Genomic DNA, 72,089 nt, shown 5'->3' with positions numbered 1-72,089 from the left:
CATCTCCTCTGGGAAATCTCCCTCAGTCCCTCCAGCTCCCAGGCCCTTCTCTGAGCTTCCTCGTCACCACCCACTCTCTCTCCGCATGGCCGCATTTATCTCACCCTGTTGTAATTGTCTTTCCCCTTATGGATGACAAACTCTTTTTTTTTTTTTTTTTTTTTTTTTTTTTTTTTTGATAGGGTCTTGCTCTGTCACCTGGGCTAGAGAGCAGTGGTGTCATCATGGCCCACTGCAGCCTTGACCTCCTGGGCTCAAGTGATCCTTCCACCTCAGCCTCCTGAGTAGCTGGTACCACAGGTGTGCATCACCATACCCAGCTAATTTTTGTACTTTTTATAGAGATGAGGTCTCCCTATGTTGCCCAGGCTGATCTGTAACTCCTGGGCTCAAGTGATCCTTTTACCTCAGCATCCCAAAGTGCTGTGATTACAGGTATGAACTACTACAACTGGCCTGGGTAGAGTTCAGATCTTATTTCTTGACACAATTAACAATGCCCTTCAGGATCTGAGCTCTGCCAACCTCATCTCTGAAGGTTTATTCTAACCACCATCCCCTTCTTTGTCTATATCACATCCAGCCACCATTCTGTTCAGCACTTACTCTGTGTCCCACAGGGTTCTAACCACGGTATAGGCAATAACTCATTTAATCCTTATGCCAACCTTATAAAATAGGGACTATTGTGATCCCTATTGTACAAATGAGGAGCCTGAGGCTCAGGGAAGGTAGAAAACTTACACAAGGTTCTCAATTAGTAAGGGACAAAGCTCAGGTCTGAACTCTGGTAGCCTCATTCTGAGCCTGCACTCAGCAGCACTATACACCATTCCCCATTTACATCTACTCTATACCATGGCTCCAACAAAACTGACCTCCACGCAGCTCCTCTTGTTCATGCCGTGTTTGATCTCAGTTCCCTGCCTTTGCACATTCTAGCCCTTCTTTCTGGAATGCCCTCTGCCTTCCCTACTTATCTTCCACTTGTCCTTTATGAGTCAGAATGCCTTCCTCAATGCCCTGTGTTCACTTGGAACAAGGCACTTCTCATAGTATATCAGGACCTATTTACTTGCCTTCCTGCCCATTAGACTGGAGGCTTCTTGAGGTAGTGGCTATGACTTACTCATGTTGAATCCCTGGTACCTAATGTAGTTCTTGGTCCTTTAGGGGAAAATTAGTACCAGTTTGTTGAATGTGGCATTCCTAAGATCTGAAAAGCCTTTCCCAAAATTGTCATCTTTTTTAACCCTGACTTCTATATATATATGGTACATGTAAATCTCTATCTTCGATAAGATGATTATCTACATGCACAACTAAGATGCCAAATCAAATTAAATCACTGTTAGATCTACTGTAAAAGTAATGTATTTCTGTCTGAATTGTTTAAAGACTGACCAGGTGAGTCCTGGGACTTCAAAGCCAAGATGGTGCTTCTACAAAGTGTTCTGGGTAAGGGTTTGGTATTTCATCGCTAATCTCCTCTGGAACTCACTGAAGAGGAAACAATGCTTATATGGAAAATGGTAAAATGGGGGAACAGAAGTACAGATTTTATGACTAAAAGTATCTGGGCCCACTTTCCAAATGACCAATCATCTTTGCTAAGAGATGCTGGTATACAAGGCCTGTGATCACAAACTTAAGTATTCTATATTCCACTGAATCTAAATGGTAGGGTCTGCAGAACAGACTCTGAGTCTACTTACTCAGACAGGCTCTGGGACAAGGACTGTCATTCAGCAGGATGGTAGTCACTAGTGGGGAGGCAGCATGGGCTCACATATGCTTCATCATCAAAGCAGTGACTCTGCCCACTAGTTAAATGAAGCCCAGTGAATATCAGGCTTTGCTATCCAGACCAGCAATTTCTCTTCTGGAGGGTGTGTGTGTGTGTGTGTGTGTGTGTGTGTGTGTATGTGTGTGTGTACACACGTATGAAGTGAAATATTCTTTTCAGGTTGAAATACCAGACAGATAGTAGAAAGTTTCTTCTTCTCCCACTTGAATGCATTTAAAGTGACTCTTAAGAGTAAAGAATGCCAGAGCAATGGGTCTGAGACAAAATTCCTTGATGGACAGTATTAAATGTTAAGGTGGGAAAATCAAGCTGAGATATCAAAGGGCAGAATCAGAAGACATATAGTCTTGGAATAAAATGGTAGCTGGTGAGTAATGAAGAGAAAGGTCTTTGGATTTTCTACAATCAGCAGTGAAATTTGCCTTATCATCTTTCAAACCAGTAGATCAAGGTCATTAGCAAGTATAGGGCTGACGGGCACTCCAGGAAAGTAATGGTATTCTGAGTTGATGGGTGAGGGGGACCTTGGCTGGAGCTGATCTGCCTCTCGTTGGCCCCTGTTCTCATCCATCTCAGTGGGTCTGGTGTGCCATCTGGGTGGGATATCTAAGCTTTCTTCCCCTCTGCAGTTCCCTAAGCTGCTCTATCCTTAGCACAAGAGTGAAGATTATTTCTGACAAAGAAATAAAATCAGCTGCCAAGCCCCATCAGGCACCTGTGTTCTTTCCCTCCTTATTTCCAGCAAAACTATTCTCCTGTGCAGACAGCAAACATTTCAGCCTCATGACAAACCCCTGTCACTCCGACGCCCTGTGTCTCACTGTTGACATGATAACCGAGTATGTGAGACAGACAGTGTTTGTCTGAAGCTGGAGGCTTTGTAGTGGAATCACAAGACTGAGATGAAGGAGGCAGGTTAGGGCTGGGAAAGTTGGGAAGCTGGGGTCCTGGGGAGATCTAGCCTCTTCTGTCCATCTCCTGCTTACCAGGCTGTTGCAGCAGCAACAAGCGTTCTTGGTCTAGAAGAACCCCATTCCGTTGTTCAAAGAGTTTCAAGGTAAAAAGTTTCATCTCCAGACCTAAGGGTTTTCAGTAAAACATCTGGTTCAACTCACTTGAACACAGATTTCCTGAGAAGATCCTACTTGGTGTCATGCAAAAGTGTTTGATGCTGAGAGGCTGCAAAGAGGAAGAAAAAGGAGAAAAAGAAAAAGAATTATAATGGCAGCTCCCATTGAGCAAACATTATGTGCCGGGTTCTGTGGTTACTACTGCACACGAATTTGCATTTAATCATCTTGGTAATACTATGAGTATGATATTAATAGCCCCATATTATAGATGAAGAAACTGAAGATCTGAGAGGGGAAATAGTTTGCTAAGCTCCCGCCAGCGATGAGTAATAGATCTGGAACTCTTATTTAGGTTTCTTTGGTTCCAGCACGTCTACTGTTAACATTTATGTTCTATTTTCTCCAATGAGTCCAGCAGGCTGGAAAGTTATATATATGCCACCCTTATATATAGAGCCTATAATAAAACAAAGTCTTATTATAACCAAAAGGAAGAAGCACAATATATAGCATTGATAGGCTAGCTTTGAACTTCTTCCTTTCCTAATAGCTGTGTGAGACTATAAACTCCTCTGAACTTCAACATCCCTATTTATAACATGGAATAATATCTCTGTTGTGGAATTATGGTGAGGGTTGAAAACGATAATATATATAAGTATACATAGTTAAGAAGTGTGTGTCTCACTTCCGGCTAAGCCTTTTGATGCAAACTTGCTTGATCCTAATAACCTTGAGCAAGATACTATCATTATTATTCTTATTTTACAAGTTAAAAAACTGAGGCTTAAAGCGGACAAGTAGTTTGTCCAATGAAGTTAATAAATGGCTGTGTAGGAATTGAACTAAGTTCAGTCTGACTCCCAAAACCAATCCTAAGTGGACAAGTCAGGCTTCATTGATAGATAGAATGGCTTAAGATCTGTCTGAAGATTACTAAGGACTACACAATACACTCTTGCCATTCCAGGCTGTCTTCTTTGACAGGAGAAATGATTGGGGAACCTGTGTTATTTTGTGACTTTGTAAGAACATTTTATTATACATAGGAGATTGTTTGGAAATTGTCCCTAATATTCTTTTTTGAATTATTGATGTATATCAATTGCATACACATTGAAAGAAAATAGAGCCCTCTTTTTGGCATCCATGAATGTTTCCATAGCTTATGCTTCAGAGTAGAGCAGGTTCAATTACCAAACATGTTTTTCTAAAAGATGTAGATTAATACCAATTAACAGGTCGGGATAGGAGTTGAGACCTTAGCCAGTTCACCGAACGAGTTGTGATTTCATGTCATCTGACATATGCATAATTACACACACCAGGAAGCATCCACCAATGCACACATCACAATAAATGTGTGCTTAATTACAAGTCACCATGCATATATGCTTAATTACACATCCTGCTACCTGCAGGATTAATTACATGTCGTATTACATGCACACAATCAGAAGAGGTGACATTTGATGACATTAAAAGAGCTAGGAGAACATAAAGGAGCAATTTTTAAACAGTTGCATAATGTGTGTGCTTTTTTTTCTTTCCACAGAAGGCATCAGACATTAATTTCTAGTCAATCAATCAAGAAGCACTTATTGAACCAGCCCTGTCAATTTTACTTTTATAGTGTCTCTTGCATCGATCCTTTCCTTTCCATTTTCATGATCACTAATGTCATCTCTTGCCTGACAGACTAAGGTAATGGGAAGGACAATGCATTCAAATGTTCTCTCTCCTAACCCTGGGCCAGCACCTTGGTCTAAGGCACTATTATTCGCACCTGCATTACTGCAGAGGTCCCTAATAGATCCACTGGTTCCTCCTGGGTCTTAAACTCTCCACCACTCACTAGGCAATATTTTGACAACTCAGCTTTAGTCATCTCAATCTCATCTAAAACCCCTCAATGATTTTCCCTTTTTCTAGAACAAAGTCCAACATTCTGAAAATGAACTACAAGGCTTCATTTTTCTTGACCCCTGCCCACTCCCCACCCCGCCCCAGCCTTTTGTCATTCTCATCCTCCATCTCTAAGTTTCAGTGACCGTGCTTTCTCCCCATCCTTCCAGCAGACCATAACTCCTCCTACCTCAAGATCATTTCATACATATTGATCCTTCTGTCCAAAAAAAGTCCTCTTTTCACTCTATTTATCTAATTAAATCCTACCTAACCCTCAGATCTCAGCTGAAATATACCTTTCCCAGAAAATATTTCACTAGTGCTCCAGATCGAGTTAGTTCCTGCTTTTACACCCTGTACTTTACCTTCCTGAGAAATTATCACAATATACTGTTTAAAATTATCTATGCAGTGGTTTTTATTAATGTCTGCCTCAGTCATTTTAAGTTCCAGGAGGACAATGATTGGGTATATTTTATTTTCCAATATGCTCTTATTTCCTAGTAAAGTGCCTGGTACATAGTAACCTTATATATAGTAGGGTTGTCAGATTTAGCAAACAAAAATACAGGATGATCAATTTAATATGAATTTCAGATAAACAACAACAACAATTAAATTTTAATATAAGTATGTCCCATACAATATTTAGAACATACTTGCACCAAAAATTGTTTATTGTTTATCGGACATTCAAATTTAATTGAATATCCTATAGTTTATCTAATAATTCTACCTTTAGGCTCTTAATATTTGATGGTTAAATGAATAAATAAATTAATGGTTAAATGAAGGTTCAGGAGACCTTGGTTCTCCTTCAGTCCTGGTTTGTTTTACCCTCATCAGCCTCTTCACTTATCTCGACATAGACAATGAGGGTCATCGATGTATACCTAAGACTCCTATAATGCTGACAGGAAGTGATGGGAACCTATGTCAAAAGACAACTAATGATCCTGTCTTCCATTGTCATCTCCAGGCCAGCCCTTTGTTTCTAGAATTATCTGACCGGCTAAATTATTCCATTCTCCTTGTCAAAATTGTAACTCTCTCTCTCCCATGACCATAAAAATAACTTAAAGATTCCCTTTCTTTGCATGTTCTTCTAGGCCCTTTGTAATCTGAGACTGTTGTATTTTGGATCTAACAGGCAGGACTGGGGCTGATATTTAATATTAATATTTTAAAAAATCAAAATCAATGCAAAAATCCATGATGAACAAAATGCCAAAAGTTTAAATAAAAACAGAATCAGTATTACTGATTTTTCTTTTTGCCTCAGGCTTCAATATGCTTTGGCACAGCAATTTTTATTTAAACTTTTGATATTTTGCTTATCATGGGTTTACTCACATTGACTGTGATTTCTTAAAATATTGAATTAGTGTGTCATGTATGTTGATTACTGGGTATTTTGGCATCCCCTTCCATTTTGCTCCCAATGCAAGTGTCTCACTCACGCCACCCTAGTCCCAGCATCAGAGGAGCCAGCTTTTCAAAAAAATTTTATTTTATTTTATTTTAAGTTCCAGGATACATGTGCTGGACATGCAGGTTGGTTACACAGGTAAATGTGTGCCATGGATGTTTGCTGCACCTATCAACCCATCACCTAGGTATCAAGCCCCGCATGCAGCATGCCTTAGTTATTTATCCTGATGCTCTCCCACCCCCACCTCCCAAACAGGCTCCAGTGTGTGTTGTTCTCCTCCCTGTGTCCATGGGTTCTCTTTGTTCAGCTCCCACATATACACCATGGAATACTACGTAGCCATAAAAAGGAACAAAATCATGTCCTTTGCAGGGACATGGATTTAGCTGGAAGCCATTATCCTCATTAAACTAATGCAGGAACAGAAAATTTAACACCACATGTTCTTGCTTATAAGTGGGAGCCAGGCTTTAGAAGGGAAGATACAGTGGAGAGAGAGCTATGAGCCAGATATACAGGGTCCAAAGTGCCAAGCTGAGGGTTCAGAGTTTATCCAGTGGACAAAGGAGAATGAAGAGGTTTTGAGGAGGGGAGGAACAGATTGTGCTTTGAGTGTTAGAGAGCATTACTCTGGCTACTGGCTATGCTATAGAGAACTGGTTGGAAGGACTGTGACTGTGACAAGAAGACCATGGAGGGAGACCGGTGTAGTGAGCAGGGAGATAGAAACCACAGCCGGTGCGATGGAAATGGACTGACTTCACGTACTTGGAGGGAGTCGCTTTTCCTTCACCTTTACTTCTTGGCTCTTTTCTGCTGTCTCTTCTCTGTTGAGCTTAGCATGTCTTGTAGGAAAAGAGTAGGGAGGGAGAGAGAACAGTGGGCTGGCTTGTTAGCTTCAATAACTAGAATTCTGACTACATAGATGCTCCCTGATTTATTTGCAGACCTTCTGGGCATTTTCCCAGCCCCTACATAAATTAGTTCCCCAGAGACCAATACATCGAATATCATACTCATTGTTCCCTGCATATGTTCCCAGAGGTGGGCCAACAAATTCGCTTTCTGAAATGATCTGGAAAAGGACTGTGTTATTGACACTCTCTCCTGTCATATTTGTATTTCAAAAAGCTACGTGCTCGGGAATCCATCATTTCAATTAAAACTCATCTAGGCCTCCTATGAAAGATAAATATCAATATTGCAGAGTCCCCAACCCAGGAGGATTCACATTTGGCTTTCAGCTTGAAACCATCATAGACTTGCTGTGTGGCCTTGAATACACTGCATGGTTTTTCTGTGTTTCAAGCTTACCTTTAGGAGGGAGCTTGCAGTAGACAAATGGGCCTGAGCTATGGGATTTAAAGCATGATCTTGCTATTCACCAGTGGTGTGACCTTGGGCAAGTTGTTGAGCCATTCTGAACTACACATGCCTTCTCTTCCTGTCAAAGAATGAGAATGATGCCCTTCCTTGCAGGGTGGTGATGAGGATAGAAGGCATTGATACCTGGCAAATGCTTAAAACTTAGCAGGTATTCAATGAATGTTACCTCTCCCCTCCCTGCTATGGTTAATAGAATTGGGTAATTTTTTTTAAGTGCCAAAAATAGTGAAATGTCATTTTTTTCTTCAGCTGGTAAAATCTAAGTGAAATTGCATGCCAATATATACAAATACAATGAATAATTTTGGAGTAATTTTACAGTTTTGTATACAGAATGCCAAAATTCAGTATGACAGTGCATTTCAGTGAGTAAGGAGTCATTCAAGCTAATTGTAGTGCCATGTAGGAAAATGTTTGTGTTTGTCTTAGTAATGTTTTGTAATGGCGTAGTTAAAAATAATAGTTTGTGGCCAGGTGCGATGGCTCATACCTATAATTCCAGCACTTTGGGAGGCCGAAGCAGGCAGATCGCCTGAGCTCAGGAGTTCGAGACCACCCTGGGCAATGTCGTAAAATCTCATCTCTATTAAAATACAAAAAAATTAGCCGAGTGTGGTGGCACATGCCTGTAGTCCCAGCTAGTTGGGAGACTGAGGCAGGAAAATAGCTTGAACCTGGGAGATGGAGATTTCAGTGAGCTGAGATCACGCCACTGCACTCCAGTTTGGGCTATAGAGTGAGAGTCGGTCTCAAAAATAAATAAATAAATAAAACAAACTAATAATAGTTTGCCATTAATGATCTGTTTTGATAAATTCAGAGATGTAGTATTCAATCATTGTGTATTATGTTCTTAAATTTAGGTTATAAGAATAGGTATACATATTAAGCCATTGTTATTTCTTGGTTATTCAACCTCATTATCCCTTTAATGTTTGTTTGTTTATTTATTTATTTTTTGATTTGGTGTCTTGCTCTGTCGCCAGGCTGCTGGAGTGCAGTGGTGCAATCTTGGCTCACTGCAATCTCTGCCTCTCGGGTTCGAGTGATTCTCCTGCCTCAGCCTCCCAAGTAGCTGGAACTACAGATTCACACCATCACATCCAGCTAATTTTTATATTTTTAGTAGAGACGGGCTTTCACCATGTTGGCTAGGATGGTCTCATTTTTAAGTTGGGGCTCAAGTCAAAATAAATGCAGTACCAAACCATAGTGCATACAACATTTAGCTGGAGGATTTTTCCACCTCCTGTGAGATGGAACCCATGGCTGCTTCCTAGGTGTGGTGTAAACACTAAATAAGAAAATATATGAAAAGAACTTAGCTTCGTGTCCAATACAGAGCAAAGATTCAGTGACTAGTTATTGTGACTATCATCATTGTAGTAATAATGAATAAATAAAGTGTTTTCTTTATTCTTTTCAAATATTTTCTGATTTTTTATTGAAAGGTTTCTTTCAACAATGTAAATGGATCTCAGTTTTAATATTGTGGCCTTGTAAAGTGATGTCTGCTCTAGTTTCTCTTCAAAAAAATGCCATAGAATAATTTTTAGATACAGATTAAACAAATGAATGAAATCACCTATCTTATTAGAAATGTACTTTTCCATAGCAAAATGACGTTCTCAAGACTCCTGGATTCTGTAAAAAGTTCGTCAGTTTACCCGAAGTACCAAGCAAGATCTTCAATCAAGATCACTTTCCACTATTCTCTCAATTTTTTTAACTTAACGTGGTCTCTGTGTATTTTCGTCAAACATATTTAAATTTGAATCTTACTTCATATCCTTTGGAAGATGGTTGAAATGCTTCCTTTCTTTCCCCTCCCCTTAGTTCTGCTATTAGTTGGCATGTGCTTTATGAATGCAAATTCATTTTTACATCAGCAAAAGCAAAATTGAATAAGGAAGGCCATCTGATATGTAGTAAATCAAACAAAACCACAATGAATTTCAAAGCCAAGTATAAATTTTAAGACACAGCATGATGTGTAGGAAAGAGCAGTGAGCTCAAATCAGGCAATTTGGAGTCTAGTTTAGACTCGGCTACTGACTCACTGCATGACCTTGGGAAAGTCACTTTGTTCCTGTAGGTTTCTGTTTTTCTTTGATAAAATTATAGTGCCAGATAATCAGAAATTAATCACTAATTCAGTAAACATATTATAATTATCATTGGTGAGCCTAAAAAATTAATCCTCAATCTCATCAAGTGTTATAAAGTAATTCTGTAGTTTATCAAGATTAAGTTACATGTTAAAGCAATCTGATTTTCTCTTATGGATGTATCAGATAGAAGAATCTCAGGTATGATATGTTTCAATTTCAGCAAATGACAGGATCAAGTTTTTCCTTACACAATTCTGGACAAGTTGAAAACACATAGACTAGATCAATGGTAAGTGTGTGCTCTTGAGAGACAACCAGAATTTCCAGGAAGTTATTTAAACATATATGTTTCTCAGAAATCGTGATTGAGATGGTCCTGGGTAGGACCTGGTGATCACAACAATTTCCAACTGATTCTGAAGATCATCTTGTTTTGGAAACCAGTGGGCTAGAATAACCAGGTGGATCAGTCAGTGGTGGAATTATCGGGGTTACTTACCAGGGTAAGATGCAGGTTTGTGTCCTTGAACCAGTGTTTGTCAACACGTCTGCATGATTAGGCTGAAGATATCGAAGGGGTGCTGATCAGGTATACAGATATTGCAGACACATTGGAAGACAAAATAAAAGCTCAAAATTATCTTCATGGGTGGAAATATCAGGAGAAACAACCACAGTGAAATTTAAAGGGGTACATGAACTCTTGCACTTTATTTATATATATATATATATATATATATTTTTTTTTTTTTTTTTGAGACGGAGTCTCGCTCTGTCGCCCAGGCTGAAGTGCAGTGGCCGGATCTCAGCTCACTGCAAGCTCCGCCTCCCGGGTTCACGCCATTCTCCTGCCTCAGCCTCCCGAGTAGCTAGGACTACAGGCGCCCGCCACCTCGCCCGGCTAGTTTTTTTTTGTATTTTTAGTAGAGATGGGGTTTCACCGTGTTAGCCAGGATGGTCTCGATCTCCTGACCTCGTGATCCACCCGTCTCGGCCTCCCAAAGTGCTGGGATTACAGGCTTGAGCCACCGCGCCCGGCCTTTATTTATATTTAAAAACAATAACAAATATAGTACCAGATGAGGTAAATCTAACCTGAGAGCCATTCATGTGGCTCTTAGACATTGAGGTTTCAGGGAACTAGAGGAACAGCATCTTTTTGAGAATAAAATGAATTTTTATATAAAAACACTTTGTATAAACTGTTAAACATAATAGAGTTATTATAAAACGAGAATGATGCTACAACTGATCTCAAGCAGAGGCAAGAACAGAATAGTAGTTCAAAGTCTGAGAGTCTCAAATTCCAATCCTGACATTACAATAGACAGTTGTGTGATCTTGAGCAAATTATTTAAACATTTCATGCCATGGCTTCCGCATGGGGATAATACTCTCCTCACAGGTTTGTATTAATGATGAAAACATTTAGCATATGTCTGGCACACGGTGACATGCAGTAAAAGGCATCTATTGTTTGAGGTATCATTATAAAGTATCCAGAATAAAGGAACTAGGTCAGTTATATTCTGTAATTTCCATGTGACACCTGAAGAATTGTCTCTGGTTCTGGGCACCATACTTTAGGAGACTGGTAGACCAAAGAGAATGTGTTCAAAGGTACATAGTAGCACATAGGACCAGGAGGGTGAGTGGCTTTGAAGTACAGTTAAATGCATTTGAAGAAACTGAGACCATTTTCTCTTGAGAAGAGAAGCTGAAAGAGAACATCAAAGGAACTGAAAGGCAAAAACAATAAAGCTGTTTTGTCTTGACTGCACAAAGCAAGGCTCCATTTACAGGTGGGCAGAGAGGTTGAGAGAGTATGTCTTAAAAGCTATTTTTTATTATTAGAGGGGTATGGGTTTCGTAGGGAAGGAGGTAGTTTCTTATCCTTCCCTATGCTCAAGCCCCATGGTTGGGGTCTTTGTCAAGGGGACTCCTTTCTAAGTTGAGAGGTTACTTGGACTAATGACCTCTAAGGTCTTTTTGAATGTTATAGGATTACTGGGGGGGGAGGGGTGGTGCCATTCCCAAAGCTGTCCTGAAGGCCCTCATGTGCTAGGTGATGGGCGGGGTTAATGATGACTAGCTACTCCAAAGATGGAAAGTGATTTGTGTTCCCATCGAGTTTAATGCATCTGTTTTTCACCCCAGGCATCAGCCAAGTGCCAACATATTGGGCCCATTCATCTTTTCTGCATGACAGAATTGAGGTGGGGTGGCATTTGGCTAATGAACCTCTTCAGAAAAGCATACTTCTTCAAATTAGGTTCTAATTGGGTTGGGAAACAGCAATTGCCTGTGACCTGTTAATATTTCAGGAAGTTTCATCCACCTGAGTGATGTGAGACCTGGCAGCCTTGCAAAGGGCTAGACTACTAGGTTCCCAGGCTGACACCCCATTACCGAGCCTTCCTCTCTTTCCACATCCCTTCAAGGAATCTGAGTTTGAGCCTTGGTCTGTTCTGGACTAAGTCAGAACTGGCTTAACAAAATTGAACACTGATGGAATCTTTTCTGTTTGTTTGTTTGTTTGTTTTGAGACGGAGTCTTGCTCTGTCTCCAGGCTGGAGTGCAGTGGTGCGATCTCAGCTCACTAGAATCTCCACCTCCCAGCTTCAAGTGATTCTTCCGCCTCAGTCTCCCGAGTAGCTAGGATTACAGGTGTGCACCAGCATGCCTGTCTAATTTTCGTATTTTTAGTAGAGACGGGGTTTCACCACGTTGGCCAGGCTGCTCTTGATCTTCTGACCTCAGGTGATCCACTCGCCTCAGCCTCCCAAAGTGGTGGGATTACAGGTGTAAGCAACCACGCCCAGCCCCACTAATGGAATTTTAATGTCTGAGGATCTTATAACCAAGTGGGATTAGAGTTATGTAGCCACAACACTTGGATTTGCAAGATTGGAATAGACCTATGAAAATCATATAGTCGCACTCCTCGCTTAATCAATTAAATCACCTGGCAATATCCCTGTGCATAGCCTTGAGTTTCTCTTTAAAAATCCTTCGAATTGGGCAAGTCACCACCATTAGATATTCCATTCATTTTTGTACAACTTTGAGAGGTATAAAGGTCTTATTGAGGCCAAACTATTATAATTTGCCTAGTTTCGCTGGGGAATTACACTAATGAGGATGTTCATAATAGTCTACGTTTACTGAACACTGACTACCAATTAAACACTCTAGTAAGTACACTTTCTGGCTTAATTCTGATTATTGTGCTTTGGGATACATGTTATGTATCCTATTTTATGGATTAGGAAACTGAGGTTCCCATGATTTGCCCAAGGATTGGAGGTGAGTTTGAAACCTAGATTCATATGACTGAAAAAGCACATTCTCTTAACTTCTTCCCTATACTGCATATATGCATGTACGTGGGTCCTTTCCAGAGTGGGACCTTCTTAGATCTGCATTCCGTCTCAAACCTGTCCTCAGGCTTGGCTCAAATCTATCCTCAAGTTTGGCTTCAGTTCATACAGTTGTCACTGCCCCACAGCAGAGGTTTTCAAAATATGCTCAGGGAAGCTTTGCACTTTGGGTAGAGGGATCCCAGGGGCTACTATGGGGACTGAGGGAAGCTGGGCTGATAAATCCTGAAAACCCCACCATCAGCCACGGTAGTTTTCTTTATATATATATACACATATATGTGTGCATATGTGTGTGTGTGTATGTATATATACACACGTGTGTGTGTATATATACACACACATATATATTTAAACATACTGGACTTTTGCAAAAGCTCTCAATTGGAGAAAAGATTCCATGGCTCATAAAAGTTTGAAAACTATTGCACTGGATTAGAATATCGAGATAAAATTTAAATATGAATGGGCTCTCTGATATAATAGATTAGTCTAATGTAATACCAGCCCCTCCCAAGTTCAACTTTGAAAGCATTAATGAAAAATATTGATTTAATAAAGGAGGAACTTACATGTCTGTCATGCAGCTAAGTGTTCTGAGCATTTCCTCTACTTGTCCTGGTTCTATCTCCTATGTTTCATTCCTTGTTGCAGCTACCATCTCTCTGTTTCTCTCTTTCTCTCTCTCTCTCTCTTTTTTTCTTTCTTTTTTTTTTTTTTTTTTTTTGAGGTAGAGTCTTGCTCTATCACCCAGCCTATAGTGAAGTGGTGTGATATTGGCTCACTGCCACCTCTACCTCCCAGGTTGAAGAGATTCTCCCACCTCAGCCTCCCTAGTAGCTGGGATTACAGGTGCACCACCACACCTGACTCATTCTTGTATTTTTCATAGAGATGGCGTTTCTCCACATTGGCCAGGCTGGTCTTGAACTCCTGAGCTCAGGTGATCTGCCTGCCTTGGCCTCCCAAAGTGCTGGGATTACAGGGATGAGCCACCGAGCCTGGCCTCTCTCTTTCTTTAAAACAAAAACATACACTCACTCTTTGAAACACAGCTCTCCTCTCAGTCTGTCTCTGTTCCTCTTATCTGCATCTAAACCTTTGCTTCTTCCCTACTCCCCACCTCTCCCCTTTGTTCCATCCTTAGGAGCCTGCTGTCTGTATTAATCATGCTTTTTTATTTTCTATATTTTTGATGTTTTGACATCTTGGGGCCTTTCTCATCCTGAAGGGACTGCCCCTCCCAGGGCTAGTCAACTCCTAGAGATAGTAAAGGACCTCCTTGCAAGTGCGTCTTTGGTGTGCAAACCAATCAATGCAGAGCCCATACCCCCAAGCGCTTCCTTGACTGGGTTCTTGTGCTCTGGGCCATTATTCTTCTGCTCTAATCACCCTAGGGCAAGGTACCAGACTAGTAGAGACAGCCCCTATGCACTGAAATTATTTAAACTGGCCAATACGAAACCTGCTTAGCCTGCCTTGCTCCATGCCTTGCCCAGTTCTTCCCACAGAAACAACAATGAATACTTTAGTCCGTGTTTTCCTCTGCCCTCTTCTGCCTTCCAACCAGCCCTGGTGCTTCCCCGTGTGACCACTACGGTATGGTGTGTCCCCTCCTCTTAAGATTTGTGAGTTTAATAAACTGTCTTTCCAATGGCAATCATCTCGTGATCTGTTAGCCTCACTGCACCTGAATAATAGGAAAACTTATATTTTAAAACTACATCCCTTTCTCAGAGTTTAGCCTCTCTGCATTTTCAACAAAAGCATTTTTTTTATATTTTGCTTTCAATAATTCAATTTCATTATTTTCAATAATTGCATTCAACAAAAGCAAAACCAGATCTGCTTCCTAGGATTCTTTCTCCTAGGAGAGCCTGAGAAGAGTGTGGACATACAGATTTTGAATAGTTAACACTTTTTTTTCCAATTAAAGTGATAAGCATGCACCCCCACCTCCCTGCAACATACATATCCTGCTCCTGCTCCTGCTCCTCATTTACTGCCCCAGCTCTCAGTTTTTGCCTCTGGGCTGGACCCTGCACACCTTTCTCATGTGTACTGGCTAGCAGGGCTTCTTGAACTTCACCCTCTGCCTTTCTTCTTAGACAGAGCTGACACATATCCTTTCTTTTGCCTGAGCTGCTTCAGTTGTTCCAAGAAATGATCCCAAGGCCAGTGCTTCTGCTGTGTCCTTCATCTGCACTCCTCATATGTCCCCTACCACAGGCTGAGCTCACTGGCTTACAAGTTCCTGGTTTCTCTTTAACTCCTGTACCTGGCTGGGGACTCCATGAGGCTGGAATCAGCATAGCACCTGGCTTACAGTAAGCTCTCAACAAATACTTCTTGATCAAGTGAATGAATGAATGAATCTGATTTGTGTTTTCTGCCTTTTTTCCCTTGCTTTCCTGGGAGCCATCAGATCATCACATACACACACACACATAGACATATGCACACACACATGCACACAGACATACATACACGCACACAGACACATTCACACATATACACATGCTCTCACACACATGCATACACACAAGCTGTTCTTTACCTTAAAATGATGTCTCTGTTTATCTGTGGACAAAAATACACTGAACTATGCAGAAACACAAAGTAATTTCCTTATAATAATTTGTAGGTAGTATGTCTTGAACTCAGTGAACTTTTTTTAATAACACAGGAAAGATATCTGAAAATATTAATTTGGGTTCAGGGAAACAGAAGAGAGAGAGGCCCCTTTCCCCCACCAAAAAAAAAGATGAGGGAGGAATGAGTGAGTAAAAAAAAACTGAAACAAGAAAAGAAGAAAGAAATTGTGGAGAGAAAAAAGGAAAGGGGGAAGGAAGGAAAAAAATTTATTGATTTGCTCCCGTTAAGACAGATTACTTGTTTGGTAGGCTCTGGGAGAGTGGGCTACGGGACCTCATTCCCTGAACCAGAACACACTTCCCTGAAATCACTATCTCTCCTTAGCCACACAATTCTTGAACCACTGTCAGCATCTAGGGATAAGGCTTTTCAAATGGCCCCCCTATTTGCATTTGGGTGCACAATGCTGGAAAGACTTGAAGAGGTGGAAGGTGTTGTTCTATCACCTTCTGGAGCTGTCCAGATGAGAACCCATGTCTGTGCTGTGCCCTCACCTCATGCTTTTTTCTCAGGCTCAACGATGGGTGCAGTTATCCATGCCCCCATTGCTTTCCACGTCTTTCTCACAGTCTAAAGAAACATGACAGATACGCGCAAGCTCTGAATTAAAATGATTGGTGTGACCTGTGTAAGCTCCATGAAGCAGATGGCATTTGAACAATAGGTAGGGTTTGGCATGCCAAATTGGAGGGTTGGGGAGCTATTCCATTCAGAAGAATCGTAAGACATTCCAAGCCCTTCTTTCTGCCTCTCCAGTTCATACATCCAGAGACTTCTCCACCAGCCCTGCCCCTGGCTTCCTGCTGAGCCACCAGTAATTGCTACCTCCATAAGATGTTACTGGCTCCAGTTTAGAAAGGATAAGGAGATCTGGGACTCTCAGCCTGTCTGCCTAGTCGAACAGAGGCGTCACTCCTTGTCTTTTTCCGAGCCTTGTTTATCTCTTCCTTCCCTTGGCCCTTGCTTCATTTTGTTGTAATTTCAGCCACGGGGGAGGGAAACAGAAGTCAGATGCGGAGATATCACTGGGAACAAATGGCATTTGCTGTTAATGTGGCGGCAAATGGCCTCCTCTCTGACTTGTGATATTTTAACTCTCTTAAGGAAGGAAGTGGCACTGCAGTTCTCTTATCCTGCCTGGCCCAAAGGTGGAGGAACATTATTCATCTGGATCATTAACCCTAAAATATTATTTTACCCACAGCAGTATTCCATGGAGGGCAGCTACTGTGGAAAAATTGTGATGCCAGGCAGAGCTCAGGCAGGGCTGAGCATCAGAACCTCAGTTTCTTTCTACATCCACTGTTCACAAGCTGTGTGACCCTGGGTTAACTTTCCAGGACCTCAGTTTTCTCATCTGTAAAATGAAGATGGCAGCCTATTCCTTGACTACTTTGAATCATGATGGTGAGGATATCATGAGAGAGTGCCAAAACCTTAAGGGGGCGAAAACACCATATAATTATTTGTTATAATTGTGGATTTTTTGGACCAGTTGCCAGCACATTGCTAACTCTGCACATTTTAAAAAATCCTTTCCGGTACCCAGTATACAACATTCTTCCATCTCTAGCTCTCCCTGGATCAAATCCTCTTCTCAGAAAAGTTTCTGGTATCAGCCATTTATGGGTAACATTATTCTTTCTTCCTGCCCCTGGTTTCTCTAGCTCCAAACCATTTTCCACCATGCCAGCAGAATTATCTCTGAAACAGACACACCATCCTACTCACACCCCCCTTTCCCTGTGGCTCCAGCTGCCCATGAGTTTATCTGATGCATTCAAGCAAAATTTAGCCATCTCCTACTATGCCTGCCAGGCACTGTTGTAGGTGATGGAACTATAGCAGTAAATAAAATAGGGAAGGCCTCTGCCCTCCTGAGGTTTACATTCAAGAAGACAGAAAAAATAAACAGGTAGATAAACAAAGAAGATCCCTTTAGATGGTGATACACTGGATGAAGATAGTAAAACAAGAAGAAAGAGAAGAGTGGTAGGAAAGTGAGAAGCCTTGCATGTTTGAACTCTATTCTAATAAGAGAAGCAGCAGACATGTGTAGCCTTGGGGTGAGAGGGTTAATGGGAAAAACTCCGCAGTCACAGAAGCTTGGTTACAGGATAGGCCTGGCAGAGCCGAAGGACAGCAAGGAATTGTGATGTGAGCAAAGGGAGAGTGGCAAGAGGCATGGTTAATGGAAAGCTAGGACCCTGGAGACTATAATAAGATTCTCAACTGTGTCCTACCTGCAAAGGGAAGCTTTTGCCAGATATGAGGCAGGAAAATGACGTGATCAGATTTACCTCTTAAAAAGATCACTCTGGCTGCACTGTGGAGATTGGAATTTTTGTGACTGAAATTCCAAAACTGTCTCAGAACCCTTCACCAGTTGGGTCCAACTTCCATTTCCAGCTGTATCTCCTATCACAAGCACACATATCCTGTACTCTTGACATGTTAGACTCAATATTGTTTTCTACATGCCATGTTCCTTCACACATTTTAATTCCACTATTGCTGTCCTCTCTTCTGGTAATGCCCTCCTGCTTCCCCAGGGGCTGTCACACCATGCATCTGACGACCCATGTTGCATGCTTGGATGTGGGGCCAGAAATGGGGCATTCTCAAGAGCTTGAAACAGATCAGGAAGATAAGCAAGCAGTAGACATCTAGTGTGCTCCCATTATGTGCCTGGCACTATGCTGGGCTTTTTTTTTTTTTTTTTTTTTGAGACGGAGTCTCGCTCTGTCGCCCAGGCTGGAGTGCAGTGGCCGGATCTCAGCTCACTGCAAGCTCCGCCTCCCGGGTTTACGCCATTCTCCTGCCTCAGCCTCCCGAGTAGCTGGGACTACAGGCGCCCGCCACCTCGCCCGGCTAGTTTTTTGTATTTTTAGTAGAGAAGGGGTTTCACCATGTTAGCCAGGATGGTCTCGATCTCCTGACCTTGTGATCCGCCCGTCTCGGCCTCCCAAAGTGCTGGGATTACAGGCTTGAGCCACCGCGCCCGGCCTATGCTGGGCTTTTAGGATTCAGGTGGAAAGAGGCAGACACAGTCCCTACCTTCGTGGAGTTTATAATCCAAAGGGTGAGGACATGTAAAAAGGAAATATGAAATAAATTAGGGATTCTATGCCTTGAAAGAAAATCGGGAGCTAGTAGTACTCATCTTGGAAGCACAAAATCACAGATTTATGGTCTCATGGAATCTTAAGCTTATAGAATCAAATCATCCCAGGAGAAAAAATACTAGGAATTAGAAATGAATATTTATCAAGTCTCTGGAGGATGGGGTGGCTGTATAGCTTAGAAGTGATAGAAGAAATCACAAAGGAAAAGACATAAAGCAAACTGGAAAAATACCCACAGCAAATATGACAAAGGATTACTATCTTTATTATGTAAAGAGCGCATGCAAATCAATTAAATTCACTAAGACCCAGTAGATAAGTGAGCAGAGGGCAAGAACAGACAATTCTCAAAAGAGGAAATACATACAACTGGTTAACAAACACAAGAAAAAAAATGTTCACTCTCTGTAATAAAGAAAGGCTTATTAAAACCATGAGATAACATTTTTTGCCTATTGAATTAGCAAAGTTTAAACAAAAACAAGAGGATGTCAATGCTTTTGAGAATGGGATGATATAAAGAATCTCACACATTGCTGGTAGACATGTCAACTAGGGCGACAGTTTTGGAAAACAATTTGGCAATGTGCATGAAGACTCTTAAAATATGATTTAATTTTAGTAATTTAATTTCTGGGATATTTTTCGAAAGAAAAAATCCAAAAATAGAAAAAAAGATATATGCATGAAGATTTTTTTTTCTGGAGTATTATTTATAGCAGCTAACGCTGGGTGTGGGGGGGACATGGGGGGGCGCACAACGAAAAAGCGAACTGAGGGGTACAGTTATCCATATAAGGAAGCATTTCATGGCCATTTAAAAACATGTTTGTGAAATTCTTATGCTCTGTACTAAAGTTAAGTGAAAAAGGAGGACAGAAAAAGAAATTGCATATTCAGTACGATCGTGTTCACAGGGAGATGATCATACACGCGCTGACTTAAAGATTTCCAGGTTGTCAGATAGATAAGAACATCCATAGAGATGTTGCATGAAATGGTTTGGGGCCAGGGACTTGGACTGGGCCATCTTGCTGGTTCCTCCCCTAAGGTTGGAGATTTGGTGAAGAAATAAGAAGCAGTCCCAAGCTTCCTGGAGAACTTAATGCTTTTAAGCTGTATAATTTTAAGAAACCCGACGGGCTTGACTCCTCCATTTTACAAATGAGGAAACTGAGACCCAAAATGGTTTAGTAACTTGTTCGAAGTGGCACAGATTTGGGGCAGAGCTGGGACTGGAATTCAGACCTTCCGAATTCAAACCAGTGCAGCCTCCTGCCTCAATGTGCCTATGCCTGAGTGATTAAACATCTGCATTTATTTGGTGGTGGTGGGGGGGCGGGGATGGAGGGTGTTTGTGCTACATCTCTACACTTGTGCCTCTGGATGTGTACAGCCTTCATGTGTATTCAACTGACAAGTAACCAACCATCATGATTTGCGAGATTGTCCGGGTTTTATCAGGCTGGGACTGTGGCTCACTCTAAATGTGTGTATGTTTCACCCTGTTTCGTCAGCACGCGCTTTGTGGACATTCTGTGCATCTCTCGGTATGTCTGGGTTTGTTTTTCTGCTCCAAACAAGCTGCCCTTTGGCTCCAGTCAGTCCGTCTGCTCCACAGCGTCTCCATCCCCGGGCCAGGCTTTTTCTGTTTTGCTGACTGGAGGAGGAGAAGCTCGCGGGAAGCCCCCGGGTCCGGTTCCCATAGGCCGGTGTTCCTTTGCAGGCAGCCACCACGGCACCATCCAACCGGCTTTTTGGAAGCTGGTAAACCTCCCTCCCAGCAAATCCCCCAGCCTCGCTCAACCCAGAAGTACATGTGTTTTTTTTCACCACACGCTCGCCTCTTGCCTCTCGCGGCTTAATTAGCTCTAATGGGGGTGGAGTGCGCCCTTGGATGGCTTCCCGCAGCTGCCCTCTGCTGGTCGGTGGCCGCATTGGCGGCTGGAGGCTGGGGACCTGGAATTGTGGTTTCCGCCTCAGAGCCTGTGGGCCTGGATGCACGTGTCGGCCACAGCCGCCTGGAGACTTTGGGACGGTTATGATACAAGACTTTATTACCAGTCCGGGCACACCCACTAGCCCCAACCTCTCCCTCCTTGAATAAATAGATACAAAAATGTCCTCATTGTGTCTGCTGGAAAGGCAGGGTTATTCAACCATTAGCCTGTGTGAGCCGGGTGTGGTGGCAGGTGCCTGTAATCCCACCTACTCGGGAGACTGAAGTGGGAGGATCACAGGAGGCCAAGAGTTCAAGGCCAGCTTGAGCAACAGAGCAAGACCTCGTCTCTAAAAAAATAAATAAAATAAAATAAAATTAGCCTTTCACGTCTCTGGGCTGCAACTTTATCATCTGTAAAATGGGCAGTGCAATGGCATCTATTACATTAGGTTCATAACCAGGAGTGGTGGTGCACACCTGTAATTCCAGCACTTTGGGAGGGCAAGGCAGCAGATCACCTGAGGTCAGGAGTTTGAGACCAGCCTGGCCAGCATGGTGAAACCCCATCTCTACTAAAAATACAAACATTAGCTGGGCATGGTGGTGGGCACCTGTGATCTGAGCTACTCGGGAGGCTGAGGCAGGAGAATGGTTTGAACCCGGGAGGCAGAGGTGGCAATAAGCCGAGATGGAGCCATTGCACTCCAGCCTGGGCCACAGAGGGAGACTCTGCCTCAAAAAGCGAACAAACAAAAACAAAACATTAACCCGTAGTCCCAGGTGGTGTACCTGTAGTCTTGGGAGGCTGAGGTGGGAGGATTGCTCGAGTCCAGGAGGCCGAGGCTACAGTGAGCTGTGATCATGTCACTGCACTTCAGCCTGGGTGAGAGAGTGAGACCCTGTCTCAGACAAAAAAAAAAAAAAAAAAGAAAGAGAGAGAGAGAAAGAAAGAAGAGAAGAGAAAAGAAAAGAAAAGAAAAAAGAGAAACACATTAGGTTCTTTCGAGGCTTAGTGGAGAATGTCTGTAAAGAGCCTCACCCTCACCTCACCTGCCACACAAGGAATACCAAAGAAAGGTGTCTGTTACTATCAACAGTGATGCTGTTCTCACTGCAGTGGGAGCCAGCAATGACATGAGCGGGTCTTTTCTGCAGCATCGTGGTGGAAGGCCACATGGAGGAACTGCTTTACAACCTGGCTCCTGATGGATTGCTAGGATTTGACTGACATTTGTGTAATATTGCAATGTGCCAACTGTTGTCCAAGAAATTAGAGGGTTATAGAAGTGAATAATTTGCTGTTCCCAAGTCAGAATAACTGCACTAAATTTGAAATAATGTAAAGAACTTTTATATTCAACTGAAGCATATTTTTAAAATAATAATGATAACAGTCTCATGTCTGTCCAGTGTGTTTCAGATCTGAGTCCTTTTCCAGGCTCCTCAGAGAGATAATGGATGTGAGCACTTTAGAAAATAGACAACTTTCTGCAAAATTAAGGTGATTTGTATTGAGGGGTGAAGTTTGTCTATATCCCTCATTGACTAAACAAATCATTTGTGCCTCTTAGATTGATAAAGATGATCACAGAGCCATAACATTCTGGGCCCTCAGAGCTAGAAGATACTTTATCTGCTTCTATTTCCATCCATTGCTGTCTGCAGAATACCTGTCAGGTGGGAATCTATGCTCTGTTTGAATGCTTCTGGGCATGGGGTACTCACTTCCATCCTAAGTAAAGGTCGATCTGTCTTTCCATAAGCAGGTACATTGAGTGTTCCGTTTTCCCTCATACTGCCTAAATCCAGACAACCAGTTGTGTTAATTTTGCCCTAAATATCTCTCAGCATCCTCATCAGTACTGCCCCTGTACAAATACCACTTCCATTGCAATTTTTCTCATTTTCTAATTAGACTGCTAGCTTAAGCTTGCCCCTCCCTCTTCACCCCTAATCCACTCTGTATGTTACTTTACCACATGCAAATCTGATCTTGAAGTTGCGTTTAAACCCTTTGCCTTTCCCCTGCCTACAGAAGCTCATCCTCTTTAGCAAGGTCTATGCTATCTTTAACAGCCCAGCCCCTAGGCGACTTCGGCAGCTGACTTTGGTAGACTGTGGCTCATGGACCAAATAAAACCCACAACCTATATGTTCCATGAACAAAAAAACATGGTTTGACATTTTTAAACATAAAATGCTAATCAAACCATTATACTTTTGGAGAGAATGGTTGCTTAAAAAGTTAAGGACATTGCCCCTTGGCCCACAAAACCTAAAATATTTAGTATCTGACTTTTTATTGAAAAAGTTTGGTGACACCTGGAGAATCAGCTCCTAAGATACCTACACACTTGACTTTGCAGCAAGCTGGCACAATTTGCCAAACTCCAAGTATGACTTGCTTTTACATACCCCTGTCATTCCCTCTGACTGACATCCTACCCTGCCTGCCTCTGTGATAAACTCTTACTTTTTAATGATGATGATAATGATGATGACAATTGCTAATGGGTGTTAAATACTTACTGTGTGCCCATCACTGTTTTAAGCACTTTACACACATTAATTCATTTAATCCACACAACAAGCCTATGAAGGAGCATAATTATTATTTCCATTTTACAGAGGAGAAGATTAACATGCCAAAGATAAGGTTACTTGCCCAAAGTTACAGAACTGTGCAATGGCTGAGAACTGTGCAGTGGCTGAGATGATTCAAGACCCAGCTGTGCTGTTTCCTGGAAAGCCTTCTCAGAATTCATGGAGGTGGTTTGCTGTTCTCTTTCCTTGGATAATGTATACCTGGATCATAACATAATCCCTAGAAGGTTGCCACTGTCTATGACAATGGCCTCCTTCCCACCCAGGTGGTGACCTGCTGGGGATAGGAGTCTTATATTTTGCTTTTCTGACATTCTCCCCAGCACATATCCCTAGGCCCCCGTGCTATGGGTGCTGAAAACACCGTTCAAGTGAATCAATTTGCAGGGCTTCTTGCAGGTGACCCTAGTGGCTATTTTAGGAATACATTGACAGTGTGAGCCTACAATAGATGTTGTTGACTGATATGGTTTAGCTCTGTGTCCCCCCCAAATCTCATGTTGAATTGTAATTCCCAATGTTGGAGGAGGAACCTGGTAGGAGGTGATTGGATCATAGGGGCAGATTTTCCCCTTGCTGTTCTTGCAATAGTGAGTCTCACAAGATCTGATGGTTTAAAAGTGTGTGGCACTTCCTCCTTTGTGCTCTCTCCTGCCACCATGTGTAGATGTGCCTTGTTTCCCCTTCATCCTTCTGCCATGATTGTAAGTTTCCTGAAGTCTCCCAGCCATGCTTCTTGTATAGTCTGCAGAACTGTGAGTCAATTAAACCTCTTTTCTTCATCAATTACCCAGTCTCAGATAGTTCTTTATAGCAGTGTGAGAACAGACTAATGCATTGACTCAAGAGCAAAGGATATGTCAGGACCCCCAGAACTGAAAACTCTTGCTGTAAGACTTGATTGACCGAGGAGTGGTGGAGAGGGGATAGGTTTTTCCAGAGTTGGGTTCCCTGAGAAGACTGGAGATTTAAGCCAGGAAAGACCAAGAGACAAACTTCTATAACAGTAGCAAAAAGAGTGACACCTCTATGCAGGGGTGTTATAAATTTCCTATATGATAAAGAACACTATAAGATATGAAGTGCTATTTAATTGTTATATATATATAAAACAATATAATATTACATATATAATATTACATATATATTATATATATTATACTTCTAGCTTTAGGAGTGGGGAATAAGTCATAGGAAGGTGTATAGGAAAAATATGTCAGAAATTTTTATACCTGTGGCTTATTATCCTGGGGTCTTGAAAATCTCTTCTGTCCTTAAGTCTTAGGATCCCAGGATAAGAGTACAGTAGGTATTTCAGTCCACATTTAAGAACCACAGATGATTAAGCGATGAAGAAGCCTTAATGATCATGCAGTTCAACCCTGTGGAAAGAAATCCTTAGGCAAAATATTACCTTAAGCAAGAAGACATTCATCCACTAGAAAACACGGGAGCATTTTACAAGCCTTGTGTAAAGGGTATATCTGGGTTGTAGGGACACTTGGAATCAGGGACTTCACTTAGCAGAATTGCACCTTTCTTTATGTCTTTCATTTCTGCATGCCAGTTCCATTAGATAAACTGCTGGCTTCCTCTATAAGGCCATGGTTCCTACCACTCATATTTCATGACTACCACCTGAGAGAGACTGAGACTCTTCCTTTCTCTCCCTTTAGTTCTGGTAAGAAAATCCCAGGGAAAAACTCTGAGTGGCCTGGCTTATATACAAGGTGTACTTCTGGGCCAGTTAGCTATGGCTTGGGGCTAGGGCCAAGCATGGCCACCAGCATTCCACCTCTGTGTACTGAGATCATTCCGAAAGTGAGAGAGGTGTAGAGAGCTTAGTGGCTGCTTCAGTTGATATCCACTGCAAAAGATGAGAAATGGGGGCCCAGGGAGGTTGTTACATGCTCCCCACCCAGAAATATCAATTTTTTTTTTTTTTAAGATGGAGTTCCCCGCCCAGGCTGGAGTGTAATGGCGCAATCTCGGCTTACCACAACCTCCACCTCCCAGATTCAAGTGATTCTCCTGCCTCATCCTCCCGAGTAACTGGGATTACAGGCATGCGCCACCATGCCCAGCTAATTTTGTATTTTTAGTAGAGACAGGGTTTCTCCATGTTGGTCAGGCTCATCTCTAACTCCCAATCTCAGGTGATCCACACGACTTGGCCTCCCAAAGTGTTGGGATTACAGGTGCAAGGCACCGTGCCTGGCCTCAAATTTTTTAATAGAATCTGGGACTGAGGAAGCCTGTTTTGAGTCTTGGGTCCTCCTTTTAGGAAGAAAAATTATGGGAGACCTCCTACAGGCTAGTTGTTTTATATTTAATTCTCAAAGCAACCATATGAAGTGGTTATTTTTACTCCCATCTTACACGCAAAGAAATAGAGGTTTAGGGAGGTTAACTAACCTACCCAAGGATGCATGGTTGGTGAAGGCCTAGCCTGGGAAGAGAAATGAGAATCTGGGTCATCTGGGCTCCCGAGCCCTTGCTCCTTTCTTTACACAATGTAACCTTCCGAAAGCTAGAAAGTGACTTTATCCTTTTGGGCATTGGCTCCTTCTACGAAATTAGATCTTTTCGAATTTAAAAATTCATCTTTTCTAATTTAATTTTCACACTTTTTTTTTTGTTTTTCCCAGTCTCAGAAGACATGTATGTCTCTAACTCTGACAATGGACACATTCCCTATTATTACAGAGGAAGCACACTCTTGTCCTGTGAATTTCTGGAGGGGAAGTAGTGGGCTAATCTCTTACTCTTGGTTTATGGGGGTTGGAAGGGGTATGGATCTGATGCAAAGAAAACCCATCATCTAAAGACCAGGCTCTTAGTGTACCTTCCAGATTAATCTCTTGTGTAAATGTTGGTAAGGTGCTTCCTCTCCTCATCTTCCTCAATACCCTCAACTACTGAAAACAAACAAACAAAAACAACAACAACAAAAAAAACAAAACCATACTACCTTACTTCACAGCTCCATGAACTCTGTAGGTTGGCAGCTAAGGAATCTTTTTAAAAACAGTTCATGTAAGTGAACTTTTAGATTTAAAAGTTTTCCCCTTTCATGTTCTTCCAAGTCCTTGGTTTTCTTATCAGTAAAATGATAGAAGTTGGACTAAACACTTTGCCTCCTAATACCTCTTAAATTCTATTTATTTATTTAGTATTATTATACTTTAAGTTCTAGGGTACATGTGCATAAGGTGCAGGTTTGTTACCTATGTATACGTGTGCTATGTTGGTGTGCTGCACCCATCAACTCGTCAGCACCCATCAACTCGTCATTTACATCAGGTATAACTCCCAATGCAATCCCTCCCCCCTCCCCCATCCCCAAAATAGGCCCTGGTGTGTGATGTTCCCTTTCCCGAGTCCAGGTGATCTCATTGTTCAGTTCCCACCTAGGAGTGAGAACGTGCGGTGTTTGGTTTTCTGTTCTGGTGATAGTTTGCTGAGAATGATGGTTTCCAGCTGCATCCATGTCCCTACAAAGGACACAAACTCATTCTTTTTTATGGCTGCATAGTATTCCATGGTGTATATGTGCCACATTTTCTTAATCCAGTCTGTCACTGATGGACATTTGGGTTGATTGCAAGTCTTTGCTATTGTGAATAGTGTTGCAATGAACATACGTGTGTATGTGTCTTTATAGCAGCATGATTCGTGATCATTTGGGTATATACCCAGTAATGGGATGGCTGGGTCATATGGTACTTCCAGTTCTAGATCCTTGAGGAATTGCCATACTGTTTTCCATAATGGTTGAACTAGTTTACAGTCCCACCAACAGTGTAAAAGTGTTCCTATTTCTCCACATCCTCTCCAGCACCTGTTGTTTCCTGACTTTTTAATGATTGCCATTCTAACTGGTGTGAGATGATATCTCATTGTGGTTTTGATTTGCATTTCTCTGATGGCCAGTGATGATGACCATTTTTTCATGTGTCTGTTGGCTGTATGCATGTCTTCTTTTGAGAAATGTCTGTTCATATCCTTTGCCCACTTTTTGATGGGATTGTTTGTTTTTATTCTTGTAAATTTGATTGAGTTCTTTGTAGGTTCTGGATATTAGCCCTTTGTCAGATGAGCAGATTGCAAAAATTTTCTCCCATTCTATAGGTTGCCTGTTCACTCTGATGGTAGTTTCTTTTGCTGTGCAGAAGCTCTTTAGTTTAATTAGATCCCATTTGTCTATTTTGGCTTTTGTTGCCATTGGTTTTAGTGTTTTAGACATGAAGTCCTTGCCCATGCCTATGTCCTGAATGGTATTACCTAGGTTTTCTTCTAGGGTTTTTATGGTATTAGGTCTAACATTTAAGTCTCTAATCCATCTTGAATTAATTCTCGTATAAGGAGTAAGGAAAGGATTCAGTTTCAGCTTTCTACTTATGGCTAGCCAATTTTCCCAGCACCATTTATTAAATAGGGAATCCTTTCCCCATTTCTTGTTTTTTCTCAAGTTTGTCAAAGATCAGATGGCTTTAGATGTATGGTATTATTTCTGAGGACTCTGTTCTGTTCCATTGGTCTATATCTCTGTTTTGGTACCAGTACCATGCTGTTTTGGTTACCGTAGCCTTGTAGTATAGTTTGAAGTCAGGTAGCATGATGCCTCCCACTTTGTTCTTTTGGCTTAGGATTGTCTTGGCAATGCGGGCTCTTTCTTGGTTCCATATGAACTTTAAAGCAGTTTTTTCCAAATCTGTGAAGAAATTCATTGGTAGCTTGATGGGGATGGCATTGAATCTATAAATTACATTGGGCAGTATGGCCATTTTCATGATATTGAGTCTTCCTATCCATGAGCATGGTATGTTCTTCCATTTGTTTGTGTCCTCTTTTATTTCACTGAGTAGTGCTTTGTAGTTCTCCTTGAAGAGGTCCTTTACATCCCTAGTAAGTTGGATTCCTAGGTATTTCATTCTCTTTGAAGCAATTGTGAATGGAAGTTCATTCATGATTTGGCTCTCAGTTTGTCTGTTACTGGTGTATTTTGCACATTAATTTTGTTTCCTGAGACTTTGCTGAAGTTTCTTATCAGCTTAAGGAGATTTTGGGCTGAGATGATGGGGTTTTCTAAATATACAATCATGTCATCTGCAAACAAGGACAATTTGACTTCTTCTTTTCCTAACTGAATAGCCTTTATTTCTTTCTCTTGCCTGATTGCCCTGGCCAGAACTTCCAACACTATGTTGAATAGGAGTGGTGAGAGAGGGCATCCCTGTCTTGTGCCAGTTTTCAAAGGGAATGCTTCCAGTTTTTGCCCATTCGGTGTGATATTGGCTGTGGGTTTGTCATAAATAGCTCTTATTATTTTGAGATATGTTCCATCAATACCGAATTTATTGAGAGTTTTTAGCATGAAGGTCTGTTGACTTTTGTCAAAGGCCTTTTCTGCATCTATTGAGATAATCATGTGGTTTTTGTCTTTGGTTCTGTTTATATGCTGGATTACATTTATTGATTTGCATATGTTGAACCAGCCTTGCATCCCAGGGATGAAGCCCACTTGATCATGGTGGATAAGCTTTTTGATGTGTTGCTGAATCCGGTTTGCCAGTATTTTATTGAGGATTTTTGCATCGATATTCATCAGGGATATTGGTCTAAAATTCTCTTTTTTCGTTGTGTCTCTGCCAGGCTTTGGTATCAGGATGATGTTGGCCTCATAAAATGAGTTAGGGAGGATTCCCTCTTTTTCTATTGATTGGAATAGTTTCAGAAGGAATGGTGTCAGCTCCTCATTGTACCTCTGGTAGAATTCAGCTGTTAATCCATCTGGTCCTGGACATTTTTTGGTTGGTAGGCTATTAATGATTGCCTCAATTTCAGAGTCTGCTATTGGTCTATTCAGGGATTCAACTTCTTCCTGGTTTAGTCTTGGAAGAGTGTAAGTGTCCAGGAAATTATCCATTTCTTCTAGATTTTCTAGTTTATTTGCGTAGAGGTGTTTATAGTATTCTCTGATGGTAGTTTGTATTTCTGTGGGGTCGGTGGTTATATCCTCTTTATCATTTTTTATTGCGTCTATTTGATTCTTCTCTCTTTTCTTCTTTATTAGTCTTGCTAGCAGTCTATCAATTTTTCAAAAAACCAGCTCCTGGATTCATTGATGTTTTGGAGGGTTTTTTGTGTCTCTATCTCCTTCAGTTCTGCTCTGATCTTAGTTATTTCTTGCCTTCTGCTAACTTTTGAATGTGTTTGCTCTTGTTTCTCTAGTTCTTTTAATTGTGATGTTAGAGTGTCAATTTTAGATCTTTCCAGCTTTCTCTTGTGGGCATTTAGTGCTATAAATTTCCCTCTACACACTGCTTTAAATTTGTACCAGAGATTCTGGTATGTTGTATCTTTTTTCCCCTTGGTTTCAAAGAACATCTTTATTTCTGCCTTCATTTCATTATGTACCCAGTAGTCATTCAGGAGCAGGTTGTTCAGTTTCCATGTAGTTGAGAGGTTTTGATGGAGTTTCTTAGTCCTGAGTTCTAGTTTGATTGCACTGCGGTCTGAGAGACAGTTTGTTATAATTTCTGTTCTTGTACATTTGCTGAGGAGTGCTTTACTTCCAATTATGTGGTTAATTTTGGAATAAGCGCAATGTGATGCTGAGAAGAATGTATATTCTGTTGATTTGGGGTGGAGAGTTCTGTAGATGTCTATTAGGTCTGCTTGGTGCAGATATGAGTTCAATTCCTGGATATACTTTTTAACTTTCTGTCTCGATCTGTCTAATGTTGACAGTGGGGTGTTGAAGTCTCCCATTATTATTGTATGGGAGTCTAAGTGTCTTTGCAAGTCTCTAAGGTCTTGCTTTATGAATCTGGGTGCTCCTGTATTGGGTGCATATATATTTAGGATAGTTAGGTCTTCCTGATGAATTGATCCCTTTACCATTATGTGATGGCCTTCTTTGTCTCTTTTGATCTTTGATGGTTTAAAGTCTGTTTTATCAGAGACTAGGATTGCAACCTCTGCTTTTTTTGTTTTGTTTTGTTTTCCATTTGCTTGGTAGATCTTCCTCCATCCCTTTATTTTGAGCCTATATGTGTCTCTGCGCGTGAGATGGGTCTCCTGAATACAGCAAACTGATGGGTCTTGACTCTTTATCCAGTTTGCCAATCTGTGTCTTTAATTGGACCATTTAGTCCATTTACATTTAAGGTTAATATTGTTATGTGTGAACTTGATCCTGCCATTATGATATTAACTGGTTATTTTGCTCGTTAGTTGATGCAGTTTCTTCCTAGCCTCGATGGTCTTTACATGTTGGCATGTTTTTGCAATGGTTGATACCGGTTGTTCCTTTCCATGTTTAGTGCTTCCTTCAGGGTCTCTTGTAAGGCAGGCCTGGTGGTGACAAAATCTCTAAGCATTTGCTTATCTGTAAAGGATTTTATTTCTCCTTCACTTATGAAACTTAGTTTGGCTGGATATGAAATTCTGGGTTGAAAATTCTTTTCTTTAAGAATGTTGAATATTGGCCCCCTCTCTCTTCTGGCTTGGAGAGTTTCTGCTGGGAGATCTGCTGTTAGTCTGATGGGCTTCCCTTTGTGGGTAACCTGACCTTTCTCTCTGGCTGCCCTTAACAGTTTTTCCTTCATTTCAACTTTGGTGAATCTGACAATTATGTGTCTTGGAGTTGCTCTTCTCAAGGAGTATCTTTGTGGTGTTCTCTGTATTTCCTGAATTTGAATGTTGGCCTGCCTTACTAGGTTGGGGAAGTTCTCCTGGATGATATCCTACAGACTGTTTTCCAACTTGGTTCCATTTTCCCCCTCACTTTCAGGCACCCCAATCAGATGTAGATTTGGTCTTTTCACATAATCCCATACGTCTTGAAGGCTTTGTTCATTTCTTTTTCCTCTTTTTTCTTTAGACTTCTCTTCTCACTTCATTTCATTCATTTGATCCTCAATCACTGATACTCTTTCTTCCAGTTGATTGAGTCGGTTACTAAAGCTTGTGCATTTGTCACATATTTCTCATGTCATGGTTTTTATCTCTGTCAGTTCGTTTATGGCCTTCTCTGCATTGATTATTCTAGTTATCCATTCTTCCGTTCTTTTTTCAAGATTTTTAGTTTCTTTGTGCTGTAATTTTAGTTTCTTTGTGTATGTAATTCCTCCTTTAGCTCTGAGAAGTTTGATGGACTGAAGCCTTCTTCTCTCAACTCGTCAAAGTCATTCTCCATCCAGCTTTGATCTGTTGCTGGCGATGAACTGCATTCCTTTGGAGGGGGAGATGCACTCTTATTTTTTGTATTTCCAGCTTTTCTGCCCTGCTTTTCCCCCATCTTTGTGGTTTTATCTGCCTGTGGTCTTTGATGATGGTGATGTACTGATGGGGTTTTGGTGTGGGTGTCCTTCCTCTTTGTTAGTTTTCCTTCTAACAGTCAGGACCCTCAGCTGTTGGTCTGTTGGAGATTGCTTGAGGTCCACTCCAGACCCTGTTTGCCTGGGTATCAGCAGCAGAGGCTGCAGAAGATAGAATATTCCTGAACAGCAAGTGTACCTACCTGATTCTTGCTTTGGAAGCTTCGTCTCAGGGGTGTACCTTGCTGTGTGAGGTGTGGGGTGTCAGTCTGCCCCTAGTGGGGGATGTCTCCCAGTTAGGCTACTCAGGGGTCAGGGACCCACTTGAGCAGACAGTCTGTCCGGTCTCAGATCTCAACCTCCATGTTGGGAGATCCACTGCTGTCTTCAAAGCTGTCAGACACGGTCGTTTGCATCTGCAGAGGTTTCTGCTGCTTTTTTTTGTTTGTTTGTTTAGCTGTGCCCTGACCCCAGAGGTGGAGTCTACAGAGACAGGCAGGCCTCCTTGAGCTGCTGTGGGCTCCACCCAGTTCTAGCTTCCCAGTGGCTTTGTTTACCTACTTAAGCCTCGGCAATGGTGGGCGCCCCTCCCCCAGCCTCGCTGCTGCCTTGCCGTTAGATCGCAGACTGCTGTGCTAGCAATGAGGGAGGCTCTGTGGGCGTGGGACCCTCGCGGGCATGGGACCCTCCCGGCCAGGTGTGGGATATAATCTCCTGGTGTGCCATTTGCTAAGACCCTTGGTAAAGCGCAGTATTGGGGTAGGAGTTACCCGTTTTTCCAGGTGTTGTGTGTCTCAGTTCCCCTGGCCAGGAAAAGGGATTCCCTTCCCCCTTGTGCTTCCCAGGTGAGGCGGTGCCTCGCCCTGCTTCAGCTCTCACTGGTCGGGCTGCAGCAGCTGACCAGCACCGATTGTGTTGCACTCCCCAGTGAGATGAACCTGGTACCTCAATTGAAAATGCAGAAATCACCCATCTTCTGTGTCACTCGCATTGGGAGATGGAGACTGGAGCTGTTCCCTTTCGACCATCTTGTTTTGCCGCTCCTACCTCTCAAATTCTAAGCCTCTGGTTTCTTCATTTTTATTTTTATTTTATTTCTATTTCATTTTTTAAGAAATGGAGGCTTGTTCTGTAACTCAGGCTGGAATGCAGTGGTGTCATCATAGCTTACTGCAGCTCTGATTCCTGGGTCCAAGTGACCCTCCCGCCTCAGCCTGCTTAGTAGCTGGGAATGTCTACAGGCACAGACAACCATGCCCAGCTAATTTAAAAAAAAAAGTGTGTGTGCGCATCTGTGTGTGTGTGTATTTGTGTGTGTGTGTGTGTGTGTGTGTGTGTGTGTGTGTGTGTGTATAAATGAAGTCTTGCTATGTTACCCAGGCTTTTCTCAAACTCCTGGCCTCAAGCAATCCTCCTGCCTTGGCCTCCCAAGTTGCTGGGATTACAGGTGCTAGCCACTGCATCTGCCAAACCTCTAGTTTCTATGTCCATGAAAATTCATGCCCAACCCTTGCCTTTCCCACTTTGCCCCTCACCCTACTCCTGTGGGAATTCCTGTCCCTGTGCAGTCACCTGAGCTGTTCCCTGCCCTCCCCTGCTTCTCTCTCCTCATCATGATAGTGACTCACTCACCCCCACCACTCCTAGAGATAATTCCCATCAGCAGGCTCTCTTCTCTGGGTTCATAAGATGGCCACACGCTGGGCTAAATAAGCTGCTTACCAGCCTGGGAAGGGGTGGCATTTAGAGTGCCATGTCTTTTTATAGCTTTGCTTTAAAAAGAAGCTGATTTGGGAATGTGTTTGGAAGATGTCCCTAATTTGGTACTTGTAACTCCATGAATGTGGGGACAGAGGGAAAGAAGTTGCACTATTTTGTCTCCTTTGGTGCTTGTCTAACCCTTGAGAAGTATTTTACCATCTCCTATGCCCCTTGAAAATGATTTGGCTCCCTCCAGAGCCTAGCCATGTCCATGTTGGCAAGGCCTTGATACTCTGGACAAGGAGTTAGAAAATCTGATTGGTCATGTGCCCTTAGGGAAGTCATTTCACTTCTCCTAGCCTTGATTTCCTCTTTCATAAAGTAAAGCAATAATAACTGCACTTACTAAGATAGTTAATTATAATAATCTGAGCCAGTATATACTGAGTGCTTACTATATGCAAGACACTGTCTAAGTAGATCTTTATGCATCATCTTATGTAATCATTATAATAGTTCCTGGATTAAAATATTGTGACTTATATTTTACAGGTGAGGAAAGTAAAGGTCAGAAAAGTGAAAGAATTTGCCTAATTTAGGAAATGTCATATTCTATAATACAAACCCAGTTCGGTGTGACTCCAGAGCCAAACACTCAACAATTACACTAAACTATTGAGTTATACTAGGTAGATGATGTTTCAGTTATCTATTGCTATGAAACACACCACCCCAAAACTTTGTAACACCAGCAATAACCATTATATGATGCTTGTGGATTCTATAGATAAGGAAGTTGGATGCAGCACAGTGCGGATGTCTTATCTCTCTACCTTACAATGTCTGGAGCCTCGGCTGGGAACAGGCTTTTGGTCTGGCTGCTGGGCTGAGATGACTCAAAGGATGGGCTCATTCTAGAAAGGTTGACCAGAGTGCCTACCCTCACCTCTATATATGAATTGGGCTTCCCCACAGCATGGTGACCTCCCAGGTATTCTAAGTTTTTACATGTTTATTCAGGAACTCTAAGAGAGTGAGAATTCCAGTTAAAAAATAAAAGTAGAAGCCACATGAACTTTTATGAGCTAGTCTCAGGAGTCACATGGTAACACTTCTTTCTACTCTGTTGGTCAAAGCAACCAAAAGTCCATGGGTAGGGACATAGACTTACTTCTCGATGGACTGAGTTTATTTTTTTTTAATTGCTGTGGTCATGTTACCAAACCACCATCAATTAGATCACTGTGAGCTATGCTGGGGCATCAGCGTAGGTTGATGAAGACTGAAGAAGCTGATGAGATCATGACTAAAGAGAGCTCATTAAGTATCAGGTTGGCCTAAAAATGAGCTTTCCGAGAGTCCAAAGTATAGTGGCCAAAAGAGTGGAGAAAACTCAGTCTTGCTCTGATCTGTTGTTTGTGATGACCTAATCCATGGTATCCTATAATGCTGCAGAAGTTTCCAGGCAGTGGTGATGGGCAAAACTAACCAGGAAGAAGATTATGATGATATAATTTGTTGTTTTCTGATTATAGATTATGGTTGAGAGCATGAGTTTTGGAAGCAGACAGACACAGGTGCAAATGCAAGCATAACTGTTTCCGAGCTTTGTGAACCTGAGTGAATAACTTGACCTTTCCAAGTTTCAGTCACCACTTATGTGAAATAGAGTAATGAAAATAGTACCTATCTCACAGGGCTCTTGTGAGAATTAAATGTAAAAGTGCTTAACATGGCACCTGGAACATAGTAATCACCTAAAAATATTAGTTGTAATTAGTCATTCATTCAACCCCTTGTTACACAAATATGTGTTGGGGACTTACTATGTGTCAGCCAAGTGCTTACTATTATTGCAGCTATTCAGACATTGTCTGAAAGAGTATTTGGAGCAGCTCTTTAGACAGAAGCTGAGAGTTCAGAAGAGAGGTTGAGCCTAAAGGGAAGTAGGGGAAAGAGGCTGAGGTTCAGGAAACCAAGCTTGACAGCCAGTTGTATAGACTGGCAACCCTGTGGGGTAGGGAAAGCCCAAAGCTCTGTTTGAACACCTAAGTACCCAGGAGTCTCCTCAAGTGTATCAGCAAGACCATTTCCCATTTCCGGGGTAGGTGAACTTAATCTGGATGGACTTGGATTGGGGTTTTTGTGTATCTGCAGTGATAGTTGTCAATGCCTACCACTGTGTGACTGATGAGTGGGGACAGGGAACAGGGGCAAGGCTTTCCCCATCAGAGTTGTGAACCTCAAATGACACAAAGGGTTAGAACGAGCTTTGCAAATAGGGAAGATTTGGACACCATTAGAAGGGCAACGTGAAAGACGTATAGGCTCTGAAGCCAGCTATGCTCTTGGTAATTTTCACCGTGCCTTAATGTGTTACACAGGGAAATAAGCAGGATCTGAAGTCACACTTTCCTATTAGCTGTTATAACTTTGGAAAATTTTTCTTTTCTCTAAGCTTTGGATTTTACATCTGTTAGATGTGAATAATGATAACAATAACTACCTTCACTGGTACAAGTCTTAAATAAAATTGCCACATAAATCTTCCAGAATTGGTGGGGTCTGAGGCTGGATTTCTAAAAAGGAGGCCAGGAATTAATAGAAATCAGTAGGTGAAGAGGACTTGGGAAAACAATGAGGCACCCAGCTTTGATAACCTTCTTGATCTTCCAATAAAAAACCCAGCTTGTCCTCTCTCCTCTGATGATGGCCTTCGATTCTATTCTCTGTCTGGGTACACTCCCCAAAAAAAGGAACCAGAAGACTCTAAGCCTAGTGGCAGGAGGATGGAAAGGAAGTACTCTGAGCTGATTCTCTATGAAACTGCACTTATTTTGACATAGAGTAAGCCAGCTATTTTTAACTTTTAAGTTCAGAGATACATATGCAGATTTGTTATGTAGGAAAACTCATGTCACAGGCTGTATTAGTCTGTTCTCATGCTGTTAATAAAGACATATCTGAGACTGGGTAATTTATAAAGGAAAGAGGTTTAACTGACTCACAGTTCCACATGGCTGGGGAGGCCTCACAATCATGGCAAAAGAGCAAGGCACATCTTACATGGCGGCAGGCAAGAGAGAGAGCATGTGCAGGGGAACTCCCCTCTATAAAACCATCAGATCTCATGAGACTTATTCACTATCACAATAACAACCCAGGAAAGACCTGCCCCCATGATTCACTTATCTCCACCTGGTCCCACCCTTGATACGTGGGGATTATTACAATTCAAGGTGAGATTTGGGTGGGGACACAGCCAAACCATATTGCAGTGGTTTGTTGTACAGATTATTTTGTCACCCAGGTATTACGCCTAGTACTCATTAGTTATTTTCCTGATCCTCTCTTTCCTCCAAGCCTCCATCCTCTGGTAGGCCCCAGTGTCTTTGTTTCTCTCTATGTTGATTCTTCAAAGACCTAAACACAGAATTACCGTTCAACCTAACCACCATTTTTAAAAGTGTCCAGGGATTCCTGTGTTAGAATCCCCTGATGTACCTATGAAAAATAGAAACCCCAGATCTGCTCCTGTTAGGGCCTCTCCACTTCTTTATTTTGCTCCAAATTTTCCCATAATAATTACCACCTGGCATTTACTTATATTTTATTGTCTATTTTCTCTGCTTCTGTCCTGTCCATGAACGTAGGAACTTTTCTGCTGCTTTGTCTCCAGTCTCTAGAACAGTACTTGATGATAGGAATAAAAGAACAAATGAATGAATAAATGAGTGAGTGAGTATCTCTGAAAGTGAATCTTCAAATTAATTTTATGTATGGTCACCACAAGGGATTCTTACACACCCTCAAGTTTGAGAACCACCTTAATCAACTTTGGTTGTTCCTTCTCTTCCTTCCTCTTTGAGGGTCTATTCTCAAAATTTATTGTGTATTGTATACATTTAAGGTATACAACCTGATGTTTTGATATAGCCAGTGAAATTGCTACAGGCAAACAAATTAACATATCCGTCACCTTCCAGTTACCCATTATTAACTATAGTCCTCATGCCATGCATTCAATCACTAGACTTATTCATTTTATCTAACTGCAAATTTGTACCCTTTCACCTGTTTCCTTCCCTGCCCCCCACCTCTGGCAACCATAGTTCTATGCTTCTGTTTATTAGACTTTTTGTTTGGTTGTTGAATTTGCTTAAAGAACCAAATTACATAGGGGAGATAATAGAGCAAGCAGCTCTAGGATGGATACCTATATCTGATTCACCATCAGCCCCCATCCTCTGTTACAGAGATGAAAATAGGGGATAGGTTCTCGGTTGGTATGCTCTGATGCTAGGAGTCTCTTAGACATGGACATCTCACAACCAGGTGCCTGGGGTGTAGGAGTCAAAGCAGCCTGCTTACAGCCTCCACCTCCTGCTCAATTTGACTTTGGCCTGGCCTGCTTGCCTCTCACCCTATTAGACTTGAAAGGTAGCCTAGCTCTTGACCAAAGGAGGCATGGCTTCAATGCCAGGAGGATGATGGAGGGTTCAGAACTGGAGTTTGCTTCCTGAGCCTAGTTGGCTCTGGGTTGGGATGAAAGATTCAGCTTCCAAACCCAGAAGGGAGCCAAGCCTAGGGCATAAGGCTGACTGCATCTAGGGGCCATGGAAATAGATGGTGAATTGAGGTCTCACCAGGCACACCAGGGCCTATGAAAGACAGGTTAGGGAGCTGATGTGCATGGCATGCCTATTACCCTATTGTTTGAATATCATCTCTTCTGGTTTTGAAGGTTTCACAAGTTACTGGCTGTGTGACTTTGGGCAGTGACTTCCCTCTCTGAGCTGCCTCTGTTTTCATTGGTAAACTGGAGGTGATAGAGACATCATCTCCCAGAGGGCATCATAAGGATTTTTTGGAGATCAGAGGACTCTATCTGGCATATAATAAGCACCAGGTATTTTCTTCTTTCTTTTTCAACTCTTTAAATTCCAAGAAGTTTAAGAGAACACAAAGGAAATCATCAGATGGAGGAGGGTGGCTGCTGTGGGAGGCAAAACATGCAGCTCCAGGGCCAGGAGCTGAGGGGAGAGACGTGCTCACTGGGGAATTTCAGAACCACTTGACTTAAGAGGCTTGAACTAATCAATCCCTCTCAGCTCATCATGGGGCCTTGCAATCAGGGCTCCACCTGCTCACCTGCTGCTCTATCCTTAGGGAAGCCACCAAAGCCAATCACAGGGCATTGTTCTTCCAGCTCTGCTCCTTGGAGGAGCTCTCTGGCCCACAGAGAGAGCCTGGCCAAGGCAGAAGAGAGCAGGAGAAGAGGATTCACAGAATCTCAGATGTGGGGTTTAGAGCTGGACTGCCTAGTGCAGCACCTTCAGTTCTCTCGTGACAATAAGGAGGTGATGTGACTTGACCAAGGACATCTAGAAAGCCAGAGTGGAAAGAGAGGAATTAGGAATTTGCCCATTTAAATTTATTCATTGGCTCAATAAGTATTTCAATTCACTCAATATGTACTGTATTTAAATTAATTCACTTAGTAGTTAAATGCATTCATTTATTCATCTACTTATTCAATAGCATTTGCTCATTGCCTTTTATAGATTCAGGACCTCTAAGGCCACATGCAGCCACATTTAATTCTTAATCCTGTACTCTTTCCAATGCTTCAGGCTTTCTCCTTTACAGATCCAGGCATTCCAGTGGTAACTTACTCAAATCCGGACAGGGGATATGGAGGAGTTCCTTCTGCCCTTCCCCTCCCCACATCTCAGTCGTAGATTCTCAAGTCCTAGAAATTGCTTCAGACACCAGGAAAATAGGGATCTGATTGGAGTCTGTGGAATTTAGTTTATTTGAATTGACTTCAACTGAATGAAATGGAATTACTAAACTAAATGGAAATAATTGAATTGAAATATAGCAAATTAGATTGAATTGAGATTAATTGAAATGAAATCAATTGAGAATGTATTGAATCATGGTACTGGAAAAGGTTTAGACATTGTCTCCTCAACCCTACTCATTGCACAGTGAGGCAACTAAAGCTTGGGAAGTGTGGGGCAGGGTATGATGGAGGGTCAGTGACTTTGACAAGGTCAAGAAAGTGGCAGAGCCAGGCTTCAAAGCCAGGCTATCTGCCTCCTAGGCCAGCAACTATCCCACCATGTATACTTCCAGAATTGGTGGGGTCTGAGATTACATTTCTGAGCAAGAGACCAGGAGATGATAGAAATCAGCAGGTGAAGAAAACTTGAAGAAATAATTAACATCCAATGTTAATAATCTTCTTCACCTGCTAATAAGCAACCCAGCCTGTCTTCTGTTCTCTGAGTTTGGCTTTCCATTGCATTCTCTGGGCCTACTGCAGGCTTGACCCTACCCTGATATCCTAGAGAAATCCATGGAAGGAGTTTCAGGTCAGCCACGATGTGACTTTCCATTACTTTGGCTTAATCTCACTTTCCACTTTTAGCCTTATTCCAGTAACTGTTTTGTTCGTTTGTTTGTTTTTTGTTTGTTTTTGTGTTTGTTTGTTGTCAACAGGGATGTTTCAGATTATTATTTTTTTCATTATTATACTTTAAGTTCTAGGGTACATGTGCACAACGTGCCGGTTTGTTACATATGTATACTTGTGCCGTGTTGGTGTGCTGCACCCATCAACTCGTCAGCACCCATCAACTCGTCATTTACATCAGGTATAACTCCCAATGCAATCCCTCCCCATAATAGGCCCCGGTGTGTGATGTTCCCCTTCCCAAGTTCAAGTGATCTCATTGTTCAGTTCCCACCTAGGAGTGAGAACACGCGGTGTTTGGTTTTCTGTTCTTGCGATAGTTTGCTGAGAATGATGGTTTCCAGCTGCATCCATGTCCCTACAAAGGACACAAACTCATCCTTTTTTATGGCTGCATAGTATTCCATGGTGTATATGTGCCACATTTTCTTAATCCAGTCTGTCACTGATGGACATTTGGGTTGATTGCAAGTCTTTGCTATTGTGAATAGTGCCGCAATGAACATACATGTGCATGTGTCTTTATAGCAGCATGATTTGTGATCATTTGGGTATATACCCAGTAATGGGATGGCTGGGTCATATGGTACTCCCGGTTCTAGATCCTTTTTCCTTTGCAATCAGGCCCCTGGGTTGTGGTGGGTACACAAAGATAAAGAAGCCTGAAGACTGAGCCTAGTGATGGCAGAAAGATGGAAGAAAAGTTCTGTGGGCTGATCCTCTGTGAAACTGCATTTACTTCAAGGAATAAGGATATAAAGTAGCTGATGACCCTTCTTGAATTCCCAATTATAAGATCATTGTGCCTGAAAGTCTATGTTAGTGCCATTCCTTGGGTAATGTTTCAAAAAAAAACTATTAAAACACACATATGTTAACTGGGAGAGACAGCATGTTTAATATCCACCTAAAAGTATGATAATCTTATCCTATCAACTATTTAACACCAGAAAGAAGGCTTGTGGTGGGGCACAGTGGAAAGAAATGGCTTGAAGAGAAAAGTTGGATCTGTGGCCAATGTTATTTTTAAAAGTTGGTATAAATTGCTTTACCCAGAGATTTAAATCTGCAAGTCTCTATAATGAGCAGGCATTATTCTTATGATGAAAGTGTTATGTAATAACATGAGTCTGGATTCCTAACAAAAAGGCAAATGGTAGCCCATTTACCTCTCTTGCCCTTCCCTCCCCACAAGTGGTCACAAATGATAACCATTCCTCAAGAGAACACATGGTTTCATAAATAATCTTCCTAACAACTCTGGAAGATAAGGCAGGCACCTTTGACCTCATTTTACAGAGGAGGAACTGAGCCCAGAGATCTTCAACAATTCACCTTAGGTCCTGCAGTAAATCAGAAACAAAGCAAGGAGCAGATCTCTATTCCCAGCTCACTAAATCCAGAGCTCTTTTAGTATTATATGCTGGCAATTTTACAACTGAAATAGATTTTCACACCCTTGTTCCTTGTTTGTGCAGGATGGGAGTGGTAGAAGTCATGGGGTGGGGGCCTTGGAAAGCAAAGGGTGGCTCCAGTCCATTTCACAGACTTGAGCCACTGATGGGGGCAGCCTCCAAGTGTGTAATCGTCCTAATGAGCTGTGGCGCTTGTCAAGTTATGTGGTCCGGACGCTTGTTGCTGTGATATGGAGATAATTGGCCCTGCCACAGGAATGGCAAACTGGCCGACAGGCTCTTAGCAAACCACAGGCTGGGCAGAATGACCCAGTGAGAGATGCTGCCAGCTGCTCTGGCTCCCGATTCCTCTAATGTTTATGATCATGGCCATCTCTGGTCTTACCATCAGGCCCTAAAACCAGAAGTAAGGGCTGTTTTGGAATAGATGGATATGGCACTAGAGGTTCACACCACAATTTTTTTGGGCTCAGTAGGTCCACACTCCACTCCCCAAGTATTTCAGATGAAAGTGAACTGGATTGAAGAAAGATAGCAAAGGAGAATCCTAGTCACCCACTTTAGACCCACCCATCTCCAATTCTGAGGACAATAGGGCCTACTCCGGGCTTGATCCTACCCTGCTATCCTACTAAAATCCATGGAAAGAGATTCAGGCCAGTCACTAAGTGACTTTTCATTATTTTGGCTTAATTCTAGTTTCTGTTTTTACCCTAGTTCCAGAGTAACTGTTTTTTGTTTTGTTTTGTTTTGTTTTTTTTAATGTCCCTTGTTATCAAGCCCCTGCATTGTACACCAGTTTCTGCCACTTGACTCCAATCATCCCTTCATTTCATGAGTATTTAATAAGCACTGTTTACATGCCAGGTAGTATTCTAACTAGGGATATAGTGGAGAAAAAGGTAGACAATGACTTCATAGAGATTGTCTTCCACAGGGAGACAAGTAAGCAAAAGAGTAAATGAAAGTGCACTGCGATATGCAGTAGTGAGTATTATTAAGACAAATAAGCGAAGGGAAAGCATCAGAGGTGCTAATTTAGATCAGCAGGGGTGTCAGATAGGGCCTCTCAGAGGATGTGGCATTTGAACAGAGACCCGTACAGTGGAAAAGTTGTTCCTGTGCCTATCTGGGTGGGGGTCAGTGTGTTCCAGGTGGAGGTAATTAGGGGCACCAAGATGGGGCGTGTGTGTGTCACTCAAAGACCAGCAAGGCTGCAGTGCAGTGAGGACAGAAGAGAGTGGTGAGAAATTAAATCCATTAGGGAGCTGGGCTGGATCTGTGAGAGAGCCTTGGAGGCCAGGGTAAACGTGTTGGAGTCTTTGGTCCTGCCCATATTCTGCCAGATCCCTCTGATGCTGGTGACCTCCTGACGTGACAGCTACCTGTGGCCTGACGATGGTTCCTTCTGTGCTCTTGCTCAGTGGTCTCGAAGTCGGCTGACTCCAACTGTGAACTTCTTTCTCCAGGCCTCACTGTACAAGGCAAGAGTGACAGTTAATAAGGCTGAATGTCACAATGTGGACTCACAGGGCCCTGTATTTTACACCTGGATTTATTTCTCTCCCCCTATACTGAGCCCAAGTCCATTTTAGCATAAATCTGGTCCCTGCTGATGACTCTGCTTTCCCGGGTGCATCTGCGAGATGATTGTTGTTTTCACTGATGAGCCCCAGAACTACGTGGGGAGCTGGCTTCCCTACATTAAAACAAGAACACTTTGTAATGAGATTGTAACTGGAAAGAAGTTTGAATAATTGATGCATTTTCTTCATTATTCTTGGTGGGAGAAACTGGCCCCAACTAAGGTTTCATACTCATTCCCTGCCACTTTCTCTCTGTAGCCCTTTCTCTCCCACCACATTTGAAGTCTGTGAGCACTTGCAGATCCTGTTTCCTCTGCTGAGATTGTGTACTCCCTACTCCTTCTCCGCTTAACAAACATACTCACAAGAGAGCCTTTTTGGAGAAGCCTCCTGATGACCCCAGGGAGCCATGCAGGCCTCTGGTGGGCTCCTTTGACTCCTGTGCCTCCTCTCCAAATTTATGTGATACCCTAATTGACTGATCCTAAACCTATCATTCTCACTAGAGCGAGTCTATCTACCTAAAGGACTTGGATTGGCTGATTAACTTAGTTGTTTGGAACTTGACTGCAGAGTTATGCTACTCAAGTTCAAATTCTTCCTACCTACCCTAGCTATGTGATTTGCAGCATATTATTTAACCCTTTGATTCCTCTGTTTACTCGTCTCTAAAGCTGAGATAGTAATAATGCTTACCTATTAACGTTGGCTTAAGGTGACAATAACTGCCAATTCATCTCCTTGCTTATCTCCTTGCTTATCCTTGTACTCGTCTATGTATAATAGCAACCACAGTGAGTTAAACAACTGTGTTCTTTCCAGAGATTTTTCACATGCTCATGACCTATTTCTCATCATTCAAGTCTCAGCTCCCCTTACTGTTCAGAAAGGCTTCCAGCAGCCATGACATTTTAAGTAGACCCTCTCTCTATCCAAGCCAATCTCTGTCCCATTACTTTATGGGGTTAGTAGCCAGTGTTGTTTACCAAAGATATCCAGTTCCATCTCCTTCTTTGAACTGGATAGGATTACACGCTTCATTTCTTCTTGTTAGGTGGGAATCTATGCCCAGTTCTGGTCAATGAGTTATGAGCAAAAATAACATTAATTACGTTGAGCATTGTATTTCCAATACAAGAACTTCCAGAGAGCTCTCTTCCCTCTGACAGGATAACTGACAGTACTGGAGATGGGACTCTAAGTGATTAAGATGGCAAGAGATTCCCTTGCCCCACCATCATGACTTAAGATAAGCAACATTCAATCTTAAGCCACTAAGATTCTGGCATCGCATCACCTAGCCTAATCTGGCTGATACACTCTTTGCATTACTTATTATTATCTATTAAAATGATTGTTTTTCCTCAATATCTATTATTTCTTTCTTCAATCATAACAGAACCCTTAACTTTTTGCTAAGGAATGGCTGCACAGAATAAAGGCCACATTTTCTAGACCTCTGGCAGGTAGCATAACCATGCAACAAGCTGTGGCCAAGGAGAGGTAAGCAGAAGTGAACTCTGGCACTTCTCGCCATTACAAACTGGTAAAGGAAGGTATTCCCTTTCCTTCCTACTGGCTAGAAGGTCAAAATAATGGTTACATCTTTAGCTAAGCAGATAAGGGAAACACCTTAGAGATGATAAAGCAATGAGGAGGAACCAGTTTTCCTGACAGTATGGAATCACTATACCAGCCCTGGATTCATTACGTCCGGGCTCTTATATGATTAAAATCAAACTTTTTATCATATATGAGCTAATGTTAAATGCAGTTGCTATTACTGCCATCAAGTCCATTTGCTCACCATTATACTATCTCAAGTCACCTTGCTTGTTTATTTAATTGATTAATGTCTATTCCCACTTCTCCAACACACGTGCACAAATGTAAGTTCCATGAGAACAGAAATTGTTTCTGTCTTGTTCATTGCAGTATCCAGAGAGTTCAGTGCAGTGCTTGTCAGAAAGCAAAGTCTTAAATATATTCATCAAATAAGTGAGGATAAATGATCTACAATAATCACTGTTATTAGTTCTTTCTCTTAATATTCTAGAACGGGTTTCTCTACTGTCCATCATAAAGATTTGATCATGTGACAATTCCGGAGACTTCTGATGTTTATTTTGCTTGTAAAAACATTTCTCTTTCTCCTTCTTTGCCAAATTCCTTTGAGAAGGAGTGCTGGACTCATGATAGAGGCATATAACATGTTAATGCTAAAAGGAACCTTAGTGGTTCTGTGACATAACACAGTCATTTTACAAGTGTGTGAACAAGCTCAGAAAGGAGGATTGATTTGCTTCGAGTTACACAGTTGACTGATGACAGAAGAGCTTGAAATCTAGAATGATTGCCCTTCTTTTAGTGTCCTTATTATCACGAGAAATTCCAGCTCCTTTTGGGTTTGATCAGCCTTAATGGATATAGGTAGACCATGTTTTTCAATAGTTCCTACATTGGGACAGCTACTGTGCAACACTGTCCCCAGTTTTACACCCTATGACTTGTCCACATCTGGAGCCCAAAAAGGCTAAGTGACAAGAAGGTCACTTAGAGGCAAGTTAGGTAGCTCTTTAGTTTTCTATTAAGACACAGAAAGAGAAAATAACATCCTTGGTCACACTTGGTTCACTTAGGAACATTGGGGAGGAACTTTAGGCATTCCCTAAGGAAATGATGCCCAGAGAAGAAGTGGGAAGTTTTGGAAGATACAGAGTTCCACACTCCTGGAAGTATTCTCGCAGACTGTGGACATCAGATAATAGATAGAGGGGTGAGGACGCTTAGGGATCATGTGGGTTTCAATAAGATCTGCTGCCAACACTGAGAGAAACATAATGCAATAAATACGATTCGCAATACAGACAAATACAATACAATTCGTTAAGTGGTTTGAATATCCTTTCTTTTCCAAATTTACTTGCTTTGAGTCCAGGAGAAGTGAAGGAGAAACCAGAAAAACAATGACTGGCATAGAGCAGAGGCCCAATTATTGTCCCTGAAATCAGTTAATCTGACCCCTCATTCAGCTTCTTGCAGTTTTCCCTCTGTCTCTAATTCCCACTGGTTTCTAACTGCTTTAGGCAGTTATGGATTTGAAGGATCTCCAGGATTCGTCCTGCCCAGCAGTTCCCAGATTTGATAAAAAAAGGTCTGTTTTAAAACATGCTTGCTTGATCAAATACTCACAATTCAAGTTAACATATTGATCATTCTGAAATGTCTCATGATAAAAAACAAAACAAAACTTGTTGAGTTTCTCAACCCTCTATTTTCCCACTCTACTTTATTATGGAACCCTTTTAAAATGTGTTTTGTAAACTACAGAAATGCCGTCAAACACTTTGGAAACACCACATCTAGTCCAAATGCCTCATTTTGTGTATGTAAGAAGTAGAAGCTCAGAGAAGGGAAAATTGTCAAAATCAGAACAAGCACCCAAGGTCCTCCAATGCTGAGTTCACTGCACGAAAGACATCTTCCTTATGAATAAGACAGCACATTTCTAAAGCAGTTCTGAGTGGCCAGTGTTTTATTTAACAGCTCATCTGCCAATGGATTGTGTCACAGAAATATGTGAACAAGACAATGTGTTGTGAAATGAATGGATTTACCAACCAGGGGACCAGCCCTGTGCCCTGCTCATTAGGAACAATTTACATGTGGAACATCAGTGTGACAGGCCCAGCAAGGGATTTGTTTAACTCATTTAGAGTAATGGAGACAAGAGATTAATCACTTGAACACTGGTGTGCCTTGCCTCTGCGGCCCCACTGTGCACTGTGACCCAGCTGAACCTGATTTGATGCGATCTTGTCTCTGATCTCAGTGCACTGACAGTGCTCACATTTGTGTCTGAAACCTTCGGGGTCTGGCCTGGGGCTTCCACCCACAAACAGTGTGGACCTACCCACCACATGGACCAGAGGAGTGACTCAGAAATCAGTCACATCAGTCACATTTGTCTTCAATTCCTCCATAGCTCATTTCTTGATTCCTCATATTCGCTGGGCTTGGAATCACAAGTGGCCTTCAGGTCAGGTTTTCTCTAACTCACATGGGCACCCTACCTGTGCCTGCTCCAGCTGTTCACTTCTTCCCCCCAATGCAGCAGAAACAGTCTCTCATTCTGCCAGCGACCATTCCCTCTGCTTGTGTTCTGTACTTCCATTCCCTCCAGCCAGTTCTGTTTGTCATCCAACCTCTGTTCTTCATCATCAACGTCTCCCTCTCCATTTGGGTCTTCTCAGCAGTTGACAAATATACCTTATTTTCCTTTTATATTGTCAAAACAGAGAGGTTAATTAACTTGCCCAAGGTGACACAGCAGATATATCCATAACAATTAGGTAGCAACATATTTCCCTCCAGCTATTGACAAATTTCTCGGCTTTTCTTCACATCCATACTTCTCAAAAACATTGCTGTGATGGAGTTTCTTTTTTTTGTTTAATTATACTTTATGTCCTGGGATACACGTGCAGAACGTGCAGGTTTGCTACATAGGTATACACGTGCCATGGTAGTTTGCTGCACCCATCAACCTGTCATCTACAATAGGTATTTCTCCTAATGCTATCCCTCCCTTAGCGCCCGCCACACCCCTGACAGGCCCCGGTGTGTGATGTTCCCCTCCCTGTGTCCATGTGTTCTCGTTGTTCATCTCCCACTTATGAGTGAGAACATGGGTATGGAGTCTCTATTCCTCTCTATATCATTCAGTCTTCAATTCAATTCAAACAAATTTCTGCCCCATCACCCCATCCCACCCCAGCTACCTTCATGTTATCAAATCTAAGGTACATTATGAAGTATTCAGCTTATTTGATGTCTGTACCATGTGGTCAACATTAGCCATTCTGGGAATCCTGTCTTGATTCACCTCATCCCACTCCAGCTCATCATCCCATCCCACCCCAGCTACCTTCATGTTGCCAAATCTAGGCTACCTTCTGAAATGTTCAGTTTATTTGGTGTCTATACCATGTGGGCAACATTATCCATTCTTGAAATCCTGTCTTGATTCTCCTCCCACTAGGCTGCTCATTTATTCCTAGTTTCTACTGTAAGCCCCTACTTTTTGACCTAAAATGTTGGATCAAAACATTTCCAGAGCTGAATGGTGGGTCTCCTCTTTTCCTGGGTTCTCTGCATTGCTCTATTGTGCTCTACCATTCTCATTGGTCACTTCCTCATTGAAGAATCCCAACCATTCCCACGATGTTGAGTACCATCGATATGCAATGATTCCCAGATGTATCTCCCCAGCCTGAATTGTCTTCTGAGGTCTGAGCTCATGACCAGTCATTGACCTAACATTGCTACATGTCCCAAACTGAAATTTTCACTCTTTGCCCAGCCTTAGACACATTGCCATCTATTTATTGTCCTCTGGTGTTTTCCATCTCTGTTAATTACCTAATTTCTTACCCTGCAAACTTGGGGATCATTTTTGATAGCTTTCATTCTCTCTTTTTTCTGCTATCATAAACCATCAATCACTAAATCTTACTGAGTTTATGTCCCAAATGTTGGACAAATCTATCCACTTTTCAACACTCTCACGGCCACCATACTAGTCAGAGGCAGCCGCGCCTTCACATGGTGCCTCTCTGATCTGTTCCCAATGCTACAGGCAGCATTTTTTGTTTCCATTTTAAATCACAGATCTGATCATTTTGCTCCATCACTTAACATTTTCAGTTGCTTCCTTTTACTCCTAGTTTAAAAGTCACAGTCCTTCACCTAGCCTGCAAAGACCTCCTTGCTCTGACCCTCTGGAGCCTCCCATCTCACTCACTGTACTCTCTTCTTATTCTTCGTGCTCAGCTCACTCTGACATTTTGTTTGTTAGTCTAACACAACATGTTCCTTCCCATCTCAGGGTCTCTGCACCTTCTGGTCTCTTCTTCCCTTTTGGGAATGTCCGTGTCTTACCAGTGTCCCCTAAGAGAACCCTCTCCTCACCTATTAGATCAAATAAATCCTCCTTCCCACCAAGAGCACTAAAAACTCTTATGACTGCTTGTGTTTCTTTTATTTCATTCGTCAACATTTAATTGATATAGTTATTTGTGTAATTACTGACTTCATGTCCGCTTTTGTGATTAGAATGTGACATCCTTGAGGGCAGACACCGAGCCTGTGTGCTTTACCATTGTAGCACCAGCCCTGAAGCTGGCGTACAGCATATCCCTGTGCAGTAAATGTTTGTAGAATAAAAATAAATCAATCTTACTAAGATTCCTTGGAAAATGAAGAGGTTGTTTTCTCCATGATCTCTAGCAACCCACTCAGCTCTAGAGTATTTCAAACCAAGGTACTTCATCTCTTTGGATGCCCATATCCCTGCCTGGGAAATGAGAAAACAAAAATCTGCCTTGATTATTTCACAGGAGAGGGGCTGATAAGAGAGTGGGTCAAACAGGGCTTCGTGAAGCTCTGTAAACATGTAACAAACTCTTTTTAATGCTTTTTGCTTCACACTGGCTCTGTAAGGAGGACAGTGCGCTACTTTCATGATGTAAAATATGTTTGGGTTTCTAATACTGACACTTACCTCCATGGTCTTGGGAACATGGGTCTCATTTTCTGGATCTGTTTCTCCAGGTACGAAATGAAGCAGTTGGGACAGATATGCCTCTAAGGAAGGTGCATCCTTTCCATATTATTCCATGATCAACTCATGTACACCAATGTATAAAGTCTCAATCAAAATTATCTTTGGCAGGTAATTTGCATTTTCATAGAGAGTCAATAGGAGAGGACAAAGCTTATCCGCAAAGAAAGCTTAATTCTGATGGCAACGCGGGCTTGGTGACACCAGGTGAGCCAGTCCTCAGTAACAAGCCTCAGACTTGGTTGCAGACATCAGAATTTCAAATCCAGGTTTCCTCCTTGTCAGATGCAGAATCAGGGGCTACTCCCTCATAGTCTTAGTGCCAAAACTTAGGGGTTTTCTTATCCAAAACTTAAGGGTGATAAAGCTGACTGAGCTATAGGGAGCAGCAAATGAGAATATCATTGGGAGAGTCAGTCATGACTTCCAAAATGATTCCCAGAGGGATGATGCTTCTTCCTAACCATTTTAAATAAGCAGGCACATGAACCTCTTCTGCCAAGCGGGAGTAGGTCCTATTATCTTTCCCAAAAGAAGCCTGCTACAGAACTTTGGAAGCAAAGGGTATCACAAGAAGCCTGAACACTTTAAAGCAGCACATTGCTCCCAGCTCTTAGCCTGCAGTGCAGAGCACAATTTTTTATCCAGAGATGGCAAAATTGGACTTGGAGTAACTTGATACCTCAGGCTATTGTCTCACAAATGATTTATTAGCTGGGGCTGCTCTGAACTCAGAAGTTTGCACACTGGCCAGGGCCCATGTTTCCAGAAGGGAATCTTGCCTTTCCTGGGAATAACTCTCCAGAGATGAATATGAAAACTCTGTTTGTCCCCTGACACTCTCCCAGAAGCTCCGTTTTTAGCTATGCCTTAGGATAGTCCTAGCGTCCAGCATGTGACTTGGCTGGAGAAGGACAAGAGCTCCTGGTAAGGGGTATGTTTTAGACTATGCCTGCCTAAAAAAAATAGCATTTTGTTTTCTGTGAGAGAGGGACATCAAATATAAATAATTTAAAACCCAAATTTTGCCATTCACCATGTTTACAAACTTCAGAAAATTGTTTACTTGTTTGGGTCTCTATTTCCTCTCTTAAAAAAGGGACCTATTAGTGCCTCTGTTATAGGATTTTGTGAGCATCAAAAGTTAAAATACAGGTCAAGACTTTAGCTCTATGTGTGACAAGATACAGCATCAGAGCAGGTGTCAGTGTGTTTCCTTCCTTTAGGAGAGGGCAAAAAGTCACCCAGGCCATACAATTTGAAAAGTAGTACCTGCATCAAATATTTCTCAATTTTTAGTGTTGTAACAGTCATCTGTTGCTGCATTTCAAGAAACTACACATTTCAGAAACCATGTAATAAGCACTTATTTATCACATATTAATAGCTCTGCTGACTTCAGCTGGGCCCATCTAGGTGGCTCAAAGCTGCAAGTTGGGTGAGGTCGGCTCCATTTACTTCTTGCCTTGGACCAACAGGCTAGCCAGGTGTATTCCTCTCATGAAACTGGCAGGGGTGCTAGAAAGCAAATGGGAACATGAGACAAATTTTAAAGCCTAGACTCAGAGCTGGCACCCTGACATTTCTACCCCTAGTCCATTGTCCAAACAAGTCATATGGCTTAGCCCAAATTTAAGGGATGGCAAAGTGTACTCTTCCTTTAGTGAAAGGATGTAAGAAAAAAAATCACTTGGCAAAAGGTGTGAATTCAGGACATGTGACTAATTGGGGCTATTAATAAAATCTCTTATAGCTGCTGTGTATTCAGAGACCCCTCTTACATGTGGAAAGGGAAGATACCATAATATGTAAAGGGAGAGTTCTAATTTTCTCTTCCTAAGCAGAAGGGAGAAAAACATTTCTTCACCCTGCTTCCAATAGCTTAAGTGTGGGAAAAAAATTTAAGCAGAACAATCATGTATTTATTCCACCCTAGGCTATTGAATCTTTTAAAAAAATCTATATTTTTGGAAATAACTTTAAATTCATCTTTTTATTAAGCAATGTATGCACATGGTACAACATTTAAAGGCTCTAAATGGTCTTATATAGTAAAAGACATATTGTCTTTCCCCATTCTCCAGTCTCATAGTTCTGTTCCTAATTGCACAGACAGATAGTCATCCAGCCCATGGACTTTGAGAGGTATCTGCCTTACTATTCATTACCTAAAAATTTGCGGCAATGTTTGTCCTCTCCACCATTGTTTAGTATTCCCAGTTGAGGTGCTTCAGGTTACAATGTTCTCTACCTATGCATGAGCACTGGTTTACAATTGCCGTTTACTAACAATGTATTGTGAACTGGTTAACAAAGGAGCTCCAAGGAAATGAGATAGAATGTGTGAGATTCAAGTTTCATGCTGAAAACTTCAGTGGTTCCATGTGGCTTATAGAATCATATTCATACCTTTTGGCATGTGGGTACTCCACAATCAGACACCAATTTGTCTTCTGAGGGATATTTTTCATTACTCCTCTTGGTAGATTCTCCATCATAGGGGTGATAGACTAAAATATTTTACAGAATATTTATTCTCCTCTCTTTTCCCAATGGGGTGGAGTATCATATCCAGCTCCACTTTGAGACTGGCTATGTGCTTTGCTGTGACTAGTGGAAGGTGAGGTCTTAAATACGCACGTGCAATTTGGTTTGTTCTCTTGAGCTTCTGTCACCCACCATAAGAACAGATCTGAGTAGCTGGTAATCCAAGGAGAAAGCCGACACATGTGGCATTGACATGCACCAAACACAAAGTCTGGAGTGTGAGTGGAAAGAAAAAAGCTGTTGTTGTAAGGCACCAAGTTATGGAGTGTTTTGCTATGCAGCATGTTTGCAGCAGTGGCTAACTAATATAATAATCAAATTAAAGAATCCTCTGCTACCTGTGTCAGTCTTATCTGTAGACATTTTTGCTTGTGTCCCATCCATCTGAGATATCCTCTTTTTCTCTAACCATTGTATCTGCATGTCTAGAGCATAACTGATAAGAAGGTATGAGCTGGAGATAAGAAAACATAAGCTTTAATTCCTGTTCAGCCATGTACCAGCTTGGGGGAATCAAAATTTCCTATGCTGCAGTTTTCTAAAGTGTAAAATGAGATTAATAATGTCTATCTTTAAAGGACTGTGCAAGGATTCAGTGTATCATATATGTAAACCTTGACACAATATACTCAGTAAATGTTTACAATTTATATTACATGTTTTCTTGGATAATTTTGCAACAACCCTTTGCGACAGGTTATATTATTATTACCATTTTACAGATAAGGAAACTGAGACTCAGAGCAATTAATTCACTTTCCTTACAGTTAAGTGGCAAGGTACAGACCAGGCCACTGTTTCCAGCATTTGTAACTACCACTGTATTATGTTGCTTGGATGATTGCTGAAATTTCTTTCAGTTTCTCTGGTGTATAGTTCCTTGGTCGGAAATATGTCAGAGGCCTCAATGACTGAGATGTCTTATTCTAGCCGAGCATTTTCCAAAGTGTGAGATGCATACCACAGATGGTCCAGGAGGTGATTTAAATGGGACAGGACACTGAAGACACCGAATAATATTGTGAGAAAGTCATTGCCTTTTCAATTATCTTTAAATGTCAAGGGAAAAAATCTTAGTTGGGTGCTAACATCTTTAAGATCTCTAATACTAACTAATCTCCCCACTTCTCCACTCTTTTTAAAGACAAAGACACAGCAAGTTCCATTATGAACAATAATATGTTTTCACTTTTTTTATTGTGTTTGATTTAAAACACATTATTTTTGTCTTTCCGTTTACTATGGTCAAGTTCTTCTATAACATGCATATACTTAACTAATTAAGAAAACAAATAAATAGTAGAGTTTATAAATAGCAACAAATTATGAAGATGATTGTTGAATGACAGTGGCTTATGAAATACTGTTTTATGAGAGAGTTTTGCATTGTACTTTAGTCTACATATCTGGTAGCCTCTGTCTTGTCCTCTATTCCTCAACCTTTATTTTATTCCTATAATAACTTCTAAGTAGTTAACTACAACCAAACTGAATAGAGCTCTGAGTATTTGAAATACAAGCACTAAATCTGGTTGTTTGAGATAATGTGATCCCGTAAAAAATACACTAAACAGGACAGCAGCAATCCTGGGTTCTCTTCTGGTATTTGCTACTGGTTAGCTGTGTGGCCTTGAGTAAATTGCTCCAGCTCTCTGAGCCACAGTAGCTGCTTAAGAAATAAGGAGTTTTAACTAGATGAATGATCTCTAGGGTCCTTTCCAATACAGAAGTGTATAAATATTTTCAGTATTATTTTTATTAAAAGAATCACTTAACCATTGAAAATTTCCATTTTTTAGTAATAAACCTCCAGAATCAGGGGCAACAATATATTTGCAATAGAAAGTTCATTAGCATATTTTGATAGTTTTTGATCGTTTTTTCATGTATTAAAATGAAGCATTTAGTAAAAATTAAACATTATATGCAAATGAGTGCAACAAGCCTACTTTTAGAATAATTCATTATCTCTTATAATATATGTGAGTGTCTTCTCTTTTTTTCTGGTACACTGTAGCTATCAAGTCAGCATATTGGAGGTTTACCAAGAAAGTGTAACAGAGGATCCTATCTTTCATTTGCATAAATCCCAGAATTCCACCTAAAATTATAAGCTATTAATAGGTGACAAGACTGTCACTAGATATTCATTTATAATATTGTCATTGAAACCTAGTGAACATTTAGGACATATGTCAAAAATTGATTTTTTTTTTTTGCCAGAAAGAAAAATTTTGTTTGTGCTATAGCAAAAAGGTTTTACACTAGAAAGGTAAGCTAGCAGAACTGTAGATTTTTTTTCTTGTGCAATTTTCCTTCTTTGCTATTCAAATATAGAATCATATGATTATGTTATTAAACTAGAAGGAAATCTGAGAATTTCTACTTTGATGTCTTCATTTTATAGGTGAAGAAATTTAGAGCCAAAGGGGTCTAGCTGTTTGCTCATGGTCACCAGAATTAACGGCAGTGTTGGTGCTAGAATCCAAGTCTTCTGACTTCTTGTTAATGTGTTTATGTATTTCTACAAGTGTTAGTATATAAGATATAATTGCACAGGCTAGAGAAATGTATGCAAATATAACAACCATTATGCACATCGATTTATCATCAAGGATAATTCAAGAGAATCACAAAGTTGGTCAAAGTTTTTCATCAATATCGTAGCCCTAGCTCCTCCCTGACCTCATTCTGAACTGCTCACCCCAGTCAAATGATATCCTTTCCTCAACACTGTCAGCAATTGCTGCCTGAGGAATTTTTGGAGAAATTAACTTGTGCTGTATTGTGTCATTGTTTGCTTGAAATTTTAACTCAGATTCTGTTTATTGCTGTAGCTTGTGTATTCCTTGAGGAGTGAGACTATGATCTCTCCAGGTTTCTATGCTTTCTGGCACCTAGTCCAGGGCCAGAATATAGAATTACTAAAATGTAAATTAATGCTTAAATGCTTAGAATTATAATGCTTTAATGCTTAAAGACAGAACAATTAAACCTACTAATTTCACTAAATTTAATGGTTTGTCTAAGATTGCACACTACTTGAAGATGGGGTCCTAATAAAATCTATATAGCCTTCAGATATTGACAATAAAAAACAGTAGGCATCAGAGATGGATGTGTTCCACATTTGTGACTTTAAGGTAACTAAAAAGTATGCTAACTAGATTTCATTACAATAAACCTTAATATCAGATTGGCATATGTATACATTTTACCGTGACCATGTAAACATTGCTTTACTGAAAAAAAAAAAAAAAGCTAGAAAATTCATGGCTGCAATTCCCCCAAGCAACATAAATAAAAAGTGACTGGGGCGTATTCACAAAGATTGAGTCTCAGGATGGTCTGGAATGTAGGCTCTGGGAGGGGTGAAGAACCTTTAGAGGTGAGACCACAGAAAGACAGGTAAACAATGCCTATCATGTTTCCTAACTTGCCCAGTCCATACAGAGAAACGTTCTACTTTAAAGGTGTACCATATGCATAGTGACAGGTGGCAAACACTGGCTTTGGAATCAGAAACACTTGGGCTTGATTCCTTGTTCTTCTCTACTAGCTGTATAACTTAGAGCCAGTTAATTAGCTCTTCTGAACTGTATCTCATTTGCAAAATGAATATTAACTACACTTGCATGATAGGGTTGTTTTTAACATTAAATTAAAGGTGAACACTTAGCAAAGTGTTTTGGACAAGTAATTTTCATATAGTGATTGATAAAAAGTAACCATTAATAATAGCAGACATACATTCATAATTGTAGTATTTAACCAATGTATTAGTGAAACAAGACCCCTACAACATCTAATTGTATTAATTTTAACTTGCCTTATACTGTAACCATATTAATAATCTTATTCTTTCTGGACTACAAACTCTTTTGGGGGAGATGTTCCCCAGATTACATTGCAGATATGAAAACTGAGGCTCAAAGATACTAATGTTCCAGACTGCAATTATATCATTCCCATGAAATCCTAAAATTTGAGTAATATCAACTGATACAGAAATTTTTGCATATTTTAAGACACAAAAAGGTCATTACTCCCTTGCTCATCAAATCATTGTGAATAATTTATTACTATTTAGTATGATATTCAAGGTCCTCAAATACAAGCCTCATCTACCTTTCTAGTCTCATCTAAATCATGAAGAATACATTTCAGTTACTCTGGTTTTCTAACCATTTCCTGATGATGTTCTATTGTCTCATTCTTCCTGTGCTATCCTATTTACCTTCTTTTCTGTCTTGAGAAATCCAACTTAATATTCAAGATTCAGCTGTAAAGCTTTAATCAACCACATCAATAAAATGGGAATGTTAATCTTGGCTACTATTGACTACTATTGAGCTTTTCTCTGTGCCAGATACTGTGTGCCAGGCAATCACACCATGTTCTGTGATTTCTTCCATGATACCATTTGTCTTGTTGATTGTTTATCTTAAAAATCTTTATCTACTCGTCATCCTTCCAACTAAAGATTGGGACTTAAAGGCAGAGATCATGTTCAGTCATCTTTGCAGTCCAGAGCAGATCTCAGTGTAGGTTTCCAACCACTCTGTTGAAATGATGAACAGTAAAATTAGAGTTGCAATCAATAAGTCCTTATTGAATGAGAATACTGTACAGAAGATTCAAATATCAGACTGGAGATTGGGCTAATGACTCCAAATTTCCTTCCAACTGCAAGATTTTTATGATTTAGCTACTCACATGTTTAAATAAAACCCTCATATTGGGAGTTATGAATAAAAATGAAAGGCAGAGACATCCAAGATCTCATGCATGTTTGAGCTCCCAGACATCCCTATCCAACAAAGGACCAGACGTGGATTCACGTGCAGTCGCACACATCTGGAGCTATTCTTTTCCCCTGCCTTGGCAGAATCCCTATGGCTTTTCAGCAGACTGTGCATGAGGGTATCTATAAATAATCACCCAAATGTAATGCCACCCAGCCCGCTGGGTTAAATATAGACATTGGCTTAGCTCCAGGGAGGAGGGGACAAGTGGTTCCCAACTCAGAGAAATTGTTATAAATTCCATTTGCTGCATGAATATGTACAGTGGATGTTTCTTTCCATAAGGACACCAAAATAGCAATTAACTCAAGGCTAATGTTATAGCTGTTACTGTCTCCCCTACTTGATGTCTCCCCATCTGGATTCCAACACAGATGCTGACATGTCTAAATGTGTATGTCAAATGACAGCTCTCCTGATACCTGTTCTAAGTATACCTCCCTGCTGCTTACTGCCTCTGCTTCCCTTTGACAGGAAGTGGGGTGTGTTACATTTATCTACATTTTTGCCTTTATATCTTGCATCTCAGTAGAATAGTAGAAATGGTAGACATGACTGACCTTTAACTTTAGTCAGAACTGGGTTGAGTCCTTACTTCACAACTTACTGGCTGTGTGGTCTTGGGAAATTTACTTAACCTCTCTGAGCCTCATCATTTTTTATATTTATAAAATAAAGGCAATCTCGTTTATCTGATAGTCCACTGGGAAGATCTGTCATGGTGCTCTATGTAAATTGTCTGTCACATCAGTAGACTTTGGGTAAAATAACTCATCTTCTTCTTACCCTGTAATCCCATTTTATAGACCTGTGGATATGAAATGGTCATAACTGAAATATCTAGTCCACTGGTATCATTTAATAGAGGAGGAAGCTGAGAATTATAGAGGTAAACAATGTGTTTCAGAGGTGTCAGGTGAAGTTAGAGATTGAACAAGGTCCAGCTCATGAATATGTGTACCGCCTTAAACCAGGTTTCCTCTTAATATCATTCACTTATTCATACTATCTATTGCATGTTTTTCATATTTGTTGAGCACCTATCAAGCAGCAGGTATTGAAGATATGGAAACGAGCAAGCAAATATCTCCACCACTATCGCAACCAAAGGTGGTCCCATGTTGGCACAGCAAAGAGCTAATAATATTAGCTAACTACAAACCAATAATATTAGTTCTTAAGGTCTACTCACACTCCACTAAGTGTTAGGAACTGCTTTAAATATTTTACATACTAAATTATTTAATCCTCTCCAAACCATGTGAGATATTGATACTATTATCTTCCCACTTTTACTACAAGAAAAACTGAGGCACAGGGAGGTAAAAAGATTGGCACAAATGTACATAGTCAGGAAGTGGTTGTTATAGGATTTGACCCCACGCAGTGTTTTTCCAAAGTCACACTGTGAACCACTAATTTATATCATCTATTAATGCAGAAATAAAAGTGGTGATTATAGCACAACAATCCAAAGAAGCACAGGAACTGCAGGAGTTGAACTCTGGGCCACCTCAGCCGTCAAGTGAGAGTCAAGGAAGGCTTCCCAGACAAGTTGATTTTGTGAGTGATGTTGTCCATGATATTTTAAATGATATATGATATCATTAACTCCAGAGGTGAAGATTTGGTAGAATTACATAGGATTAGGCCTAAGACTTCAAGTGAATCACAGAAACCCAATATAGAAGAGACTAAACTTAAATTTGGTGTCACTTTAAAATTTTTAAAGCAACTTTCGCACATTTTGTTTTTGCTTAAGCTGCACAGAACCACCTTTGTGATGATAGCAGGACGTGAGTTAGAGAGGCAAATTTACACATAAGAAAACCTAACTGAGAGAGAGAGTTGTTTTGATCAAAGTTGCAAGATTGTGTAAGAACTGGAAATAAGAAATGGTTCTAGATATCCAGGGTACATTCCTGTCCTTCCCTCTATTCCTCTCTTTCTTTCTGTTTATCTAACATAAAAATGCAGAAAACCTTAATAATTTAGAGAAAGGGAGGATTCGTCTGCCAATTGGACTGTCTCCCCAAACATGAGCTGTTATATTAAAGTTTAGTATGATTCTTAATCTCAAATAGATCTCAATGAAATCCTTCAACAAGAAGATGTGGTGTAGATATTCAACATTGTTGGCTAGTGAGAGGCATTTGTTGCCAGAAGCGGGAGGCTTTGGGGAATGATGGATGCGTATTCTTGCCCTGGGAAAAAGATTTACCAAACCTAGGGTAGGTCTGAGCAAAAGAAGGACACAGATAAGCTCATCATTTTTCAAAGAAAATGTGCTTTGGATCATACAAAGGTTCTGCTCTATAAGACAAAAAATAATAAGATTATCTGTTGTAAGCTTTTTATAGCACTCTGGTCATCCAACATGTAAACCTCAGTGGCCTCTGGTAGCATGTCATTTTGAGGACATCTTCCTGATAGGATGAGTCAGCAAGGAAATGTACCCCTTAATAGATTGGACTCCTATGTGAGTGTCGGGCAGTGTGAACAGGTTCAGATAACATCATACAGTGGTTCTCAACATCTTCTGAGGCACTTGTTCTTTTTGACAACATGATGTAAAACCAAGGGCTTTCTCTTCAAAAAATGTACATAGGCACATACATGCAAAATTTTAATACATTTTTCAGGGACTCTAGAAACCACCCTGAGACTTAAACATAGGCACTGTAGTGTTGCATAAATTAAAGCTTAAAATCTCATGTGTTTTTTTAATTGCTTAGTTACACTTAAGAGGTATTGGCTTGTAAATTTCCCTAAACAGGGACTGTGTCTTATTATTATGCCTCTGGTAACTAGGAACATAGTAGGTATTCAAAGTGACTTGCTCAAATAGAACTGATCTATAATATAGTTAAGTGTTATATCAGTTAGTTATTGCTGTGTAACAAACCACCCCAACACATGATGGCCTAAACAATGGCCATTTATTTAGCTCATAATTCTGCAGGTTAGCAATTTAAACTAGGCTTAGCTGAGTGGTTTCTTTGGTCTCAGATGGATTCTATCATGTGACTCTGGTCAGCTGTGAGCCAGCTGTGTTTTTGCTGATATTGGCTGGACTTTCTAATACATTTCAGGCCTTTCTTAGAAAAATGAATGGACTCATCTCTGGTTCACATTTTCCATCATCTTCCGTCGGAGTGACATGAGTTAGGTCCTATGATAGAGACAGTGAGAAACATACTTTCAGGTTGAGGGCAGCCTGGTTAGTTTCAGATGCCAAGGGTACTTTATCTGCCTGTCTTCCTCTATTCTACATGGAAACAAAATACTCGTTGGCCCCTTTAAGTGCCCCATGCCTCATATTGTCTTTCCTTTCCTCTCAGCTAGAAAAGAACTGAGTCATTAATTCACACAAATACATTAATGGCTCAGATAATTTCATGCTATGCCTTGCATTCAGAGGTCATATTTTCAATGGGTGGCATGGAGGTTAGCAGTTTGGAAGAAATTAGCAGTGGTATTGGCCACTGGAACAAGAAGGAACCGATGAATAGCAGAGGGACAGGAACAGAGAGTTGAAAATTAGTGAACTGATTAAAAAAATTGTTCAGGCTATAGCTTCAATTATATGTGAGGGCAACTTTCCCACCTCCCCACTCTCACCATCAGTATTTCCTAGATGGAATCACTGGGGAAGAAAGCAACTTGATATTCCCAAAAGCTAGAATATGAAGTCTGAAAGTATTGAGATTTGGGATATTGTTACTAATGTGATGTATGCGTACAGAAGAGAGCACACAGAGAACTTTCTAACTGTCCCTCCTCCTGACCACCCTAGGAACTCCTCTGCTCCTTGTACTTTCCCCATCACCTGTATCTTGATTCCCTATTCAGTGGACCATGTTTTTCATTGAAAGTGCTATGAGGGCAGAGACCTCATCTGTACCACTGCCATTATTGTACTCCTGGCACACAGTAGGGGTCTGGTATGTCAATTTACTTACTTACAACTCTCTATGAATAACATAAGAAGTGAAGAGAAAAACAATAGCAGGTCTAGGATATGACAGAGCAGGATGCAGTATTTAGACTTGTGCCCCCATCATTCCGTAATCATCCATAAGATTTGCCACATGTTGAATCTAATTCTCTGATTCAACTTCAAGACCAGGTGTTTTCAGGAGATGACGTGTTGCTTATGGTGAACCTATCAAAATGCAAGCAATTTTGATGTAGGTGGGGAAATAATGATAATTGTAATAATCATTATAAAAGAGATGTGTTGTTCTTTGCAACTCTCATTAACCTGGATTTTGTTTACGAGGTTTCCAATTAGCTTCTTGTATCTGCACGGTTAACCTTTTCTGAACTTTTCTCTTCAGGCTCTCTCTTCCCAAGCCCTTAGCCCTCATTTCTGCCCATGGAGGCTTGCAGGAATAGCTGGAATCCAGCCTCCTGAACAGCTCCTGAGCATGGGATAATTGCAATATAATTAATGAATTAAAAAGAATGAAATGTTTTAAGTGCTTTCAATATTCCCTTTCCTATAATTATCTACAGGAAACATGTTCATTAACAATCTTGTGCTGACAGCCCCCAGGCTCTGGATAAGCTAGCTCAGCTTCCAATAGGAAAGTGAACTGATGACCTCTCTATATTGTGCCTCCTACTTCAACGGGGAGAGAAGCAGGCAAAACCGGACCCTCCCGAAAATAACTGTTGACCAGATCTGACTCTTTTCCTCACCTTCAATCTCAGGGCAGCATGGCTAGTCTTGAATGCCAAGGGCATTTTCTCTGCTTGTCTCCCCCAGACCTGTTTTACTCTGTCCCACAAGAAAACACAATGCTAGTTGGCACCTATTAATTCTCCCATGCCTCATATTGTCTTCTCATTGCCCTCAGCTAGAAAAGAGCTGAATCATTAATTAACACAAATATATTAATGACAAAGATCCTTTAACGCTGTGTCTTGCAGTCAGGAGTAACATCCTCTATACTGGGGAGCCAGCAGGTACTCAGTGCCATTGGATATATCTGGTGCAGATGCATGAGGTTCAGTTTTATTTAACCATTGGGATAAAATATTTAAATTAAACTAAATATTTATATCCTATGAAAGAGAATTCAAAATGCACATGGATTTTAAAAGATAAATCATTATATTTAAAAAGAAATCTTGCTTATGTGAGGCTGTTTCAGTCTGAGTCCCTGATTATTTCAGGAGCACCTGGTCACTGACCACATCACTGGAGATATTTGATAAATATGATCTGATGAAATACTCCCACTCTGGGCACATGGTACTGGCCCAGGGTAACTGTTCTTACACTATAAGAGTTCCGCGTATATGACAAACTAATGAGAGGGACATTTTTGGGTAGGATCCCATCCCAGAACTCCCCAGTTTAGTTATTTATTAATATGTGAATTTCTAATACGTACAAGGTACTAAGCCAGGTCCAGTGTGGAATTCATTGATGAATAACAAAGGGATTGTGCACTCAAAGGTTTTATAGACTAGTGGGGGAGATAAGATTTCTATCTATAAATAACTATAATAGAGACAGGACTAGGAGCTGTAAGACAGGAGCAATAAAAGTGCTATGGAAGTCCAGAGGAGGCTGATATTGTCTCCAGCCAAGGGGATCTGAGGATGTGTCATGGAGGAAGAAAATTTTTGGCTGGAACTTGAAGGATGGGTAATATTTGGATGAGAAAAAATTCAGGAAGATGGTTATGATGGTATAAGGAAACAATCCTTAGCAGAGGTGCAGAGACTGAATCCAGGGAACAGTGGTCTGCCCAGGATGGGCCAGGGATGGGGTAGTTGAGGCTGAATGTGCAGTTAGGGTGTGGCTTCAAGGAAGCAAAGCTACAAGAGCAGTTTAGGAAGAGTTTTCATGGGCATTTATATGTCACATTCAAGAAATTGGGTTGATGACAGGTTTTTAGCTAATGAGTAAAAAGGATCTTTGTTTCAGAAAGATAGTGCAGCTGGGTGAAACATGGTATAGGTGTGCAGGGTAAGAATGGAGGTAAAAATTCAAGTTAGGAAGTTAGTGAAAAAGTTCTTCTATCAGGCAATAAAGAAGAATTGATCAGACAATATCAGATTGAACCCCACCACCTACAATGCATACACAAGGGAAAACTAACATGCTGTTTTACCTTGGAGCAAATACAAATGAACAAAAATTGAAGAGTAGAGCAGTTGAGGTGATGATGAGAAGCCACAGAATACACTAAAAAGATATAAAAGCTATAAAAATAAAAACAAATCAATTTCTTTGCAATCAACCCATTGAAGTCTATGTTTTTGAGATGGAAAAATTGGTAACCAATAAAATATTCATTGGGTATGTTTTTGAAGTACCTACAAAATTCTGTTTGGGGCACAGGCTCTTGAAGGTAGGCTTGCCAGGGATACTGATTAGATTTGTTGGGTAGGCATTCATTGGGGCAGCTCTCAATGTAACAAAAGGACTGCAATGAGTGGGCAGTTTAAGGGTTTTTTGAGGTCAGGACAGGCAAGGACCCAGGCATGCTGACTTTGAGTGCCCTGGTCAGAGGTCCCTAAAGCTGACACTGCACAGAGTTTAAGGTAGGCAGAGATAGTCAGTCAGTCATAGAGACAGTGGCAGTTGCTTTCAGACCCCTGACAGCTTTACTGGCACTACTCCGGCACTATTCTACCAGTTTGGAGTCAACTGGAGGCTTTTACAATCCTCTGAAACCAGGGAAAATTGTGTCTTAATCTTTTTTTTTTCAAAGGAGCCCCACCACTTTTATATTTGTTCCTTAGTTTGAACAAAGCATCATCCTCATATCCTCAAGATGGTGTGGTCTCTGAATTACAGTGAAAGATCAAGACTTCTGATCTCACAAGGATAACAGAATATGGCTTCTGAAGTTAGACCTTTTGGATTGACTTCTCTCCTCTCTCTCTCTCTCTGTCTCTCCTCTCTCTCTCTCTCTTTCTCTCATGGTCTGTTACTCACTGAGTAACCATGAGCAAGTTTCTTAAAATCTGTGAAGGTTAGTATCCTTATCTGTTAGCTAAGATTATGATAATATTTGACTCCAAAGGGCATTATGTAGATTACATTAGATAATTAATGTAAGTAATTAATTAGAGATTCTAGTATTCATTAAATACTCAGTAAAAGTTACTATTCTTTCTCTAATTATCATGGTTATTCTTGGTATGCTGTTCTCAAGTTGTCTGACCAGCTAGTTCTTAAAAGAACTGTATTTCAATTTCAAAATTTTTCTATTTGCTCATTGCCTCAGAGTATAACTTCTTGGAATTTTTTTTTTTTTACAAAAAGACTAAATTCAGACTCTGTTTTTGAAAAGTGTACATATTATTTGGGATTATCTGGTTGCAAATGACAGAAACCCAAGTAGCTCAAGCAAAAAAGAGCATGTGTGATCCCGTAGAGCATGCCTCAAGATGACTGGAGGAGATCAAGTCGAGGTTCAGGAATCTCTGTCTTGCATGTCTCAGCTCTGATTTCTTCTGTTGGTTTCGTCATCAGTAGATGCAGGATGGCCCTCAGTGGCTTCAAGTAACCCAAGCAGGAAGTTGTGTTTCAGCTAAAGTATTGAAGTGAACTGGTCTGATAGGAGTCTCCTGCCCTCCCCAGTAATCTTCTATGACAAGGTGACCAGAGGTGGTTGAAATAAACTAATTAGCTGGGTCTGGTTCATGTTCTCAGTCTTTCATTTTTATTTGTTTATTGTTTTTGAGACAGAGTTTTGCTCTGTCACCCAGGCTGGAGTGCAGTGGTACAATCTCAGCTCACTGCATCCTCTACCTCCTGGGTTCAAGTGATTCTCCTGCCTCAGCCTCTAGTGTAGCTGAGATTACAGGCTCCGCCACCATGTCTGGCTAATTTTGTGTTTTTAGTAGAGATGGGGTTTCACCTTTTTGGCCAGGCTGATCTCGAATTCCTGATCTCAAGTGATCCACCTGCCTCGCCTCCCAAAGTGCTGGGATTACAGGTGTGAGCCACCACGCCCAGCCATGTTCTCACTCTTAAAGCCAAGGGCTGATATTAGCATAGTCTAAATCTCTTGGACTGAGAATAAGAAAAGGTGGATTTCTAGTACAGTAGTTCTCAAAGTGTGGTCCCCAGACCAGTAATGTCAACATCCCCTGGGAAATAGCTAGAAATACAAATTCTCAAGACCTATCCCAAATCTACAAAATCAGAAACTCTGGGAAGAGGATACAGGGATCTGTTTTAACAAGCTTTCTATGTGATTCTGATATATGCTTAAGTTTGGGAATAATTATTCTAAAAAAAGACACATGAACTATTTCCAGAAAAAGAGAAAGGTTGAGAAAATGGAAACAACAGATGCCTAGCACAGCTTGCACCTAATAAATCATCCTGCTCACTTTATAGATAGAGGATATGAGGATCCGCAAGATAATGGGACTGGACCAAGGTCTCATGTCTTATTATCCCAGAACCAGGTCTTGGATTCAGATATTCTGGTTTCTAAGCCAGCACTCCTTCCACCAGAACACTAAAAGAAAATGAGAGAAGAAACTACTCACTGCAAAGCATTGCACCTGACTGTGTAGACTGTTCATTTTTTAAGGATCTTTTCCACATAAGTAACCACTACCTAATAGTGGAATGCCCAAATGTATTTTCAAGACACAAGCTCCTCTACAACCCTAGAGGGAATCTGCCCCTGAGAAGTGATGAGGCTACAACAGGTAGCAGTTTCCATTTCGTATCTCCTCATATCCCAGAAAACTTCCCCATGCCCAGAGGTTCTGCATGGCCAGATGACATGATTATCTACAGATGTTACTGACTCCAGGGCCAAGTTATTCATATTTTACATTTGAAAATCATCTTCCAGCTAAGGCCAAATGAAATGACCTTTGCAGAATGAACTAGATGGAAGTCAACAAGAATTTATTGAGCAGGGAGCATGTGGCCAGGACCGTCAGTCATGGTGAGCTTACGAGGGACGAAGAAAGCATGAACACTTCCCCAAAGGAGATCACAAGTCATTGAGGCGGATGAGATGAACACAACTAAAACTATTAGAGAATTTTACTGGCATTCTCGTCCTCCAGCAGTGTTGCCGTGTGCCCGCATCTGAATCCTCTTTCTATGTCTGGGGAGTTTTCCACCCTACAAATCTTGATGGAAAACAGTTCACTTCCCACTATAGAAGCTAAAAATAATAATAATAAATATATATGAACTTTCCCAGGTATCCAAAGAATGAGGGAATGGTTGGCCAATTAGAAGTGTCTACTAGGGCCAGGCACAGTGGCTCACACCTGTAATCCCAGCACTTTGGGAGGCTGAGGCAGGCGGATCACCTGAGGTCAGGAGTTTGAGACCAGCCTGGCCAGCATGGCGAAACCCTGTCTCTAGTAAAAATACAAAAATTAGCTGGGCATGATGGCAGGCACCTGTAATCCCAGCTACTTAGGAGGCAGGGAAATTGTTTGAACCAGGGAGGTAGAGGTGGCAGTGAGCCGAGATCGCGCCACTGCACTCCAGCCTGGGAGACAGAGAGAGACTCCATCTCAAAAAAAAAAAAAAAAAAAAAAAAAAAAAAAAAAAAAAAAAAAAAAAAGTGACCAGGACTGATGGTACAAGAAACAGAAAATAAGAAAACTGAAAAAAAAAAAAAATCCGATATGATGGCAGCAGTGACATTTGCCTATTTTCCAGGGCACTAGTAACACAGAAGCTGGAGGTGGCCCCACAAGCCCTGTGCTGAGGGTGCTGATGGTGCTAGCTACAGAGTTCAAAGTTAAAACAATGGAGCCATCAGTATCCTCACCAGATGGCTTATGTGGCTTGATGGGTTTTGGTTGTGAGCACCCATTTTGTTTGCTAGGCCTTTCTAGTGATGCTGGGAACTTATCAGTCTTTCCAATAGTTTTCCACGTGATTTAAACTTAACCAGAGTCAGTTTCTGGTTGCTTGCCCCTGTGTGTCCTGATGGATGAACCAAACCTCAGAATATCTTGCTCTGTTCCACCGAGAGCTTTGGGCAGGGTATTTCCTCCACCTAAGCCACTCTTTTACCCTTTCTCTCTCTCTGCCTCCACTTAGTTAACGCCTACCCACTCTCTAACCCTCCAGATCCCAGCTTGGACATCATTTCCACATGGCAGCAGCCTTACCTAAGCTACTGGGGTGCTTTTCTCCTTATCTACTCTTGCCACCTTGAACTTCTTCGAAACAGTTCCCTGGAATGCAGTGGTGCAATCATAGCTCTCTCCAGCCTCAAACTCCTGAGTTCAAGTGATCCTCCCCCTTCAGCCTCCTGAGTAGCTGGGGCTACAGGTGCACACCACAAACATCTGGCTAATAAAAAAAATTACAGATGAAGTCTTGCTATGTCGCTCAGGTTGATCTTGAATTCCTGGCCTCAAGTGATCCTCCTGCCTCAGCCTCCTGAGCTGCTGGGATTATAGGTGTAAGCCATGGTACTTGGCTAACACATGACTATTGATTGCTCTCTATCTTGTCTTAGTTCATTTGGGCCACTATAACAAAATACCTTAGACTGGGTAATTTATAAATAATAAAAAAGTATTGCTCACAGTTCCAGAGGCTGGAATATTGAAGACCAAAGCACCAGCCAATTTGGTGATTGTTCAGGGCTCACTATTCCTCATCACTGGAGCCTTCTGGTTATGTCTTCACATGGTGAAAGGGGTAAATAAGCTCCCTCGGACCTTTTTTTATGAAGGCATTAATACCATTCATGGGAGCAGAACCCCTATGACCTAATCACCTTTGAAAGGCCCACCTCTTAATACTATTGCACTGGGGACTCAATTCCACCATATAAATTTTGGGAGAACACAGACAATCAGACCATAGCACTTCTCAAACTAGACTAAAGATATGTGAGGGTAAGAATTGTCCTTTGCTTGCCATAGTATGACCACTGCCTAGCATGATGCAAAGTACGTGGAAGCTGTGTACCATCTGAAATTGTTGAAGACACCATTGAGTAGTCCTTCTGAAAGGGCTAAGGAAAGTTTCCCAGTGCAGGTGGAGCTTGAGTTGAAGCATGTGTAGGATTTGAACTGGACGAGGTCAGGAGTAGCACACCCTAGATCAAAACAACAGCATAGATGCCAGAGCAGGAAAAGAATATGTCATTGTGTGCTCGAGGAATAGGCAAGTGACTTATCAGCTGGAACAAGGGGTCTGTGTAAAGAGAAAAAGTAAGTTAAATAACATAGGTAGGAGATAGCAGATTTTGGTGGATTTGTATTTAAAGAGTTTGTTAGAAGTGCATAGGAACTATTTCATTCTGCACAGGTTCCTTATTTTGCCTGAACCTCAACTTCTCCATTTGTGAAACAAGAATAACATGTAATTGATACTGTCCTTGAAGTGAAGAATATGGTAAAGTAACTTACAATGTTCCTTTCGAAAATCAAACATGAGTATCTGATACTATGAACTCTGCAACTGTAGCCTGCAAGATGAAACCTGAGACCCAAAGCCAGGTTTTGATCTTAGTCATGTGATTCACATCTATTTTCAGTCTGGCTTCTTACTGATCCATCCTCACATTTATTCACATTTCCTCTATCTCTTTCATACTTATGTGTCTTTTGACATCCTCTTCCCTCTGACTGTAATGGCTTTTATTTTCTTATTTCTTTCCTAGTCCATCTGGTGAACTTTATTATTTATCTAAATAAACTCAGATCATGTCATCTCTTCCAGGAAGCCCCTATTGATACAGAGCCAAGTATTTTGACTTCTTTCATGCTTTTCATACATTTTGATCATTATGTTTTTTATATTTTCCTGTATCCCATCATTACCTCTGTGCCTAGGACATAGTAGACACTCGACAAATGTTTATTAAGTCAAATTCCGTTTGCAAGTTAATGGACACTGGACAAATTCCTCTATTGTGCAGTAAATACTTTGGGTATCCATTATGTTCCAGGTTAAGCATTAGGCAGCAGTAATGTGGGTGCTGGTGATTGTGGTGGTGGTAAAGAACCACACAGACTCATGAAATCTCCTTAATGGAACTTGGAGAGCACCTAATCCAATGATTCTCATTGTCAGATAAGGCAATCAAGGCACAGAGAAGTTAAGCATTTGTTTAAGGTCACAGAGCAATTCATAGCAGAGCAAATGAAGATCCTACTTCTTGTGGCCTTAGCTCGGGAATATGTCCACATTACTTTCTGCTTTTATGCTTATTATGGTTATGATTATCCCGCCTCTTAGCCACTCTGGTTAACTCTTATTTTTATAGCTTTAGCTAATGTTATAAAAATTAATATTCTTTTCTCCTACCTTTATTATCATATTATATGACTGCAACAAAGCCATAGCATATGTTTTCCCTTGTTTTTAAGATGGGTGTACAAAAAGTGACTTCCTAATATTTAAAGAATTCATAAATTATAAATTCAGAACATTTCCATTGCCACCCACCTCCTTTCCTGTGGTAGCAATTCTGGAGCCATTTGGTGATGATTTGTAAATCTTTGAACCTGTAACAGGAGAATGGATAATTCTAAGAGTGCATCTAAAAGAAATAGTTAGCATCGTTTAGAACAATGAACCATTCTGTAATTGAATAGAAGACCTGAGACAGCATGAATGAGATCATGTCTATAAAATGGTCTGAGCCCCTCAGAGACAGCCACTCCATAAATACAAGGTATTGTTGCTCCAGCATTTGTAACACCACATAATATGAGCACTACTCATTGTGAGAGGAAAATGGTCTACATGAGCCTTCATAAATAAAAGCGTGTGCTTGCCTCACTCCTCCTCTCACTGCTCCCAGCTCTGCTCTGGCCTTCTGGTACAGTATTTTTCCCTATTTTCTATCTTGCCTCTTAAAATAGGCATGAAAACGTTAGAAATAACTCAAAAAAATGTGCCATTCATTTAGTAATGCATCAAATCTTTATGAATAGCTAATATTTGCCAGTAGTATGCTAGGTCCCCAGTAGGTTGATATGCTCTCCATCCACAAAATCTTATCCTCAACCTCCCCTTTGGCCCCAAGAAGCTATGGCTGCAAGTGTTTATTTCACCACACTGGGACACCTCCCTTGTGCTGTAAACTCTCTGAGCTCACCTTTGTGCACACATTTTACAGGTCATTTCATAAGATCCCCTAGGAGAATAGCCATTTCCTGTTTTTGTCCCACCACAAAAATGCCTTAGCTAGTGAGAAACTGCTGTGATTTAGGGGTAAATGAAAATTATTCATTCAATCATTCATTAAACAAATATTTACCAAGTCCCTACGATTAATGGGTAAGCACTAACTATATAGGCATAAATGAAGGTGATAAATTCCATACCCTTAAAAAAAACAGATAACCAAAATATAAACAAGTAAGGACATGCCATAGTGACAGGTAGCATATGTTTTGTGAATAAAAATAAACCAGGATGAGAGGCTTAAAAATGACTAGGGGGCATTTTACACAGGTTAGTGACCTCTAGGTAAGAACAGAGTGTAATAAGGAATTGAGCCATTTGGGTGATTAGAAGAGGAATATTGCAGGCAGAGAGAAAAGCGAGTGCAAAGATCCTGAGATTTAGGTACACTGGGGGCATTCTATTAGGCTGATGCAAAAGTAATTGTGGTTTTTGCCAGCAGTATGCCAGGTCCCTGGTAGGTTGATATGCTCTCTGTCCACAAAATTGCCATTAATTGCCATTAATTTTAATGGCAAAAACCACAGTTACTTTTGCACCAATAGGATCAGAGCAGAGGTCAGTCTGTTTAGAGGATAGTGAGTAAGGGATAGAGCAGCAGGAAAGGAGGCGAGAAGGTAGTCAGAGTCTAAATTATTCAAGACATTGTTGGCTAAGGTAAGGAATTATGGGCATTCCCTGGAATAAATTGAGTAATACTTGCTGTCCAGACTACTGCAGAGCTTTTCACTGCCCTTCCTGCTGCCAGGGTCTTTTCTTTCCAATCATCCTTGTGCATCTGACTTCGAAATCTTCATCCAGTTTCGGGTTAGATCATGTCATATCCATTCTCAAAACTTCACAATGGCTGCCTGACATTAAAAAAACTAAGTTCAGACTACTCTTCATGGTAGTGAAACATCCTAGCAGCAGATGTAAGCCTGCATTTTCCAGTCCTACTCTCCATTATACCTGTCTACCCTTCTTGTGCTCCAGCTGCATCAGACAACATGGCGTTCCTTGAAAATGCTTGGCTGTTCTTCAGCATTGCCCATCGCATTCTCTCAACCTTCTTCCTCTTCTTCATTGTTCATTCTTCAAAATGAAGCTCTAATGCCACACCCTCTTCAAATTTGCCCTTACAATTAAGCTTTCTTCCCTGCATCCTGCAACACCAGCATTCCATTTATGCTGTGTTTAATTCTGCCTCAATGAATACAACTTGTGAACATGTCAGGTTCCAGTGACAGCATCAGGTTTTGAAGAACAGGGATTTTGATCTTAGTTATTCTCAAATCTCCAGCACTGTGCAATGCCTGGCATAGGACCAACCCTCAGGAAAGGTTTGCTGAGTGGCTGATTATCTTCATGTAAGCAAACAGCCACAGGAGCTAACATTTGTTGAGGACTCTCATGGGCTTAGTCCTGAGGTAGGAAACCTATGCAGATTATATTATTTAGTCTTCACAAAAACCTAGGAGTCAGTGCTGTCACTGATGCAATTTGCAGAGGAAAAAACCTGAAACTTAAATATGTAAGAAACTTAACCACGTTCAGTCTGATACCAAAGTCTGTGCTCTTAAGCATTATGTTAGACAAAAACTCTGAGGTCATTAAGCTCCATTTCCCTGGAGGTCAGAACCAATTCAAAGCAAGATGGAGAGATTCCAGTTGGCTATAAAGAGGGACTTCCTGGAAATTAAGGTTTTTCAGTTCCAGAATGGATTGCCAAGGGCATTGTGCATGAAGCAAAAATTGCCATGACCCGTCCAGAAGGTGGCTAGGATTCCTCACTCTACAGGTAATGTTCTGAGAGCTCTTTCTCCTGAATTTACTCTTAACATCCTATGTCTTACCCAAAGAGAATAAAGGTCTCAGGCTGATATTCAGAAGTCCCTGGTTCTAATTCTGATTCTTAGTATGACCTACCTACAAAATCTATAGTTTCTTTGCCTTTGAAATTGTAATGATCATATGTTCTGTTATTATAAAGCTTCAAAAAGTTGACAGGGCTGACCGTCTTCCTCTCTCCTTCTAA

Source organism: Macaca nemestrina, chromosome 14 (assembly GCF_043159975.1).
Source record: "Macaca nemestrina isolate mMacNem1 chromosome 14, mMacNem.hap1, whole genome shotgun sequence".
Lineage (NCBI taxonomy): Eukaryota > Metazoa > Chordata > Mammalia > Primates > Cercopithecidae > Macaca > Macaca nemestrina.
The sequence above is the reverse complement of the archived record's forward strand: the minus strand, read 5'-3'. Positions refer to the sequence as shown.